This window comes from Hippopotamus amphibius, chromosome 6, assembly GCF_030028045.1.
Source record: "Hippopotamus amphibius kiboko isolate mHipAmp2 chromosome 6, mHipAmp2.hap2, whole genome shotgun sequence".
Lineage (NCBI taxonomy): Eukaryota > Metazoa > Chordata > Mammalia > Artiodactyla > Hippopotamidae > Hippopotamus > Hippopotamus amphibius.
The window spans coordinates 19,201,206-19,273,294 of NC_080191.1; the positions used below are offsets into that span (position 1 = coordinate 19,201,206).

Below are 72,089 nucleotides of genomic sequence, written 5' to 3' on the forward strand. Positions count from 1 at the left end.
GACTGCTGTTATGTGGTCTCTTCCTACAGCGTTGAGAGCTGCTCATGCTGTGTGTCTCTGGGCATCCCCACATCGGGCATATCCCGCTGTGCTCTCAGCAGCGATGGCAAATGTCGATGATAGCTGGAAAACCAATATCACTTTTTCACTTGAAAGCAGCATTTCCCAGTATCACTTCAGTCTTAAGGCTGATATCTTTTCTGAAGGGGCTTCCTGAATTCAGTTTGGTGATCTTTACAGCCAGTCCTTGCTGATGGAAGTCAATGGTTCAAGAAGTCATTGGAGGCCACCTGGACATTGACCATTGGCAGAGAACAGAGCACACGGTAAAGCAGGGCCTCTGGCAAGTCTCCCACGCCACACACCAGTGACACTTTCAGGGGTCAGTCTCGGGGCCTCAGCTGGTCGTTATAGTTATTTCCGTGTCCTGCGCTCCTGGAGGGGAGACTCATCTCTGTGTTGGAGACAGAGGAAGAAAAAGCAGGAAAGCCGGTACGAAATGCAATTCCACTGGGCAGTCGCCAGCGGCGCGCGCGGGCTTTGGGCGAGTAGGTGTGGGGGCGGCGCCGCTGTGGGGGCGGGAAGAGAAGACATTGAAGGGGATGCGGGCGGTTCGGAGAAGGGGCGAAGTTCCGAAGCCGTCGTGGGGGCGCAAGCCAACGGCGAGGAGCGGCCTGCCGGTGCCGGGTCCCAGCACTTGCCCTATTTTTGCCCAGGCGGAGGGGCGACCAGACCCAGCGAAGAGCGGGGGCAGCCCGGGTGGTGGCCCCTGGAATCGCTGCGTCTCTGCCGGCCCGCTCCCTCGCTCCTTGCCTCCTGCCCCTCGCCGCCCGTCCTAAAACGCGGCGGGCGCCTTTAAGAGGGAGCTCGGTTAGCCTGGGGGCGGGAACCCCTCGGCGGAGCGCGAGGCGGCGGCGCTCGGCCGCGACGCTCCTCACTTTCGGCTCCCGCTCGCGCCGCCGCCGCCGCCTCCCTCGCCTCCTCTTCCTCCTCCTCCTCCTCTGCCTCGAAGCGTCGCTTTCTGCAGCCGGGGAGAGAAGTGCTATGTCAGGAAAGTTCCGGGAGGGACCGGCTGGGGCCACGCTCCCCGGGCTCTCCTGCAGGCGCCCGCGCGCCGCCCTTTGTATGAGGTGAGACCGGGGGTCCCCGGCCCCCGGGACAGGTGGCCGCCCGCGGGGAGCGCTTGGGTTCGCCGCGGAGGGAAGGGTGTGCGGCTGGGCGGAGTGTGTGGCGGGGGACCAGGCCGGGGAGGGCGAAGTTGTGCCGGAGAAGCTCGGGTTTTCGGGAAGGGTTTTGCAGCCGGACTTGCGGGGTTTCGGCAGCCCGCGCCACACGGCGTCCGCGGGTCCCGCCCCGCCTCGCTTCGCTGCCCGGCGCCCCCTGCCCCGTCGCCTGCCCGCCCGAGCGCGCCGAGGCCTTCGAGGAAACCGCTCGGCTGCAGGCTGGCACCCCGTGCGGGGTTTTTCTCCGCTGGGTTCTCCCCTGGAGATGCTGAGTGCTGGGAGTAAGACGAAGGGGACGGAGTCCTTCCGAACTTTTACACTGTGGGCGCCTCACTCTTCAGGGGTGAAATTCACCTCGCTTGCTCGAGTCGGAGGGCTCCTTCAGTTCTGAGAGGTTGCCTCTCCCGTGTGGGTGAGCGCTTCGCGCTGTGGATCTCTTTCCAGCCTTGGTCCGTTTTCAGCGTTGCACTGATTTTAGTCCTCCCTCCTCCGCCCCTTTTGGGAAACATTTTTTTTTTTTTTTAAAGGAAAAAAAATATCTTGGAGGATTAGGATGCTCAAACAAACCACCACTACCACAAAACCCAACAATGTATTTTTGTGAAATTTACCCCCCGGCGCTGACCTAAATGTTCCAAGTGATCCTTTAGTCCCCATGAAATATTTAGTCTTGGTCTTAACACTTATGAAAGGCAGGTATCCCTATAGTAGGATGCAGTTGTATTTTTTTTTTTTTCCTAGTGAGGTAAAATGAGGTTTTAAACTATGTTTTTTAAAAATAGGATTTTTCTCTTTGTTTATTGGTGACTTTGGTTTTCCTTATATCTTTGATGAAGAAGGCTCCAACTAATTTTAGGAGTAGTATTTCTAAGAATCAGAAGTAAAACCCGATGTTTCTTGCATAATCTGACATTGCTTCAGACAATTTTAATCTTGGATGAGGTGTGTAACAGTGTAATTATTTGATGAAACCTAATATGTAATTACATTTGTTGCATAAATGGGTACGTTTTCCTTTTTCATGTATCCTGTGGATGAAGGAAGCCCATTTTCTCACACCCCCAGGTCTCTACCACACCTGTCTATTCCTGTTTCTTCTCCACTCACCTTGTATACATCTGATGCCAGGTACAACTCAGAGGTGCTGATGGCAAGTCCCTATATTTTGTCAAGTGTTGCATAGCCAGAATTTTAGTGATGTAATTGATTATATCATCCAGATTATTTTGAAAAATAAAAATAGAATGTGGGAGCTTGTTTAAAGAAAAGTGTCCTGAAATATTTAAATTCTCAGGTATATGCTTTACATATAATTTACGTGTGGAAAAATATTCCACCAAAATAGATGGGGAATAGGGTAGGAGACAACTTATTTGCAGCGGGGAAGTTTTGAAAGAAAATCATTCCAGAATAAATATTAATATGAAAATATTTTGTTTGGGATATGGGTTTCCATCTCTGAGCACAGTTTTGTCACTGTTGTCAAATGTACCAGAATTGAAACTAAAAAAAGAAGTCTTCAGCTCAAGCATTTTCTGAAAATTTGTAGCAAACTGAGCATTCTTGGAAAAATTTTACTTAGCAAAAGCCACATACTTAAAACCCTAACGGCAGTTACTATCTTACCTTCAGTTTGCTGAACTCTAGGCAAGAAAGTACTGCATTCAGTAAGAACTTGGGGTTCTAAGGTGGATGTGACATTTCCTAGAGCTGTGTGGATTCATATGAGTACCTTGGGATTTGGTATGTGATTTGATTTGAGATAATTGTTTTGTGAATAATTCTTTTTGAAACTAAGTATATATTTCACGCATATATCACATATGCATATCAAAAAACCCATATCTATCTATAGATATGGGTATATGTATATTTATGTATCTCTGTATATCTATAAAAGGGAAAACTGTACAGGGACTCAATAATACTGTGCTAAGAACAGCATGTCTGAAAGATCAGAAGCTAAAAATAGTTCTTGCCAGGGCCTGTCATTTTTTCAGCAATTTCATCAATATCAGTTAAGTTAAAAAATACTGTGTTTTCCATCCTGTTCTTGTTCTCATACAAGGCTTGGACCAGGAAGCCATATGCCAGTGATCCTAACCGCGTATTTTTAAAATGCACTGAATTACCATGCCCTTGGATGGTTGAATCAGGCATTTCTTAGGCTTCAGTAATTTGTCTTAAGTAGAAGAATCCCTGGTAAAAATTTAGCTTGTCTGTATAATGTTTTCTTCTTTTAATACTTCAAAAATTACCTTTAGGGCATTCCCCATAGGTCTGGGACTTAAGAGAGTAGACCTCAAAGGCATGGGAGGCTAACCTTGGGTAAGTTCTGGTATTCCAATCTGTGAAATGATGTCCTGAGTATTTGATTTGAAAGAGATACCTGTTGTACTTGGGAAAAATACCTATCATACAGTGCTCCAATCATTATAAGCAAAAGCTTAGGAATGTTTCTTATCACGTTCCACAGCTGAAGCTGCTGCATTTCAGCGTATGTATGAAAATTAGAAATGAAATGATTTTTTATACTGACTTTTTTCCCTTCATTTGCTAGGCATTTACCAAAAATGTGTTTATATTTGCTACAAATGCCCTTTACTTTGTTTCATGTGGCAGTTTTTTCCTTTTCCTTTTTTTTTTTTTTTTTTTTGCTACCATGATGTGTATATTTAGGGTGAGTTCTTAGGGTTTACTTGAAACAGATAGTGTTTCACAGAGTTTATGTTGTATCTCTTCAGCTTAAAAAAACAAATTTGAAATGTTTGGCCCTGAGCGTGAGATCACAGACTTTCAGAATGGGAAATGATGGGATTATAATTTCTGTTTCCTGGGAATTTTCTGTTTAAGGTCAGATGTGGCCCTGGTTTGAACTGGATGATCCACAAAGTAGGTACTTTTGCAACCACAAAACATGGAGAACATTCCAAATAGTTTGCAGTGTGGGCAGCCCAACATGATTTAGTGTTTAGTTAGCATGAGGCAGTGTTCCATGCTTGTAAAAAACGGTTTTTGAAGGTGACAGCAAGCTGTTTCACTCTTTGAGTTTGACACTTAGGATAAAGTGCCTTTTAGCCTCTGTGCCAGTAAATATGGACAGGATTGGTAAAAGTAATTTGTTCCCGTTTCTGTATGACAGAAAATTCCGAAAACTCAAGCATGAAAATGGCTTAATGTACTGGAAAGCTCATTCATGTTCATTAAAAATGTAACAAAGAGTTGGGAAAGTTGAGTTTTAACGCAGATTTTAGGTCTTGGGCAGAGGAGTGTATATTTGCATGTAGGAGGGTTATCTAGTGGTCACCTATTGAAATTAATAAGAACATTATTATTAACAGTATTTCCTTTGGGTGATAATCCTCCCAGGCCCAACTTTGATTAAAAAACATCCCCAGGGCTTCCCTGGTGGCGCAGTACTTAAGAATCCGCCTGCCAATGCAGGAGACATAGGTTTGAGCCCTGGTCTGGGAAGATCCCACATGCCGCAGAGCAACTAATCCCATGAACCACAACTACTGAACCTGCGCTCTGGAGCCTGCGAGCCACAACTGTTGAGCCCATGTGCCACAACTACTGAAGCCCGCGCACCTAGAGCGCCACAACAAGAGAAGCCATCGCAATGAGAAGCCTGAGCACTGCAACGAAGACCCAACACAGCCAATAAATAAATAAATAAATAAAACAAACAAAATCCCCAGCCAGACACTGTACCAATCATTTAGCATATACGTTAATCGATTCTTAAATAATTTTAAGTTGAAACCCATATGTGTCATTGTAGTCATAAGTTTTATTGGTTTTTGACCAAAGCTTCTTGGTTAACTTTTCTGTCAATTGATAAAGCCCAATCTATATCATTAAAGCATTTAAAAATATTTTAGGCAAAAATTTTTAATGTGACAATTTCTGCCTTGGGGAGGGAGTACAGAGGGATGTGATTCTTTATTATAGCTCTTACCTTACAAAGGAAGGTGCCTTCACCTCTTCCTGTCTTTTTTTTAAACAGAAACAAATGCATAGGTAATTTTAGAGAAAGAACATTTGCAGGCATTTAAAGATGCTTGAAGTTTCAATCAAAATAAGGGTTTCAGCTCAGAGTTACCTAAGAATCAGTGAACGTCTGTTGCCAGGTGTTCGTTACAGTTTCTGGCTGAGGGTGTCTGCTGCTAATCTAAGTTGGTCCTGGGAAGCTATAGCTTCAAAGGGAATTGGAACGAAAAGGGGCTGTTTCCAGGCATAGCATCTATTGCCTTCTAGAGGCAAAAATGTTTGCCTAAGTGTGTACTTCTAATAAAATCCACTTTTCATCATTTTAGCTTATTTTTTCTGTTTCCTCCAGGCTGTATCTGAAGTGTATGGTGTCTTCCTGCTCCATTTTTGATTAACCTTGCACTTCTAAAGTTTCACACTGTTCAGCACTAGCAGAAAGGCTGTTCTTTAGGCGTTTGAGCTTGTTTCCAGCAGTACTTTTCAAATGTTTTCCCTTTTTTTGAATTATTGAGTTCTTTAATGATACAGTATGAGTTTTGAATTTGTTTCCTCCATCTTCCTTAATAGGCCTTGGTTAAATTTGCTCCTACTTAAAGGTGCAGTGATGTTAGTCACGTCTCATTTTTGTGCTTATATTTCACATATAGTTGCTATTGTAAGGTTTCAACTCTTTATTCTTTATTTATATATATAGGAAAATTAGAAAATCCAGACAAGCCAAAAAACAACAACAACAAAAAAAATCCAAAAAATAGAAAAGGAGAAGGAAAGTTACACCTGTTAACACCTATTAACATTTTGATGTGTATTTTTTTTTTATTTTTTTAAATTAAAAAGAAATTTATTATTTATTTATTTAGTCTGCCCTGGGTCTTAGTTGTGGCATGCAGGATCTTTTAGTTGCAGCATGCAGACTTCTTAGATGTGGCATACATGCAGAATCTAGTTCCCCAACTGAGGATCGAACTTGGGCCCCCTGCATTGGGAGCTCAGAGTCTTACCCACTGGACCACGAGGGATTTTTATATACATATAGAAAAATACTGTATTTCATTTTGTAAAAATGATACTTTGCTTACTATATGTATTTCTTTTAAATTTTCACACAAAGATGAACTACATTCCATATCATGGCATGATCTTCTATAACATGTTTTGAATACTAAATAGTATTTTGTTCTATTTAGCTGTATCATGTTTCATTGGGGATATGCCATAGTATCTGACAGATTTTCCTTCTTTTAAATTGCTGCTATATAGCAGTGAATACCTTAAAGCTCAGCTTTTGTATATATCTATGGTTATTCCCTTTGAGTAAAACCCTGGAAGTAGAATTTTGGGGTAGGGACAAAGGGCATTGATGTTTTTCATTGACCTCAAGGCATTTTACTAGTCCCAATATAAAATCTGTAGATTTAATTATAGCTTTCCATGATTAGTTTATGCAGTTTTTTTGGTCAGTGTAATATGAAAGACTCAATGCAGATAGCATTTGAATTCAGACCTGACTAATTATGGCTTTATCCAAATGAAGTAACGCTAGATATTTAAAGATTCAACTATAAGGTCCAGCCCAGACACCAAACCATCCACTGGTGCCCAGTTATAGCTGTAATTGCTATTTCCACCTAAACAGGAATAGCAGTTGGTAGTGTGCCCTGAGAGTTCTCTCTTTTTCAGTTTCAGTTGTCTTACCATATTACCATTTGACCTCCTGGCCACATATACAGATACATACATAATTTTTGTATGGTAGAGTGAATAAATATTAGCCAGAAATTACCTTTTGAAATCAGATAAGTATCCCTCTGGCTACCACAAAAACATAGTCACTCCCAGGAAAAATCTAGGGATATAATGGGCAAAAACTAGGAAAAGGGCATGTGTGAAAACACAGATTGATAGTTTAATGCAGAGAGAAATGCTCTCCTTCAATTTTGTGACTAAGGTTATCTTTAGCTGTCAGACATGATCCTAATGACTGCAGAATGGCATTTATATTTTCACGTACATTTTTCATTTTTAGAATTTGGTGCTGACTATAAAAAGGAAACAGAGTAAACACACGCACGCACGTGCGCACACACACCCCCCAAACATATTTTCTGGGCCAGTTATTCTTTTTTCAGACATTGTCTTTTCCACTGTGTGGAGACCATGTCCTTTTCTCCTTTCTCTAAGTCAGGCTGAGCTTCTCTGTTCGCTTTGTATCTGGTGCTTACCTGCTTTAGCACTTCAGAATGATTTTTTGTTTAGATGAATATCATTTACCTCTTTAATATCTCAAGCAAGAAGAATCATATCTTTGTGTTTTGTCATGGAATATAACAAGCATGTAAAGATTGAACAGGTACTTTTTTTCATGAGATTGTGTGGATGTTCATTGTTTACATGGGAAGGTTTAGAATATGCTTTTGAAACTGATTTTACTACATATTTTTTAAAGAATGTTTCTTGTTAAGTACCTTGTACATATAAAGGTGCATAAAACATATTTGTAAGCTAAAAAAATAGAACGCCTTTGGACTTATTACCAAAGTTAAAAAGTATGATATACCTAGAATCCCTCAGTTTACCCATTCCCTCCTAAAGGCAACCCTTGTTTTATCTCTAAAGAAACATATTCTTTAGTTTTGGTTATTTTTGGACTTTACATAAAGGGAATTATTATATATGTATTATATACTTTTATGTTTGCTTCATTTGTTCACCGTTATGTTTTTGAAATTCATCAGTGTTCATAGCTATAATTTGTTTTTTTTCTGTTTAGTGTTTTATTGTATGAATTCTATAATTTATTCATTCTACTGTTAAGGGGAATTTGTCATTATAACTAGGTTTACAAAAGCATTAAGTATAAGCATAAAATTTTGCGTGATATCCTTTTATCTGTTTAATCATTGCCACATGTGTGATATGTCCCATTTCTTTTTCACTCCTGATGCTGCTAATTTATCTCTCTCTCTGTTGCTCTGTCTCTCTCTGTGTCTCTGTCCTCCTTCTTCAAGCTTGAGATACATCTCTCTTAATCTTTTCAAAGAACCAGCTTTTGGCTTTGCTGCTGATCACTATTACATGTTTTTTATCCTAACGCTTTCATTTTTTCTCTTCTATTGTCTTTATTCCATGTTTTCAGGTTTATTGTGCCCTTATTCTAATTTCTTAGGTTGGTTGCTTAGCTTGTTCATTGTGATCTTGCCTCATCAGAGAACAATGAGTTTCCCTTGAATCATCACATTAGCTGATTATTGGAATTTTTATGCAGTGGTTTTATCATACAGTTCTAAATATTTGCTATGGTTTCTTTCATTCATAGATCCAAGATCCATCTTGAGAGTGTTGTTTTCTAATTGCTAAACATAGTTTGTTGTTGCTGTTGCTGATTTCCAACCTACCTGTAATATGGTCAGAGTGTGTGGTTTCTAGCATACCAGTCTTTTGATGCTCTTTGGGGTTAGCTTCATGGGCTAGGGCAAATGTTCTCTTTTTAATTTAATAAATGTTCCATGTATAGGTTGAAAATTATGTATATTCTCCAGTTTCTGGGTGCAATGTTCAATGTGTATCCATAAGATGAAAATTTTAATTGTGCTGTTTAAATCTTCTTATTCCTTATTAATGATTTTGTCTGCTTGATTATTCAGTTACTGAGAAATTGTAATAATGGATTTATCAATTTCATCTCCATGATTCACTTGCTTTACATATTTTCAGGTTTGTTATTAAGTGCCTTTACAATTTTAAATATTCTTATGGTAAATTAAACCTTTTATCATATGTAATGACCTTCTAAATCTCTAATCGTGCTGTTTGACTTAAAATTTTCATTAATATTAATAAAACAATATAGGGTTCTCTGTAGATTTTGATTGGCTTGATATATCTTTCTCTACTCTTTGACTTTCAAGTTGGATGTATGTTCTTATGTTTTTATATATGTCTTCTGTAAATAGCATATAGCTGCATCTTCGCTTTTAACTGGAGAGTTGAGTCTTTTTCTGTTTAGAATGAAGACTGATATATTCGGATTTATTACCACATTATGATGTATTTCCTATTCTGCTTTATCTCTTTCTACTCTCCTTTGTTGCCTTCTTTTGAATAGGTTGATTCTGTCCCCACCCCATTTTACTATTCTTTTTATTTTGAGGGTTAGGGGACTGGCTATAAGCTCCATATCTATTCTTTTAGTGGATACCCAGACAGTTTTACTATGCATACTCATCTTAATCTAGTTTAAAATTAATCAATATCTTTACCTTCTGCTGTAGACTGAATTGTGTCCCTTCAAATTCATATGTTGAAGTCCTAACCCCCAATGTGATTGTATTTGGAGATGGAGCTTATAAGGATGTAATTAAGATTAAATGAGGTCATATGTGTGAAGCCCTAACCTAATAAGACTGGTGTCCATATAAGAAGAGGAAAAGACAACAGAGATAATTTTTTCCTTTTACCTATGCACAGAGGAAAGGCCTAGTGAGGACACAGTGAGAAGATGGCTACTCTTAATCAGTCATGTTGCCTTTATCATTTTAAGGTTTTGTTATTTTTGACTATCAGCTACTCACTTTCCTTAGAACTTTATTGGTGGTAATTTTTTCAGGCCTGGGTTGAAGGTGAGTTCCTCCAGAGGGGAAATATATTTTGCTTCTACTACTAGCTTGGACCCTTCATTTAAATGAGATTTCTGCTTGAGGTTTTTCTTATTTTTTAAATCTCAGGTCTAGTTCATGGTTGCAGATCCCTTGGGGAGATTATTTTCCCTCATCTGTCTAGCACTAGATTCAAGACCAACAATTTTCTTTGCTGTCTCTTTTTGCACGGAGGAGTTTATTTCTTGTTCACTTTTCACGTAATGTATTAGCCCTTTGAAGTCCTGGTTGCTGTTGGGGTCTTCTGAAAAAGCGGACACTAATGTGTCAAGCTACGATGGAAAAATGCTTACTTTTCTTTTTTTGCTTTTAACTCCAGTTTTATAATTCACCATTTTCCTCTACTGTTGCATTTTGAATTTCTGTATAGTATACTGGTATCAGCACTTTCCTAACCCCTAAACTTCATCTTGCTTATAGTCATTTAATATTTCATTTTATATTTTGTTCTTTAGGAAGTTAGTGCAGGCATCTTATTTTAAACTATTCGGTTACATCTGGTTATATTTGCAAGCTTGAAAGACACTGTCAGTTACATTTATTTTTCTATTGATTCAGATTTCTGGGCTTTGCCTTCAAGTGGTAATAGGGAAAGTTAAAAAGCCACCTTTGGTCTGCATTGCCCTTATTTATAATCTCCAAAGCAAGTTAAAGATGGCAGACTGCAGGGTTCTTCTGGGTAAATTCACTTTTGAAAAGGAGTAATTACTCTGTGTTTATTTCAAATGGTTACATTTTGGTAGACATTTAAGAAATGTTTAGTTATGTTTTTTGTTATTATACTCGATTTTTTTCTTTTAACCCTCTGTGGTATAGATATTTGGATGCAGCCTTGGTTGTAATGAACAAAGTGCAAAGAGTTTGAGAATCTCAGCATTTATTTCTTAGTACTCAGTTACTGTGGATTAGCTAAAAACTTAGATACAGTGGTAAAATGAGGTCAAATACACAAAAAGACTGACGTAATTAACTTGATTACCTTTGGGTAATTATTTCATTCATCAGGTCATACAACTAAGCTTTTAATATGTTTCTGTGCTCTTTTTATGAAACAATTTTTCTTTTGCATTCTGAGTTTTAAAATCTTTTTGTCCTACTAATTTTTCTCATATTGCATAAGGAATCGCCAGAATAGAAGTGGTCTCTGAGGCTCATATAATAGAATCTTATTCTGGTAAGGTCTTTGCTCATATCTAGATTCTAGGTTGGAGTAAAATTTCATGAAAAGATCCTTCAGGAAATTTGTTTTTTCAGTGGATAGTCAGGGAAGACTCATGTGAAAAGTCTCACTGCATGACATAAGGCATCCATTTAATTTGCAGCCCTTGTAGGATGGGAATTTTCTATTTGTCTAATGTAAACGTGAGATTTGGAGTGATCATTTCACTGAATGCTGTCCCTTCCAGAATCTGCGTTAAATTCTTACTCTGTTCAATTCCAGCATAATAAATGTTCTGCATATAAGAGGAATTTTATCATTTGTTTCATCGGCCACTAGACAAACTCTATATTTGGGCCATTCCAATGCAATGGTTCTTACCATTACGGAATCTGTATTGAGTTCACCCACACTCATGCACCACTTTCTGGTATCACTCTCATAGGCCACATCTGGTACGAGAAGTCAAATGAGAACTGGGCATGAATGAAGTATAATAAAACTGGAAGAAATCCACATAAGTATAGACAGTGATGTTTATACAGCAGTATTTAGTGCTTTTCCCCCCTTTTTTTGCAAGAGGAAATCTGGGAATTGCAATTCCACCTATTATGTGTACAGTAGACATTGGGTGAGTGAATTCCCTATGGTTCTTTGGACTTGAATCAACACTTTGTGAACTTGCAAAACTTTAGAGCTGCTTTGATTTTTTTAATAAATTTATTTTTTTATTGGCTGCATTGGGTTTTCGTTGCAGTGCATGGGCTTTCTCTTGCGGCCAGTGGGGGCTACTTTTTGTTGCGGTGTGAGGGCTTCTCATTGCAGTGGCTCCTTTTGTGGCGGAGCATGGGCTCTAGGTTTGCGGGCTTCAGTAGTGGTGGCACGTGGGCTCAGTAGTTGTGGCGCACAGGCTCAGTTGCTCTGTGGCACATGGGATCTTCCTGGACCAGGGATTGAACCCACGTCCCCTGCACTGACAGGCAGATTCTTACCCACTGTGCCACCAGGGAAGTCCCAGATGCTTTGACTTTTGAGAAGGGGACTAGAGGACTAGCAGCAGGCACCTTACTGAATGGCAGCATTATTGGGGCACTGCCAGTGGGGAACCCAGCAACAAACAAACATCACAACCTAACCCCAAATTCCTTCCCTCTTGTGGTTTTGTGATGCATGATGAGGAATTGTTCTTTGGTGTTTAGCATACAGCCATTTTATCAACTTTATTTTTCATTTCTAAAGGTTCAAAATGAATATTCTAGAATTACTTTAAAATCTTTCTTTGCTAAGGCATGGTTTTTGGTGGGGAGGGAGTGTGGTAGGTGTTGGGAAGTGATATGCAGTACTTTGAATTTAGAATGACAATTATGTAAACCCTTTTTACTTAGAGCAGTCCTTCCCCATTGTTGGATACACAGCAAACTTGATTGAAAATTAAAATTTAGAAATAATAGAAATGGAAATAAGGTTGTGTTAAAGGAGATAATTATTTTTATTCATGAACTCTGCTTTATAGCAGGATTTACTAGAGTCCTTCAGCTAGTGAGGTTTCAAGAAATATTTTCTTGACTTTAAAATTATTTGTCAACAATTTGATTTTAGAAGAAACAATTTGGCTTTTTTAGGACCGCATGCATTTAGTAAAATTTTATTTATTCTTGCAGTGAGAGCTTCCTGCTTTTAGTCTTCATTAATTTATTTTATTTTACCTCTTACTCACTATGACCTACTTTCTTCCACCCTTCTCCCATCCAAAAAATAAATAAAGCAGAATACAAAATAAACTATAACTTCGAAATCAAAACATATAGGCATATGTCAGAGATATTGCAGGTTTGGTTCTAGACCGCTGCAATTAAGTGAATATTATAATAAATCGAGTCACAGAATTTTTGGTTTCCTGGTGTACATAAAGGTTATGTTTACACTATTCTGTAGTCAGTTGTGTGCAATAGCAGTCTTAAAAAAAAACAGGGTACATAATTAAAAAATACTTTATTGCTAAAAAATGCTAACCATCATCTGAGCCTTCATTGAGTCATAGTAGTAGCATCAAAGATCACTGATCACAGATCACCATAACAAATATAATATAATATAATATAATATATAATAAAAAGTTTGAAATATTGTGAAAATTACCAAAATGTGACAGAGACATGAAGTTAGCAAATACTGTTTTAAAATGGTGCTAATAGACTTCCTAGATACAGAGTTGCTACAGACCTTCAATTTGTAAAAAATGCAATATCTGCAAAGCACAATAAAGCAAAGTACAATAAAACGAGATATGCCTGCACTAGTCTTCAGCCTAGTACTTTTGCATTTATCTTAGCGGATAATATACTGTCATGGAGCATGATGTTTAGAGAATGTTGTAAAAAATATGGACAAATAAATGAGGAATTATATTTTCTCTGTTTTCTACTCTTGGGGCATTCTGAGTTTTTCTTCATAGCACATGCAACAAGGTGTGATCCAGTGGTTACTTTGTGTTTGTATGTCTGTTTGGAATGTCAGGGTTCTCCAGAAATAAAGAACCAATAGGAGATATATATAATTTATTATAAGGAATTGGTTCATGTGATTATGGAGGTGAGAAGTCACACACTTGGTCATCTGCAAGCTGGAGACTCAAGAAAGCTGATGGTGTAGTTTTGAGAACCAGAGGGCTGTTGGTGTAAATACCAGTTGAAGGTAGATGGTTGAAGTCCCAGCTGGAACAGAGTTCACATTCCCCCTTCTCAACCTTTTTGATTTATTCAGACCTTCAGTGGATTCGGTGACATCCCCTCTCTTTAGTCTGCTTTCCTCAGTCTAATTCAAATGCTAATCTCATCCAGAAACAACACCATAGACATACCCCAAAATAATGTTTAATCCATGCACTCTGTGTCTGGTGAAGCTGACATGTAAAATTAACCATCGCAGTGAGTCTCCCCGCTAGACTTGAGAGTTACCTAAGATCAGGAGATATATGTGTTTTTTTCATTGTATGCCATGCTTAGTCAGAAGCTGTCATAGAGCAGTTGCTTAATAACTATTTATTAAAGGAAGGGAATGTGTTTAAAGAAGTGTATAAATTAAGTTGAAAAGTATATGTCAAAGATTTATAACATGAATAGCATGGTGAAAGACTGAGTATCAGGTGAATATCAAGACATGCAAGTGAGGTCATTTTAGTTGGCATATGATGATTCTATGGACATTTCTTTTGTCTTTATTTGGTGGCCACTTTGAATATTAAAACTAAAGTCTTACTTTATAGATTTTTGAACTCCAAGAATTTTAAGTATGACCTTTAGATTTTTCAAAATCTTCCCAAGTTAAACAGATTACTTTGCTCATGGCAGTGAATCAAGGTCAAAACAGAATTGTCATTATTTCTGAGGATGAGTCAGCGCTGCTCTTCAGCAACCCTATTTTGAAATGGCGCACCAAGAGCAGAATGATCTTTCATTCTACGCTGTTTCTCTTGCACTATTTTCTAGCTTCCCACTTATGAAAATGTTTAATAATTCCATATTTTCCTTAATGTTGATTATTGGAATTTGCTATGGTAATGAATTACATTTACAGGGCCAAGGGACCAAGGATTTTAGCATCTTTTTAAAGATATATATAAAATTAAGATATATATGTGTATATATATATATACACTCACATATATATATTTGACTTGTATATACACATATACACTTAGGAGATTACTTGAAATATCTTTTGATGTCATTAAGGTCTTCCAATTCCACATTCTGTGACATTTCTATTATACCATCAGAAAAGATGTGTCTGGTTGATGTGGGTGGGGGTGGGTAGTAAGGTGGTGGGGGTAGGGAATCTTATACACTGTCTTTTACCAAGAGATGATGCTGGAATCATCTCAGGCAATATCATTGCCCAGATACGTAGGAAGAAAGAGGAGACCATGGTGTAAGCATGTATGTCCCCCATTTGTTTTTGATAGGATGTCCATGAATCTCCAACAACTAGCACACTACCTGGCACATGGTCGATGCCCTGAAAATTTCTGTTGAATTGACTTGGCTGCAGCTCTCAGGGGCAGTCACAGTCAGCAACAAGAAGTGTTGTTCTGAAAAACAAGGAAGCTGTATTACATTTGCATCCGGAGGTAGAGGAATAAACTGGGCACGGTTGTAGTGGCCTGTTTCTAGATGCAAGAAGGAATATACATGTTTGAAGCAATGACAGAACAAGAGAAGCTTCATCTCTTTTGTTTTGAAAAGAGACCATTGAAAGTCACTTTTCCAGAAGCTGGAGTGAAGAAGGTAAGAGGAAGAGAAACAAAGGTCTCATGTCAAAATCATAGTGCAGAATCTTGACATGAAAAACAGGTTTAAATGTCGTTTGGGTGAGATACGGAAAATAGTTGTTAGCAAGGGTGACAGGTAGAACACGCAATGTCACTGAAGTGCTGGTGTTGGGAGAAGGTGGTTTTCTCTTCTGAGTAGAACTGCTAGCTCATAAATATTGGACACTGACTATGTGCCAGTACCTTGCATGTGCCGTCTCGTTTAACATGGCCCCACCGCAGCTTCAGGAACTAAGGTGCACCGTGGTCATCTCCATTTTTCTGAGGAGAAACCCGAAGAGATGAGAGATGAAGTAACTTGCCCAGTGATACATAGTAAGTGAATGGTAACCAGGTACTCTGACCCCTGCTGAGGTGGACACAGTGGGCATCTGGAGGAATGGGCATGGAAGTGCTCAATAAAAAGCTTATTTTTTTGCACTGATTGGCTTTTGATTCCCTCCAAAGGACATGCCAGAATCATTTGTTATTAAGAGGCAGTGGAGAAGAAAGCAGCAGGATTTTTAGAAGAAATACGTATGATGGTGGGAACATTTAGTTTTGGTTAAACTTATTTTACGGCCTTGGAAACTTTCTTTGTGCTGTGTGACTGTTAAAGAAAAATTAAATGTCTAATCCTCGCATAGATAGGCCTGTGGGTTACAGAGGGGTTACAGAGTTGCTTAAGCAAACAGTTTTAAAAAGTAGTGGCAAGCTGAGCTCTACCCAGAAATTCAGATGACTCTAAAGCTGGTTTTAAAAAGTGGAACTTTTGCGGAATAGCATGAAAGCAAACAAAAATAAGCAGGTTTTTTTTTCTTTTCTTTAAAATTGCATTTGTTACCAAGGGATGTTTGTGGGAACCAGAAAGGTGATCTAGAGAGTAATATGGAAAGGTAGGGACTGTTTTTTAAATTAGTAGGTAAATAATTGGAAGAAATATGGGGTACTTTTAAAAGTAGTAACTAGATAAATTACCATATTTAAAATTTGTGCTTCTGGGGAAAACAAAATTCTGTTCTACTCATAAGTCTCTTATGTCCTTTGCTGATGAGAGTACTTTTCTTGCATAGCAGTAACACTTGGCTAAAGGATAAGGGACATTAAAAAAAATTTTATTTTACTGGAGTATAGTTGATTTACAATGTTGTGTTTATTTTTGCTGTATAGCAAAGTGATTCAGTTATACATATATATACATTCTTTTCTGTTTTTTTCCATTATGGTTTATCATGGGATATTGAATATAATACTCTGTGCTGTACAGTAGGACCTTGTTGTTTATCCATCCTGTATATAATAGTTTGCATCTGCTAATCCCAATCTCCCAATCCAACTCTCTGCCACCCCCACCCCTTGGCAACCACCAGTTTATTCTCTATGTCCCTGATTCTATTTCTGTTTCATAAATAGGCTCATTTGTGTCATATTTTAGATTCCACATATAAGTGATATCATATGGTATTTGTCTTTCTTTCTGATTTTTTAACTTAATATGATAATCTCTAGTTGCACCCATGTTGCTGCAAATGGCATTATTTCGTTCTTTTTTGTGGCTGAGTAGTATTCCATTGTATATATGTACCACATCTTCTTTATCTGTTCCTCCGTTGATGGACATTTAGGTTGTTTCCACGTCTTGGCTATTGTAATAGTACTGCTCTGAACATAGGGGTGCATGTATCTTCTCGAATTAGAGTTTTGCCTGAATATATGCCCAGGAGTGGGATTGCTGGATAGTAATTCTATTTTTAGTTTTCTGAGGAGCCTCCACACTGTTTTTCACAGTGGCTGCACCAGCTTACATTCCCACCAACAGTGTAGGAGGGTTCCCTTTAGGAGAATGCTTATTTTGCTTCATGCTGTCTCCTCCTAAGGAGTAGAGTTTTTTTTTTTTTTTAAAGGAATATGTCTTATCATTGAAGATAAAAGTTAATGTCTGTATTTATAGTATATGAAAATGTTCTTCAAGAAGAATTCTTTCTTGAATGTAAGAAAAATACTCATTTTACACAGTTTGGAAAAATACAAAAAAGTAAGAAAAAAATGTATCACCGATTATCCTTCTGATCAGAAATATCTGTTAATATTTTGATGTGTTTCCTTCCAATTCCTTTTAAGAACTTGAAAAAACATATCAAGAGCATACTATATATACAGCTTTGTAGTGTGTTTTCTTCATTCAACATGCTCACATAATATTTTCTTGTGTCCTTATTAAATACTCTTCAAATATAGTTTTAATGGCTACATAGCATTATATGTCACATAATTAACTCAATCTGTTTCCTTAATTTGAACCTTTAGATTAATTCCATTTTCTTGCTATCATGTACATGAATTTTTTAACAACTTTGTTAAGAGATACATTTAACGTATTATGAAATTCAGCCATTTCAAGCATACAGTTTACTGGTGTTTGGTAATTTTACCAAGTGGCGCAACTATCACCATAATCAGTTTTAGAACATTTTCTCCACCCCCAGCAAGATCCCTTATGCCCGTTTATAGTTAATTCTCCATCTCATCCTTAGTCCCAGGCAATCACTGATCTACTTTCTGTCTCTCTGATTGCCTTTTCTAAACATTTCATATAAGTGGGATTACATATACGTGTTTTCTTGTGACTGATTTTTTTGCTTACCGTAATATTTTTGAGGTTCATCCATGACATAACATGTATCAGTACATTATTACTTTTTATTTCATTGTAAGGATATACAGGTGTACCTTGTTTTATTGAACTTCACTTTATTGAGTTTCGCAAATACTGTTTTCCACCGTTTTTTACAAAATGAAGGTTTGTGGCAACCCTGCACTGTCATATGATGCTTAGTATTTTTTAGCAATAAAGTATTTTTTAGTTAATGTATATATATTGTCCTTTAGATATAATGCTCTTGCCCACTTAGTAGACTACAGTGTATTGTACACCTAACTTTTATTTGCACTGGGAAAGCAAAAAGTTTGTGTGACTCTCTTTACTGTGATACTCGCTGAAGTTTATTGTGATGATCTGGAACCAAACCCATGATATCTCTGACGTATGCCTCTAATACTTTTTGTCTATCCATTCACCAGTTGATGGACATTTAGGTTGTTTCCAGCTTTGTCCTATGAAGAATAATGATGCTATGAACATTCATGTGCAAGTCTTTGTGTGTAGACATACATTTTTGTTTCTCTTGGGTCAGTACCCAAAAGTTGAATTGCTGAGTTCTGTAGGAGACTTGTTTTTAACTATTTGGGAAACTGCCAGTTTTACAAGGTGATTCTATCATTTTACATTTCCACCAGCAATATATGAAGGCTCCTATTTCTCCATATCGTCACCGACATTTGCTATTGTCTGTCTTATTTATTATAGCCATTTTAGTGGGTGTGAAATATCTTGTTGTGATTTTAATATGCATTTTCCTAATGGCAGTGATGTTGAATGTTTTTTCATGTGCTTGTTAGGCATTTGTGTATATTCTTTGTTGTAATGTCTATTCATATCTTTTGTCCATTTTTCAATTTAGTTTGAATGTTAAGTTATAAGTGTTCTTTGCAAATTCTGGGTACAGTTCTTTTATTTAATATCTGTTTTGGAAAAACTTTGAGTCTGTTGCCTGGCATTTAATTTAATTCAATAGTAATTAAATATGTCATCTGAAGCGCAAAAATTTGAATTTTGCATTTTGAATTGGAAGTGCAGGTTGTTAATTTTTTTTTTTTTTTGGACTGTTCTTTTGATGTCATTTATATGAGTTCTTTGCCTAACCCAGGATCTGGAAGAATTTACATATATTTTAATTACTTGAACTTTTAAAGAACATTTAAAAATATTTCTAAAGGATGGATCCTGGGAAGTAAAAGTTCTAGAAACTTGTAATACAGTCAGCCTTTTGTATTCATAGGTTCTGCATCCACAGAGTCAACCATCTGTGGATTGAGAATACTTGAAAAAAAAATTACAGAAATTTCTAAGAAGCAAAACATGAATTTGCCACGCACCAGCAACTATTTATATAGCATTTACATTGTGTTAGGCATTATAAGTAATCTAGAGGTGTTTTAAAGTATATGGGAGGATATGCATCTCATATGCAAATACTATGCTATTTTATATAAAGGACTTGAGCATTCGCAGATTTTGACATCTGTGGGTACTGGAACCAATTCCCCACAGGTACTGAGGGATAACATATATTTTCAATAAGGTTTTTTTGAGGTATTACATACAACAGGAAGTTATATAAATCCTAAGGGCAAAGCTCAATGAAATTTGAAAAAATGAATACGTGTGTTGTAACTACCACATGGATCAAGAGAGAATGTTGCCAGCATCCCAGGAACCCCCCAGAACCTTCCAGAAGCCCCTTTGCAGTCATTACTCCTACTCTTCCCCAAACTTAATCCATAATTACTACCACCATAAATTAATTTTGCCTGTTTTTGAATTTTATATAAATGGAATAGTAGCATATATACATTTTTGTATCTGTGTCTTTTGCTCAATATTATATTTATGAGATTCATCCATGTGGTATGTTACAGTGGTTTTTTCCTTTTCAAGGCTGTATTGTATTTCATTTTATGAATATATCATTTATCAATTTTACTATTATGGATATTTTTACTGTTCTATTTTTGGCTGTTTTTAATAGTGCAAAACAGTGGGTAGTTTTGGCTATTTTTAATAGTGCTAGCAAAATACTTGTACTTGATTTTTGGTGCAGAAATGTGAGCATTCCTATTTTAGTATATACTCAAGAGTGCAATTGCTGGGTTATAGAGCAGGCACAACTACAAATTTGCCATAAATGGCAAACTGTTTTCCATAGCCAGTTACAGTATCCACTCCCACCAGCAGTGTATGAACATGTCATTTGTACCACATCCTAACCAACACTTGCTGATCCAATCTCTGTTGGATTTGTGTCTTACTGTGGTTTTTATTTGCATTTTCCTGATGAGTAATGAGGGAGACCACCTTTACATTTTGGTGGGGGGGGGGGGGAGGCGCTGTGTGTGGCTATTTGGATATCTTCCTTTGTGAAGTTTTTGTTCACTTCTTTTGCTTATCTTTCAACTAGGTTTGTTTATGGTTTTTTTTTCTTTTATTTTGTTTTTTTTGTAAATTTATCGGTATGAGTCCTTTGTCAGTTATACAATTGCAAGTGTCTTCTATTGTTTGGCTTGCCTTTTCTTATAATAATGCTTTTTGGTCAGCTTTTCAGTCTTTCCTTCATAGCTAGTGCTTTTGGTATCTTATTTGTGTCTTAAAAATAAACTTGGTTTGGAGACTTCTTTAAGATTAAGAAACTTAAACTTGAGCTAATTAGAAGCTGGTTTTTGGTGTTATGAGGGCTCTCCAATTTCCTATCCATGCCTGTTTCAAGGGAAGTCATTTTTCCCACCGTTCATGGCCCTGAACACAGCTTCCAGCCCCTTGAGACTGATACAGACTCTGCTCTGCTCAGCTTCTCAGCCTCCCAGCTACATCTCTTACTCAATTTCAAGCTTCTCAGCCACTTTTAAGCCTTTTAGCTGCCAATTTTCAGGCTCTCAGCTTCTCTGCCACCTTGAGAAAACCTCTAAGCTGGCATTTTAGAATTGGCCCATGCCTCCAGATGAAAAGTATCTTTGGATGCTGAGCTACCTCACTTTTCCATGCTTCCTTTTCTCTGAGATCTTGGCCTTTCAAGTTCTCCCTGCTTTGGTAGCTCTTAGGTGCCTTCAAAGAGATTTAAAAAAATTATTCAGGCTATTTTGGTTGTATTTGGTTGGCACATTGGTCTGCCACAAGCTTGTCTTTCTTTGTGAGGAAAGGAAGTCCCTAGGAATGTTTTTTAAGCCTGTTGATAAAGCTTGTTGAATTATTTTAAGGTTGCATTTCCATTGATGGAGTATTAGTTTGCCAGAATTATTTTCATCTTTTATAAACCTTTGACAATTGGCTAAGCAAAAAATAACCTTGTGTTTTTCTTTTTCTTTTTCTTCTAGCAAGACTGAACTTTATTTCAAACAATGATTGGTCTTTTGCACCTTCCATTTATGATTTACCTATTAATCTCCATGATTTTTCATTGATTTTAAAGAACTACATAATATTGCTTGTATTAATAAGAATCTGTGCATCTGAAGATAAAGGATTGTTACCTTAATGAACTTAAAAATAGTTGGCTTTTCCATTGATCTTTATAATGTCTCAAGACTTTTAAAGCCAAGGGTTGTAATCTCCTCTTCTTTTGTGTTCTTTCTTGGTAACTGCTAAGTGGTATAGTCTAGGTTACCATGAAACAGATTGCATTAGAAAATAACACAGAGATAGGAGCAAGAAGCTCTTAAAGATTGTTCCCCATGTTCACGGTGAAAAATTTCTTTAGCTGTTGCTTTATAGTTTTCATTTAGGAGCGTGGCCTCAAGTCTAATTCCATTGTTGAGTCATTATCTTCTTTCTCGCATACCTCCAGATCACTAATGTAGGATCAATCTCTCCTTCGTGCTGTCCCACATTTATTGGGGGTAAGTATCTGCTTCATAAATCTCCACAAATGTAAAAGGGGAATTATATGTCTTCCCTTCCTCACATGAAGTTGAATTAATATCATTCCTAGAAGTGTCACATAAATGCTGAGTGGCAACCTTGCCAGTTGCATTTTGAAGGGGTTTAAGGGTAAGACAGTTTTAGACTGACGTCAGAGTTCTAAAGCATGCATATAAAATTTTTAAAAATCGAAAGCATTCTTCATTCACACTCTAACCAAGTGTTTGGATTTCAAGAAATCATCTAGACAGTTTAATTTTTAGTCACATTATGAAAATAGTGTCTGAGGATGAGCGATAGTGAAATTTTCCTTATCGTGTTAGGCATACTTTGACTCTTTTATTGTGGAAATATAGTTTTAGTCCCAGAAATGTCCTTGTTTTATCACTGCCCTACCTTTTTTTTTTTTGGTCATTTCATCAACTCTGCACAAACTGTAATATTTGCTCTCATGCTGCTGCCTCTGGCCCTTGAGGAATGGTGTTCTGAAGAAAAGTTGAAGTCTTTGGGGAAGGCTGGTCTAAAAATAAAATCCTCAAGGTGTCAGACCAAGGATGTGGGCCAGTTCTAGGGACATCATTTTTAACAGCGCAGATTGCTGTATTAAATGGAATAAAAGAGCCCTTCTGTTTTTCTGGTGATGAGGAGGCAGCAAAGCATTTTGGAAAGGGTAAGGACTTTGGATCCAGGCTGCCCTGGGTTCCAATTCCAGCTCGCCCACCAGCTGGGTGATTTTTTTTTTTAAGCTCTTTATTGGAATATAATTGCTTTACACTCTTGTGCCATTTTTTGAGGTACAGCAAGGGGAATCAGCTGTATTTATACATATATTCCCATATCCCCTCCCTCCCGAGACTCCCTCCCATTCTCCGTATCCTGACCCTCTAAGTCATCACCTATCATGTACCATAATGCTCATTGCAGCTGTGTGATTAGAGACACGTCACACTCTGAGCCTTGGTTTACTTGTCTTCAAAATGGGGAAAATAACTTCTACTTTGGGGTAACTTGTCAGGAACAGCAATAATATATGTGAATGTCTGATACATGGTGGGTGTTTAAATGGTAGCTATAATTGCATGTCTTAAATTTTCTCGCTTATTCTGGCATAAGACTATTTTCCCTCCCTAATGTCGTAGTGATTCATGGACTAGAGCCAGGTTACCTAGGTGCTAATCCTGGCTTTGCTGTTTATTTGCTGCATGACTGTGGGCAAGTTACCTAACTTTCTTTGTAGCTCAGCCTCCTCATCTATACATGAGGATAGTGGTGATCCTTCCTCCTAAATTTGTCACAGATATTAATATTTGTAAAGTACCAGAATAGTGTCTGGCTAATATGTAAGCACTAGGTAAGCATTTGATATATAAAGGTAAACACTCAAAGCCAACATTAATTGGTTATTGTTATTAATAGAGGTAATAGGATTAGGGATGGGTCTGGGGCACCATTGCTGTGTGATAAGTGATTGCCCGCAGGTAAGGGAATAGACTCTTTGAAGAAGTTTAGTGAGATAAAAATTGACACCTTAGAAGCTGTCGCAGAGTCAGATGGCTGCTGTTGATCAGTAGGAATGTCAGCATGGTGGAGATGTTTACTTTTAGCTCGTTCTCCACTGTCAGGAAAGAGACCGAAAAGAACAGGAATATGACTCAGGTAGAAAATACGTCCATGCAACACTCAGCTGACACTGGCACTCCACAATACCATGTATTGTCTCCTTTGGTTTTATATATATGTACACACACACACACACACATGCACACGCACATATATATATATATGTGTATATATATATATATGTGGTTGCCCAAAAAGTTCGTTTGGGTTTTTCCGTGAGTTACAGAAAAACTCGAACAAATTTTTTGGCCATCTCTCTCTCTCTCTCTCTCTCTCTATATATATATATATATATAGATGCATGCACATGCACAAATCTATATATATAGTATGTTTCACATATAAAGTTGGAGGTTGAACAAATCTATGGATTATTTTCTGAGTACCATTGAATGTCATGATGCATAAAATGTTTTATTTTTATTTTATTCATTTACTTTGAATTAGGATAAATAATACCAGTGTCATCTTCTTTTTTGGTGAATTTTTATAATAATTTTCTTTTATATCCTACATTTCAGGTAGTGTGAATCTTCATTTAAGGCTTTGTTTTAATACAAATTGAGTATCTGGTAGACTCATGTCGGTGCTTGTATGTTGCCGTTCTTCGTGGCTCACCCTTGTGGTAAAAACCATAGCTACTGCTCCGAGAAGTCAAAGGACAGAAGACATTTTAAAGGTAAAACAGACTTGTAGGGGAAACCCAAGAATGTGTCCATGTCTATAAAGTGAGAAATGAAACACTTTTTATGGCAGAGTGATTTTCTCTCCATCTCAAATATTACAGAGATTTTTTTAAAAAGAGAAATAATAAAGACAGATGGGTTCAGTAGTTTTTTAGTTTGAACATTGAGAATACTTTTGTGACTGGGGATTTTTGGAAAGTTCGCCACCTCTTGTTTTCTGCAGACTTCCGTTGCCCATAGTAGAGTAAAGATTCACAAAGCTGTCCAATTGCAGTAAATGGAGGAGGGAGAATGAATAGCTAAGCTGCGCCCTGCATGTGCACTGTTTTTCCTCTACCTGCAAACCTACCCCATAGGACAGAGCAGCCTGGTATTTTACCCCTGAGCTGAAAAACAGAGACTTCTTTTCTCAGAGATCAAAGGACCTGTGTGGGGGATAATTGGAGCTGATAAGGGGAGTGCACATGCCCCAGTAAAGCCCTTATCTTTCTTCTGTTTGATGGCCCACCCCCTGCTCACCCTAAAATAAAGCCTGTCTTTTGTTAAGTTCACCATTTCCCCACACAGAACTCCCTGCTTGTTGCCTTATACATAGAAGAGACTCTCAGAAAAGCAGAGGAAACCCACACTGGCCATGGGGGAAAAGCCCTTCTCTCTTTTATTCAGAAATCTCCACCAGATATATACAACAAGAAAAAAAAGAGTGATAAGACAAACAGAACAAATGTTCCTGGGAGAAACAGACTAATTAAGGAAGAGAAGAGAATATATATGAAAACTTTAGGGGAGTTTCAAGAAGATGACATCTGGAAAATAACAGGATGCATTAAAATAGCAACATCGAAGAATAAGGAAGAACTTGAAAATTAGGCATTGTTTGCTGAAATTAAGATAGTTCAATGGAAAATTTGAAAGGTAAATATTAGAAATTTCCTAGAACACAGTGCAAAAAGAGAGGCAGAAAACTTAAAGGCAACGAGGCAGGCACAGTCAAGTTGGTGTAATGTCTAAATACTTGGAATTCCAGAAGATACAGCAGAGTCAATAAAGAGTTGAAAATATCAAATAAATAATAGAAGCTCTTCTTGTGCTCTGGGAAATAATCCAAGTCTTCAGACTGACAAGTTCTGAGGGCCCAGCAAAAAGGATGAAGGCAATTTTAAATTCACACTGATTCTTGTGAAATTTAAGAACGCTAAGTATAAAGAAAAGATCCTAAACTTCTAGAGAGAAAAGTGAGGTTGTCAAGTCCCCACTAGTCTTTGAACACATCTGCTTTCTGGTACAGTAAGGTACTTTATCCTCCATCCATACGTTTCTGACCTCAGACCTGGGGTAATGGTGAATGTGTTCAGAAACCAAGACACCCTGGGTGTTTGTTGTATCTGGAATATTGTGGCTTCTAGACTTCTAGTGGATAGAGTTGGGTGAGATACATACAAAATAGTTTTACCAAATAGCATGATACATACAATAGCATGATACACACAAAATACATGCAATAGCATGCTACATACAAAATACATGATACATACAAAATAGTTTTACCAAATAGCAGTATCACTGCTAATAGCAAATAAGCTAACTAAAGTTCAGAGTTTTTTTTTTGTCTTTAGAATATAGGGTGTTCTAAGGATATACAATCAGAGTGCTATATTCAGAAGATAAATTCTTTCTTCAGTGTGATTATCAGTTTGATAATAGATTTAGGTTTATTTTTATTGATTAAATTTTGAGGGCTTACCTTTTTATCCCTTTAATATTAATTTTTGAATACGTAAAATAGGTAAATGGTTCAAATATCAAAACTGTATTAAAAATATATCCAGAAAAGCCTCACTAATATCTTTGTCTTTTCTATTTAAGTACTCCCCCACTCCCTATTTTTGGTCTATCCTTTTTTCAGAAATAAGCAAATACATGCATATATTTATGTTTGCCCTTTATTTCACAAAGACAGCACATTTTATATACTCTTTTGCTTTATTCAGTTTACAATATGTTTGGAAATCACTGCTAGTTTATTGAAATCATCAAACTTTATAGTATTCCATTATGTGGCCGAGTAAAATTTATTCACCCAATCTCCTAGATGATCAATTAGGTTGTTTTCAGAATTTCGCTTTTATAATCACTATTGCAGTGAGTAATTTTGTGCATATATTGTTTTGTATTTGTGGAGGTATTTCTTTAGGGTAAATTCTTGGAATTGAGCTTGCTAGGGCGAAGGGTATATACATATATGGTTTTGTTTGCTAATTTCCACTTCAGATAGGTTGTATCTTTTTGCACTCCCATCAATGATGTGTGGAGTTGACTAACAGGTTTACAAATAATGGGAATTTAAATTTTTGCCAGTCTCATATGTGAGTAATAGTATCTCTGAGAGTATATTGTTTGCCTTTCTTTTAGTGAGAGTGAAGTTGAGTATCTATCTTTTCATGTATTTGAGGGCCGTTTGTGTCCTTTCTTGTGAACTGTCAATGTCTTTTGCCCTTTTTTCTCTATTTTCTTTTTTGACTTCTATAGGTACTCCTTTAATAAACTTCCTTATTGGTATGCAACATGCTCATACAATAAAGTACACAAAGATTGTGTCTACCTCAATACATTTTTAAGTTGTAACCACTAGCAGATCAAGACAGACAACATTACCAGTTCCTAGAAGCTCCCCCTAAGCCTCCTCACATCCTCACCTCTTCCCACAGCAAAGGTGTCCACTGATCTGACCTTTATTATCATGGGTTAGGTTTTCCTGTGTTGGGACTTCCTGTGAAGTGGAACCAAACAGTATGTCTGATTACTTCAACCATTAAGCATACTCTTTTGTGTTGTCATATGTAGTAGTAGTTTTTTAAAACTATTCTTATTGGTGTATATATTTTGTTGTATGAATATACCAAACTTAATTTAACCATTCTACTGTTAATGGACATTTGGGTCATTTCTGGTCTTTGGCTCAGGGAACAGCCTTGTACATATGTTTTGATGTATCTATGTACTCAGAGTTATGTGTATGTTCAATGTTAGTAGCACAATCAAAGAGAAGTGGCTGTACCAGGCTACACCCCACCAGCACTCTGTGAGGGTTCCAGCTGCTCCAAAGCCTCAGGAGCACTTAGATTGTCATTTTCTCCTTAATTATAACCGTTCAAGTGGGTGTGTATTATTATTTTATTAGAATTTTAACTTGCATTTCCCTAATGAATAATAATATTGATCACTTTTTCATATGCTAACTGTACATTTATATATCCCATTTTATGAAAAGCCTATGAAGTATTTTGCTCATTTAAAAAAAGAAACCTGGTGTGTCTGGTTTTTCTCTACTGATTCTAGGAGTTCTCCATGAATTCTGGATATGAGTCCTTAGTAATTATCTCCTCCCTGTTTGTGGCTTGCGTTTTCACTCTCAGTGATCATTTTTGATGATAGGAGGTTGTTAATTTTAATGAAATATTATTTAACCATATTTCCCTTGAGGGTAATATCTTTTGTGTCTATTTAATACAGTTTTTGCTTACCAAAGGTCCTGATATTATTCTGCAACATTATCTTCTAGACCTTTCATATTTGGGCCTAAGATTCCAGTTGAAATTGATTTGTGTGTGTGGTGCGAGTTAGGAGTCAAGGCTTCTTTCTTTCTTTATATCTAATTGATTCAGCACTATTTATTGAATTGCAGTGACACCTTTGTTATAAGTCAGGTGACAGTATACGTATGCGTCTGTTTCTGGACTGTATATTGTCTTCAGTTACTCTTTTTAGTGGCAGACAAACGGAAAGTTTCAAGGGCCTGTTAAACTTATGCAATAAACTGTGGTGTTGACAAATAGTAAATAACTGAATCAAAGCCACATTCTTCTTTGAGCAAAACCCTTGTGTAATTATTCTGCTTCTCTAGTGTGTTCTAGGAATATGGAGTTTATTTCCAAAGGCAGCTTAGACATTTCAAAAATTTCTTATATGAGGAGAATCAGTAAATAAATTAGCAAATATTCATTGAGCCCTCCTGCTATATGCCTGTCCCTGCAGTGGAGCCTGCGCAAACAGGGTTGAATGACAGTCCCTGTTTTTTTGTTTTTTGGTTTTTTTTCACTTCCATCTGTGCCTCTGTGGTCAAAAAATGACCACAAGGTAGCATTTTATAAATAGTGGATGGTGTCTGGAAGTTCTTTTCTGCATATTTTCATGATTATTTTCCTTCTGTCTTCTCTTTGTACCAGGACATTAAAAGTACACATTGGAATTTCTGCTTCCATCAATAGGCAATAGCTCCATTCTTTCCAAGTCCTCTTGGACATAACACAACAAACAAGCAAGGACATCTTGAAAAAGTGGGAAGAAGACAGGCTGCCTAGAGCCCTTGGGACTTGAGAAACAACACAGCAGTGAGTTCCATGGGTGTCCTTATTGCCTCTAATATATCCTGGACAGGGTGCTGTAACCTGGGAACAGACAGGAAAAAAAAGCCTGCTTTCTTTAGCCAAAGGATGGGGAAAAGAATAGTTGTACAACTGGAACCCGTTTGGTCAAAAACCTCCTTGTTCCTGTCTTTTTGTAAACATAGCCAAGTTTATTCTAAAATCTAGATGGAAAAACACAGGCCCTAAAATAGTTAAAACAGTCCTGAAAAAGAAGTGGGAGGAATCACTCTACCCAATACTTTATAGCTACATTATCAAGATAGTGTGATATTTGTGGAAGAATGAACATGTAGGACAATGGAATGGAATAGAACCCAGAAATATATCCATAAAATATGCTCAACTGATTTTTGACAAAGGGGCAAAAGCAATTCAGTGGAGGAAAGTAGGCTTTTCAACAAATGGTGCTGGAGCCATTGGACATACATAGGCAAAAATGAACCTCAGCTTAAACCTGATGCCTTATATTAAAAATGAACTCAAATGGAACATGGACTTGAACGTAAAATATAGAACTATAAACCTTCAGGATCTACGGCTAGGGGAAGATTTCTTGACACCAAAAGTGTCATCCATAAAAAGAAAAATTGATAAATTGGACCACGTCAAAATTAAAAATTTTTGCTTTGCACAAGACTGTTAAGAGGGTGACAAGACAAGCTATAGACTAGAAGAAAAAAGTTGCAAACTACATTTCTCACAAGACGGTATGTAGAGATATATATATATAGAACTCTCAAAACAGTAATAAACAAATTCAGTTAGAAAGTAGACAAAGATATGAAGAGACGTTTTACTGAAGGTGATATACAGATGGTAAATAAGCCCATGAAAAGATGTCAGCATTTAGTCATTAGGGAAATGCAAACTAAAACCACAATGAGATATTACTACACATCTACTAGAATGGCAAAAACAAACAAACGAACAAACAAAAAACATTGACAACACTAAATGCTAGTGAGGATGCAGAGACATTGGATCACAAATAGATTGTTGGTGGGAATATAAAAAGATACAGCCACTTTGGAAAACTGTTTGGCAGTTTCTTATAAAATTAATCATGCTACTACCATATGACCCAGTAATTATACTCTTGGGCATGTATGCTAGAGAAATGAAAACTTATGTTCACGTAAAAACCTGTATTACAAATAATCATAGAAACTTATGTTACATACAAAATCTGGAAACAACCCACATATCTCTCAGCAGATGAATGGTTAAACAGACTTGGGGATTGATGGGATATCACTCAGCAAGAAATAGGAGCAAACTGTGGATACATGAAATGACTTGGATGAATCACCAGAGAATTACAGTGAATGAAAAAGGTCCCCAAAGATGACATACTGTATGATCCTATTCATGTAACATCCTTGAAATTGTGTCATTATAGACATGGAGAATAGATTAGTGGTTGCCACGGGCAGGGACAGCAGTGGGAGTGTGGGAGGGAGGGGGTGTGACTATAAAAGGGCAACAAGAGGGATCCTAGTGATGAAAGTGTTCTGTATCTTGACTGTGTCATTTTCAGTATCTTGTTTGTGATACTGTAAGAAACTCAGGGCAACTGGATAAATGGGATTGCTGTGTTATTTCTCACAACTGCATATGAATCTACAGTTATCTCAAAATAAAAAACTTTAATTAAAAAGATAAATGTTACTTGGTTTAGGGTTGGGTTAAGATTCTAGTATAAATATTGATGTGATTCTAAATACTGGAGAGGATTTTTTTAATTAGGGCAAAAAATTCCATAATTGATTTAAAGGTTAATATGTTCACTGTAAGTTTTTGATTATTTGTAAAGAATAAATTCATATAAAAACATAAATTAGAAGCTGTTTGCATTTCCTCAGGTTTACCTCATCTAGAAAGTGAGGCCATGAACAAATCAATGAGAAAGTATTTTTTTCTCTCATTCTTTCGTTTGAATTTCTCCAGTTTAAATTTGTTTCTCTTAAATATTTGGCTTATATATATTTGGTTTATATATTTTTAAGCACTTCAGAAATATTGGATGAAACATAGTACAGAATTTAGTTTTTATAGATTTTGGAAAACATATTGAAGCACCTAACATTTTAGGAGTTGGTAAGTATTGTTATATGTTTCTGCAAGTCCAGGCCAGTGCAGAGTTGAGCTTATTTAACCTCACTTGAAACCTCGGCAGCCCTTGGAGAAAGCCCTGTTCCAGAGCACAGATATGGACAGTTTCACATCCTCGCAGCTCCATGCTTACTGCTAGACTATCAGTAATGGGTGTGCTTCCTGATTCACTGGTAAGTTGAAGGCCAGGCATAATCTTTCAACTTTTCCTAAGATTAGAACAGCATTAAATGTGTAAGTGGAGCTCCAGAGGTTAGGCAACTGAAAGCAACCTAGCCAGCAAACCCTAAGTCAGTACTTCTGTTTAATGCGCCTGGGAATCACCTCAGGATCTTTTTAAAATGCAGATTTGGATTCTGTAGCTCTGGAGCCTGATATTACGCATTTCTAATAAGCTCCCAGGGGATGCAGTTGCTGCTGGTCCACAGACCGACCGACCGCCCTTTGAACAGCAGGTTCCTAGGTGATACTGCAGATTTGCTACTTTTTCATTTGACATTCTGAAGGCAACAAGATAGCACCTGGCTTATATTAAAGCTTTATCCTTTCATTCAAATCCAAGAGTAGGAGTGGAATGATAGGAGATAGTAGACGACACAGGAAAAGAAGGAAGAAAGAGGAGCACATAGTCAGGGCCATGGAGAGGTCCTTCCTAGGGCATCCGTAGCAGCCAGCTCTGTAGGAGGTGGAAGCACTGGTGAGGGTGGAGGCTGAAGACACTTAAAGCAAGAGGAGCTGTCAGAAGCAGATGTGAGAATAGCTCTGCTGGGTGGTAGTGGAGGGTGGGACAGAACAGATCCTGCTCTTCTCTGCTTTAGTTGGAAGCACAGGCATTGGGAACCTCCTTGCAATGTGTGCCCTGGTGTGGGCTTCACAACAGTTGGTTCAGTCACCCCCAGGGACAACCATATGTCCCACCAAGGAAAGCCACTACTCAAAACCTGTCTTCCTGCAGTCTTTTGGGAACTCTCAAGATGTACAATAGCAGACCATCCATGAAGCTGAGCCCTGTGTCCTGTACATCTGTATCTTTAATAACATCCCAACATAACTAGAGAGGCTAGCGAAGTGAATGGTACTTGTCAAAATATGTCTGTCATCAAGGTGGTGAAGCGCATTCACTCACCTCAGTGGTGGCTGGGTCAGTCACCTATAATGAACAATTCTTATAGATTGAGGTTTTACTGTATTAGAATTTCAGTGAGGCATGGCTTTATTATTTCTTTCAAATACATTGAAAATATTCTTTGGAATTGAAGTTAATTATTTTTATTTTGTCATAAAAATAATAAAAGCACATTAAAATGTAGAAAGAAAAGGAAAAGCCCACATTCCTACCATCATTGACATATTACTTTCAGCATTTAGGTGATTATTTCCTTTGAGCCTGTGTGTGTGTGTGTGTGTGTGTGTGTGTGTGTGTGTGTGTAAAACACTTATGCATATATAAAAATGCAATATTCCATCCTGTGTTTTATGACTTTACATTATAAGCATTTCTCTGTATATATTTTTACAGTCTTAAGTAACACTTTTTCTGAATCATGACTTATTGAGTTAACTAGGCCTCTAAATATTGGTCATTTAGGCTGAAAGATTCTTAATGAGCTGTCGGCATTTGGAATATATGTTGGGGAATGCGAACTAGAAAGCAGATGATTAAGAAAAGGAAATGTTCTTTCTTTTTGGTAGCTTCTTTTTTCTCTAAGTTTAAAATTATCTCTAAATCCTAAAGTGTGAGACAGTTCTGTTACTTTATTTCACAGAGGTGGGTATTTTACTTGGTGGGTAGTTATATTTAACATAATGTACTTAATCCAAGGGAACCCCACATTACTTTTTTTAAAAGATTTATTTATTATTTCTTTATTTATTTTTGGCTGTGTTAGGTCTTCATTGCTGCACACAGTCTTTCTGTAGTTGTGGTGAGTGGGGGCTACTCTTTGTTGCGGTGTGCGGGCTTCTCATTGCCATGGCTTTTCTTGTTGCGGAACACGGGCTTTAGGTGCATGGGCTTCAGTAGTTGCAGCACATGGGCTCAGTAGTTGTGGCTCACAGGCTCTAGAGCTCACGCTCAGTAGTTGTGGTGCACGGGCTTAGTTGCTCCACAGCATGTGGGATTTTCCTGGACCAGGGCTTGAACCCGTGGCCCCTGCATTGGCAGGCAGATTCTTAACCACTGCACCACCAGGAATGTCCCCCAGATTACTTTTTAAAAATCAGTCTTCCCTCACCACCTGGCCTTAGTGAAAGACCTAATAATAAACTTCCTAGCAGTTGCCTTGCTTCTGGGGAGAGAATGTCACTGCAACACAGTGTTAACTTGGGGGTGTGCAGAGAGTGCACTCAGAGCACAAAGACAAGGTGCTTAGTCCAATTTGGAGCCTTAAAAAGAGTTCCTGGAGAGCATGAGATCTTAGAACAGGTGTAAGTGTGTATAAGAGTGGCCTGACATAGAAATGTGGAAGGCTGACTGGGTAGAGGGACCAGCAGGTATCATGGGCCTGTCCATCCCCAGACCTGTCCCTGCAGGAGATGGAGTGCTTGACAGTCACATGGCTACCTCCATGGCCAAGGGACCCTGTCCCTACCATTCAGTGGACGAAGGGACACTAGTCAGAAAACAACAACAACGAACTATGTAGGTATATTATAATCTGGGAGAGCAGAGAGGAGGGAAGAGGAGGGAAACTTTTCCCAGTTACACAGGCATCCTTCAGAAATTCTGGTATTTTGTTTTTGTTATGACCATCCTTCCATGTCACCCTCAGCCCCTGAATTCTTCTCAATTGTGAGTAGGGTCTGTTGAGAAGGAAAACATTGATCATTATTGCTGTAGTTGATGGGAGTCCATTAATTGTTTAAATGATTAGGATTGTGATTTAAAAATACAGTTCTCTTGGCTACACTTTGGTTGGTCGATTTAAAAGGGAAGGGCAAAACTGAGAAAGGCCTGTATTTAGGAGGTTCTTACCTGGACATGGTCATAGGAGTATGGAGAGGAAAACAGTTAAAGAACTACTTACGAGGTAAAATTGGCAGCCTGGAGTGACTGGTTTTTTTATGTGTGTTTCTCAAAATCAGACTAAATTATATTGCTTTTAATTAACATGTCGATTTCAATCTGAGTGCCCGTGTACTCCCTTAGATGTAAAAAACAAAACAAAACTTGTTTACACCCTTTGCTCTATGCATGTAGGTGAAAAACAGGAGATATTCAAGTTTTAGCACAGCAGTTATAGTTCTAAGCAGAGCTTTGATATAAGGTTCCAGGTTCATTACCTAATAAGACAGTATTTCCTTGAATTTATAATGAAACACCACTGTGAGAAACATCAGTGGCAGGTAAGTAATGTGTCTGTGAATTATTCAAAAAGGCTGATGAAATTAAATTACCCTGCATTTTCCTCAGTAGTAGTTTCGAGGCAGGTAAATATTCTCAGTAGAACAATGACCTAGTGAATGTGAGCCAAAGAATAGGAATTAGAAATGGGAGACAAGGGAGATGAACAAAACCCATCACTCATTGGGGTCATCATTTCTGTTGCTTTTTGTATTCCTAGAAAGGTTCCAGAAGGTTAATCTTCTATTAGCCGCTTAAAAATACATTTTCCTACTTTTTAATTATAATTAATTTACTTTCTATTAAATGCTGACCCTTCTTGCTGCTTGAGTTTGTTTTAATTGTCATCAGAAGTTGCTTAGAATATTTTCCTCTGAAAAAAGCTCTTGCTGACATTTACTTTTAATTTCTTCTTGGTGATTGTGGGGAAAAGTAACATGAATGCAAATAAATCTTCATGCTTATAATCTAATTTTTAAAATGTCCATGGAAGAACTAAATGTTCCTTTGAACACTCATGAGAAAAATTCTTTTTTTTTTTTTTGTGGTGAGTATTCTGGTTGGAATTAGAAACATATTAGGAATGGAACAGTGTTATAAATAGAACATTGCTTATGGTTCATACTTAAAATGTGTGCACAACATTTTTTCCCTTTAGCTTTACTGCATATAGGCTGTAAGTTAAGTATACCTGGAAAATAAGTGAAATTTTGATGCAGCGATTATTTTCTCTTTATAAAAATGACTTCAAATAAGCCTTCCCCCTAGCCCATCCACTCTACTTGATTGTTAAGTAATTTCTTCTGGTTAGTTTGTTCAAAGCTTCCTTTTACTCTACTTACAGATAAAACAAAAAATAACAATTCGGCCCCCAAAAGCAGACTTTGCTATAGTGATATAAATTTATTTGTAGACTGTTTTTTTTAAATTTTAAAGCAGGATGCCCAATGAAGATGATTGCTTTTTTAAGAATGAAATCAAGTTGAAGTTTGGGTTACTTCTGAGGTGAAGTGCATAGTTTTTTATTTCTGACTCTACCTACCTCATTAGAGAACTCAAAAGTAGACTCAGTATCTTTGCATCCATCCTGATGCATTCTTTGTGTACTGTTCTCCTTTTCTAATTAGAATCTCTAGACAAGTATTAAGGGCCTACTATAGGCAAAGAAGATGGATTTATGTGTGATGTATGGTCTTTTTCCTCTCTTAGTTTTAACTTTCTTTCCTGAATGAGAGGAAAGATAGGGGTGGAGGGGAGGAAGCCTTTGAGACCAAGTGAAATTATTGGCTGAGAGTGTGGTGAGTGTCAGAGAAGGACAATGGAGTGATGCCTTTTCTCCTCCAGCATCACCTGTAGCCCAGAGTGGGAGAGAGATGCTCTATTAACCCAGGATAGGAGTGCTTTTTTTCTGTTCAGCATTTCCTTTCTTTTAGATTTTTCACTTTGCTCAAGACAAAAGCAGACAGTCTGAGTAAGCCCAGTATTTCAGATTCTTACCTGTTTTTATTCTGCTGTGTCAGTTATGAATTTGCTGGAACACTTTGGTTACCCTATTAGTCCTCTGCTGGCTTTACTAGAGGCCAAATATGTATTTACTTCACTCCTTAAGGGACAGAAAAGTTCTAGAGCAGCAGCAATTGTGTTTTTTTTTCTTTTAATTTATCGTTTGTTATTATTGTTTTTTTTTGGCTGTTTTGGGTCTCAGTTGCAGCACGCAGGCTCTTCATTGCAGTACGTGGGCTTCTCTCTAGCTGTGGTGTACAGGTTTTCTCTCTCGCTGTGGCTCATCAGCTCCAGAGCATGTGGGCTCTGTAGTTGTGCGGCAGGCAGGCTTAATTGCCCCACGGCATGTGGGAATCAGTTCCCTGACCAGGGATCAAACTGTCCCCTGCATTGCGAGGCAGACTGTCCACCACTGGATCACCAGGGAAGTCCCAGCAATTGTTTTAATTGCCCAACCCTTCCCAGCAGCCTGGACTCAGTGGACTCAAGGCCACCCTTTAGCGCATGTACAGTGAGCTAGGACCTGGTAAGATGGGAGATATCTGCTGGGAACCCTGAGAAGCCTGAACTCAGGGCCTTCACTAGGCCCAGTTGTCAAGAAGATCCACAAACTAGAGAGCTTGCTTTTCTTCTCCATGGTTAAATGGTGCTCTAAATGGTTATTTTAATTTTTAGTATCGCTAGAGTACACAGCTTTGTGTTAGGGCTGATAGGTTATAAAGAAGATAGGCTGCAGCCTGTATCCCGTTTTATATAGGAAACAGTGAGGAAATTTCCATAGAATAATAAAGATCAGTATTGGTTTAATGTGAAAAAAACTTTTAAAAAGCCAGAAGTAAGAAAGGAAAATATATTTTGCACCCTTATTTTCACACCAGAGAGAAAATCCTTTTTGTCAGGTCGTGTGTATTCTAAACATACACATATGCATGTACATATACATATATACACACATCTACATATACACACACATCTACATACATACATGACAATGGAACTATGTTGTATGTCATTCTGCAAGTTGATTTTTTCACTCAGCATATGATTAATTTTCTCTGGTGTTACTATTATGGATTAGCTCACTGTTTGTGATAGCTGCATGGCATTCTAAGAGTGGGCATCCTTGTTCCTGATCTTGGAAGGCTTTTCTCTTTTGAATATGACGTTCATTGTGGGTTTGTCATATATGCCCTTTATTATGTTGAGGTACATTCCTTATATACCTAATTTATTGTGAGTTTTTATCATGAACATATCTTGAATTTTTCCAATTTCTTTTTCTGCATCTATTGAAATGGTCATATGGTGTTTATCCTTCATTCTGTTAATATTTGCATATGTCGAATCATCCTTGCATTCTAGAAATTAATCTCACTTGATCACAGTGTATGATCCTTTTAGTGTGCTCTTGAATTCTGTTTGCTAGTATTTTGTTGAGGACTTTTGCAGCTATGTTTATCAGGGATATTGGCTTATAAATTTTATTTTCTTGTAGTATCCTTATCTGGCTTTGGTGTCAGGGTAATGCTGGCATTATAAAATGAGTTTGGAAGTATTCTTTCCTCTTCAATATTTTGGGTGGCACTAATGTATAGCACCATTTCTAAATCACGCCTGAATTTTTCTTTAGTTAACTGGTCATAAGGGACTCGTCTTGGTGAGGCCACAGGTGAAGTTTGAAGAGAGGATCAATGTAGCAAGAATAAGAGCTATGGGAACATGAGCCACTTGCTGATGTTACCTAAGTGCTCATAGGACTTGCCAAGTCTGATTTCATATATACCACTTCTGTTTAAGGTTGGAGAGCTCTGTGCACATCCAACTTTATGGCTTCGGAAGGTCAGATAACCCCAAGTTCATGTGGAATGATCATGCGCTATAGCTGTGTTTCAAAATCCTAAAGGTCTCTGTTCACGTATAAAGGTTGTGATTCACCTATAGAGGGCCTGCCAGATGCCATACTATGTAGTCGTCCCTATCTGCCTTAGATGCTTAAGACACCAACGAAGCTGTTGGGTGATGTAGCCCAAGTGGCAGAGCAGCTGTCATGGCACTCTGGACCTGTTGCGGAGCCTTCTCTTGTTACATGTCCCACTCAAACCTGGCAGAATAAGTATATGATGGCATCAAAGTCCAAAAAGCCTAAGTGCTATGCCTATTTTTTAGTGGTAGGAAGAGGTATCTTGACATACTGCAAGATCCCTGGAAGGTTTACAAAGACGGTAGGCCAAATCTTTGTAGTAATCTTTACCCACCTTTGGCACACCTGTGTTTACCAAATATAGTTACTACTTAGTGCTCAGTTAGCATATAATGGAAAGCATGACATTCTGCAGAATGGAGAGGCGGTCAGGGTCCCTGAGGACTAGATTATGAGAGTGTGCTGGAGAGCTGATAGAGCCCTGAGGCAGGGTAGTAGGGTGCCAGCTGGAGCCAAACTGTTCAGGCATTCTTTGCTAGCACATGTAAAGAAAAAAGATAATAATTTGCTCAATCAATAGGTGTGTACCAGATGCCAGGGAATGTTTGGATTTATTCCAGCAAAGAAATCATGTCTGGTACAGCATCTTCACTCTGCAAGATCCATCTGTTTTCTATAAGGCCAGATAGGAAGTTGAACGTGGATGTGTTAGGAATAATCACCTTCATCCTTTAAGTCCGTGATGGTAACCCCAATCTCTGCAGTCTCTACAGGAACAAAGTGTTGCTTTTGGTTTCTGGTTTATAGGTAGAGGTGGTTCTGGGAGTTTCTCCACACCTTTCTTACCATTGTAACCCTAACTCCACATGTCAGGGAGCCAGTGAGGAAGTCAGCCAGCTGCTGAGTATGTCCGTACCAACTCTGCATTTCAGAACTGGGAAAATAATGATGGCATGAGTTCTGGGATAAGTGGGAGTTGAAACTGAGCCAAGCTCCATTAATCATGTGACCAGTGTACGCCCCTACTCTGAATGGTGGAACACTACCATTTTGGGTTTCCAGGAATGAGCGTCAGTTCAGAGCCATATCCAGTGATTCCCACAAAATTCTGATTATTTCCCCTTCCTCAATGTATATGCTGGTAATTGATTGCAGGTTTTTTTGGGAAGACTAGGAGGAAGATTTCCTGTGTAAATTTATGGATGTGTAATAAGGTCCTTCCTCAAGGAGGTCTGGCTTCCTTTTATTCAGAGGTTCTAGGTCTGTGTACTGGCTCAAGTTTGGGAATTGATTGAGGAGTTGCACTTTTCTATTTTACACCTTTGCTGCTTGTACAGATCAAGTAGGACTTGGTAGGTTTTTAACTATTTCTCTCTTAGAAACACCATGACCAGACACCAATGATCTTTGTAAGTCAGGCTGTTCTGATTTCAGCTTTTGCTTGCTCCCCCTTTTGGTAACCATGCCCACCTCATCTTTTAAGTACTGTCACTCAGCCCCTGACACTCTGGGATACTGTCATCCCCATTCAATTTAGGAACCCATTTCTTGGATGGCAGCATTGCCTGTTGGCATTCTTGGTCTACAGAGAATAGCTACTATAGAGATCTTCAAGGATGCTGGTGGTCTTTTCAACCAATGTATCTCAGCCTTGGTGAAGGCGGTGCCCTCTATACCCTACCAAGTGATATAGTTATAGGTGGGTGAGCAGGTCTTACATGAGAAATCCAATTCAGCATTCCTATCTGCTGTAGTCTTTGGATAGTTCCCTGTCTACCAGGGAGTTATGGCATCTCAGTTTCATGCAGTGTAGGTTACCTTCGGGACCAGGCTTCTGTCAACCAACAAACTCTTACAGAGCCATTTTCAGCTATTTGAGCTAGCAGAGTCCAGAACCTTGGTTTAGTGTGCCCATATCAATAAATTTAATCTGATCTAACATTATATTCCTTCTAACCTTTCTCAATAGTGTCAGCATCCATTTCCATACATATTCCCTGGTTTCTGTCTATATAAATTGGAACTCACTTGCATATCTTTTGATATAAATGGTACTTCTTTCCAGGTCACAGTTTACACCTCACATTGGGTTCCAGTGCGACTTGAACCTGGTCATAGGTCTAGAAGCAAGAGAGGTAGCTGGGACAGGGTCCTTAGGAAAGGCAAAAGTCCCTTGCAAAATGCTGTCTTAGGTGAGGCCTTTACTTATTCTTCAGGTAAAGAGAGCCTAACCTCATTAGGCAAGGGAGGAAAGGCTATTATTATTGGCAAAGAAGACTGCAGCACAAGGTCCTCAGCCTCAGCTTCATCAAAATCCCCATGTATCCTCATCCAAATTTTCAGGCCCCTACTTCTTCTCAATTAGACCCTAACTTTCGGAAGAGACTAGGTAAGGTTGGGAATTCAATTTGTGTTGTGATATTGCCACCCATAGGATTAGACTTTGATTTAGTTTTCAGAAATTCCATCTCTGGGGCAATAGGAGATCTTTCACTATCATTGAAGAAGCTTTCTGGATCTTCATCTAATCCTTGAGCTTGGAATTTAAAGTTGTAAATTTAATTTTTTCTTTCCTCCAGAAATTCAAATTCCGGGCCCCACCCCAGACTACAGACTCAGAGACAGATCAAGTACGATGGGCCCCAGGAGTCTGTGCTTTAACAGGCGCTCCAGGTGATTCTTATGGACCCTCAACTTTGAGACCCACTGGTGTAGAACACTTTCAAAACTCTCAGAGAAAATTATTTTCAACTGAGAATTCTAAACCAAGACAGTTAATATAGACAAATAAAGACTTAACATACAGGGACTCAAAATTTACCTCCTTTGTGTTCTTCCTTCAAAAGCAATTGGCTCCTGGAAAAGAAGGAAGTGAACAAAAGAAGCAATGATGTGGGAGAGAGAGGACCTAGGAATTATGGAAGCCAAGAGCCTAAGGCAGAAAGGGGGATTTCCAAGATGGTAGTAAAGGGATGCTCCCGGCTGGCTTCTGTGTAACAGGCAGAAGTATATCACTTCAGGGAGGGACATGAGGCCAAAGGAATGACTCCAGGATAAAAATGTAGTTGATAAATCTGACCTTCCAAAACATAATACTTCTGGGTATAAAAATCTCTCTGGTGGAGCAGGTAAAAAATGTTGATAGTTACTTAAAAAAATTGAAAATAAAAAGTAAATTCTTAATGCTAGGAAATCTAAAATTTATACAAGAAAGAAAACATTCTTTTGGCTTATCAGTAAATAAATTATTTGTTTAAATACATTATTAGAAACACTAACTTCTGCTGTAATTCAAAATTTTCAAATAAAGATTTTGGTAGTATGAAGGGATAAGAAGTAAGTTAAGAGGTGCTATGGCAGCTAAACCCTTTTCTATTCTAATAGGAAGTCAGGAGTTAACATATAATATGATGATAAATCAAAAAGTAGCACTTTCTTCATGTTATTTAGATATATAAAGAATAAGTACTTCTGATAAAAACCTTTATAATAATTAGAAGTGGCTACCTCTGAAAACAGAAGTAGAAATGGTGAAGGGTAGTACAGGATTTGACTGTCATTTGAAAACTCATTTGATGATGTTTTTAACAAAATTATGTGCATATGACATATAAATAAATATTAAAATGAGTAAAGAAGAAATTCTCTGATCTGACAAAGCATAATGTGAACAGGTCTAGTTTACCACATATGTATTGGGCTGTGAGCAAAGCATAATAGTCATAGGGGACAATGAGATTTATGAAAATCTATCTCTGCCTTCTAGGAGCATACTCTTTTCAGGGAACAAATATCTAAAGCCCTGGAATAGCAGATAAGAATAAAGGACGAAGACCAGGAGAATTCTACAACCTCCATTGCCGTTCCAGCCTCTGAAGCCCGAGTAATTGTGACATTCTGGCTACTCCAAACATAAAACACTTGTATCATTAGTCTGATTGCCCCCATGTTGTTTCTGTAGATGCTGAGAGAAATAATTACAAATTCAATTGCTTCTACCATATGTGAGTTTTACCTGTGTACATACATGTGAGGTGTGTGTATATGCATATGTGTATGTACGAATATATACACATTTGTACACCTTCACATACAATTTAAATTTTTTTCTTACTTAGAATACGTAATAAGAGTTTCTGACAAATGGCAAATAAAGACTAGCCTAGATTAAATATTAGGACTGTTAAGCAAATATTACTGACCTAAGCTAATTTTCTACTGTTCTTATGTTGCTACTGTCCCATTTCCTCTGGGAATACAAATTTTAGGTATAAAACTTTTATTTAGTCTTCTGTGAAATTCAAAGAAACTGCAGGTCACAATGGTATTTGATGAGAATTCTTAAGAGGAAAGAATCTTTTAACAGTTACAATGAGCGTTCAAAAGCTCTACTTTGGTTATTACACTTCTCAGTGAGAAAGTAAAGTCCAGAGAATATTTACATTCTGGTAGCCAGGCGTACAATGAATGAAGAGCAGGTAGATACCAGGGCAAGGCATTATTAAGTTCATGTATGTTACGTTCCCTGATACTAGAAATTCCAGTTCTTTTTCTTAGTGTTTAACTATAGCATTGCTTTTGTTTAATCCTTTCGTAGACTCTTTGTATATTTAGGAAATTCACCATTTATATTTAATGGGCACTGAAAAGCTGATTGGAAGCTCTGTGTGCATGGGTGGGCTTCCTAGTGGGTGGGCTTCAGTATACAGGGTAACTGGGCACCAAGCTGGTATTTTTCTTGGGGCACCATCAAATGTTAGTATCTAGAACTTCTTCCTCTAGGGCTTTTTAGTTACTGGAAAAGACAAGTCCTTCAGTCCTGTCTGGTAGCCTATGCTTGGCTGCTGGCTGTCTGGAAGAGGGGGCTAGGTTCTCCTGCTGAATGTGCAGCCTCACCCAGTCCTGCTGTGTTCAGCCCTGCGTTGATATGCTAACGTTTGGTCCTTATCAGTTTCAGTTGTGCCAGGGACATGGGCTACTGGCATTGGGGGTACATGCTTTCATATGGTTGCTGGAGGAGAGGAGCCTGGAGCCTGCAGTGGGGTTCTGGTAGTTCTGTATACAAATTTTTCAGTCAATTTCCCAGTTTTCAGCCCCACCCACACTTAAAGTAAGTACCTCCTGGTACCTCCTAATCCAGAGCTTCTCTGGGGGGATCTACAGGGTGTTTCAGCTTCTTCTAAGCATATTTCTCTGAAAGTATTGAGGATAAAAAGTTTCTCTGTTCTGCTCTGTTCAGTTACCACACCACCATCGCCTTTTGCCTTAAAACATTAAAAAAATCTCTTATCTATTGATGTAGCTTTCATTCATACCTCTTATCCTTTTGGGTTGCACATTTTGTTAAAAAAATATCCCTTTACTGTCATTCCAGTCTAATTTTGAAATGCAGTGTCTGTGGTCCGTTTGTCCTGTTTAACCAGAAATCCAGGAACCATTTGTTCATCAGTCTCCCCAGTGCCTGGCTCATAGTAGACTCTGAAATACATATTTGATGAATGAGTAACTGAGTGAATTGAGTTAGAAGTTTTTACAATGGCAGTAAAATGCGTGACTATACATGCACATATAACAACCTAAAAAGCATCTTTAAAATTATGGTTTTGTTTTGACTCTGTTCCTTTTTTTATGTTCCTCAACATGGTCAAGAAAACTAAGTGTTTTAAAGTGTGTGCTACTTCAGGATGGATTTGTTTGTTTACTTGGTCAAGCACAGTTATAGCTGTTACCTTAGGTTTAAGATATACATTTGCCTAAGATACACAATTTTTCTCTAGAAATAGAATCGTATTGAGGCTGATTTATGTAGTAATCACAGTCTTTTCTTATTTTTATGTATATTTAGGTGGTTATAAAGAGACTTACGGTGATTATGGTCCAAAGCTACCACTGCTCCTTTCCCTGTTGGCCCTTTGTGGTTAATAAAGTTTGAGAGTCACTAGCTTAGTGGGGCATCTTATCCAGGTGTATTTTGTATTTCAAAGTGAGTATGTGAGGATGGATAAAATCTAGCAGAGACAAAGAAATTAAGCTATAATAGTGAAAATATATAGTAAAATTAATATTTTGAACAAACAGATGAGGATTCTTACTCATAAGGTTAGCCCTGGACAACAAATTGGGGATTGTAGAAAGATACGAGTATGGTAGAAAGCCCATGATTTGGCTACAGTACTGGATCTTGGATCTCATGAATGGGATGCTTCTACCCTCTACACTACAAGAGATGAATAAATGAACTTTTGGCATTTATCCCTAAAATCAGTGAGTAAATAAGTTCAAATAATGAGAAAATTACAGCATTGTCTTAAACTACTGTGCAGTTCCCCCCGCCCCCACCCAATCTTTGGGATTTGTTAAAGGAATCTACCCAGAAATCCAAATAATTAAAGAGATTAAAGTTACCTCTTTAGTAAAGAAGGAAGGAACCCACATTACAGAAGTGGGTTAGGAAGATAGTAGGTTAATAAAGTCCTCCTTAACAGAAAACTCAAGGGTTACAGAAATTGTTAAGAAGTTGGTAAAGATAAGAGAAAGGTGATAAACTTTTGGCGGCAAGAAAGAGAAATGTCTTTGTAAGTTTTCTAGAATGCATTCTTGATACCTGAATATTTTCCTAGTCATCTTTAGAATCCCCATCTTTATTTCTTGGTTGACATCTTCAATCAAGTTGCTGACATACAATAAGGTCGGTCTTAGGGAGAAGAAATTGAGAAGATAGAAATATTTGTATCAGAAGTAAAGGATGGAAATGGTTGGGCATGGAAACGAAGAGAGAATATGAGAAGCAAAGAGAGCTTTAGAAAAAAAGGAAGTCTTAAAAATATGACCATCAGGTTTTACAGATAATTTTTCTTCTCTTCTTGAGTAACTTCTCCAGTAGAATTTTGGTGGGATTTCTGGCAAGAAACACAAATAAAGTAGAAAGCCAGGATACTGTTTCAGACCCTTCACTGAAAATAACCTGGTGCCTACGTGTGAAGATGTTAAAGCAAAAGTGTCTGATTATCATCTGTTAAATAGGAAACTGACTTCAAGGTTCTTTGGCAGCTAGTTTTGTGTGAATGTGAAAATGGAATATGAACCAGTACCAAAGAGCTATCAAGAAAAGTATTAGTACTCTCAGGAGAACCAGATAATAAAGTCTGTATTAATAGTGACTGTGGAAAGGCTATGCTGCTCCTAGAAATTTAAAAGAAAAATTAACTGTAAGGTTATAATTTTTGACTTTGAGGCAGTAATGCATTTTTATTCTTTTCACTTTCACTTTACACATGAGTTATCATGAAATTTCCACTATAGTTGACTAAAAATAAAACATCAGAACAACAGTATTTTAGTGATGACTAAGCTAGAGACAAATATTTTTAAAGGGTTTAAAAAAGCAAAACCGGTCCTTCGTGATGAAAAGTAAGAAGTCAAATGTTATTTACAAAACTCATTCCAGTTCATTTTTTGTGTTTTGGACTTGCTTTCAGGCAAAAGGACTCCTATGGAAGATGGAAGTCTTTATCCGTTTTCCGGAGTGTATTTCCAAGCCCATCAACGAAACATGATACTGCTGCTCTGTGTTGAAATGCTTGAAGAACACCCACCTCTCTGACGGCGCCTTCCATCCTGCTGAAACCATGGTCTTCTCTGCGGCGTTGACTGCGTCCCATCCTGGGGCATCCAACACAACGTTCGTAGTTTATGAAAACACCTACGCGAATGTTACAGTCCCTCCACCATTCCAGCATCCCGACATTGGTCCGCTGCTTAGATACAGTTTTGAAACCTTGGCTCCTACTGGGATGAGTTCCTTGACAGTGAACAGTACAGCTGTGCCCCCAACACCAGCAGTTTTTAAGAGCCTAAACTTGCCTCTCCAGATCATCCTTTCTGCTATAATGATATTTATTCTGTTTGTGTCTTTTCTTGGGAACTTGGTTGTTTGCCTCATGGTTTACCAAAAGGCGGCCATGCGCTCCGCCATTAACATCCTCCTGGCCAGCCTGGCCTTTGCGGACATGTTGCTTGCAGTTCTGAACATGCCCTTTGCCTTGGTCACTATCCTTACTACCAGGTGGATTTTTGGGAACTTCTTCTGTAGGGTATCTGCTATGTTTTTCTGGTTGTTTGTGATGGAGGGAGTAGCCATCCTGCTCATCATTAGCATCGATAGGTTTCTTATTATTGTCCAGAGGCAGGATAAGCTAAATCCATATAGGGCTAAGGTTCTCATTGCAGTTTCTTGGGCAGCTTCTTTCTGTGTAGCTTTTCCTTTGGCAGTAGGAAACCCTGACCTGCAGATACCTTCCCGAGCCCCGCAGTGCGTGTTTGGGTACACAACCAATCCAGGTTACCAGGCTTATGTGATTTTGATTTCTCTCATTTCTTTCTTCCTGCCTTTCCTGGTGATACTGTATTCGTTTATGGGCATACTCAATACCCTTCGGCACAATGCCTTGAGGATCCATAGCTACCCTGAAGGTATATGCCTCAGCCAGGCCAGCAAACTGGGTCTCATGAGTCTACAGAGACCCTTCCAGATGAGCATTGACATGGGCTTTAAAACGCGTGCCTTCACAACCATTTTGATTCTCTTTGCTGTCTTCATTGTCTGCTGGGCCCCATTCACCACCTACAGCCTTGTGGCAACGTTTAGCAAGCACTTTTACTATCAGCACAACTTTTTTGAGATTAGCACCTGGCTACTCTGGCTCTGCTACCTCAAGTCTGCATTGAACCCACTGATTTACTACTGGAGGATTAAGAAATTCCATGACGCCTGCCTGGACATGATGCCCAAGTCCTTCAAGTTTTTGCCACGGCTCCCTGGTCACACACGGCGACGGATACGCCCCAGTGCTGTCTACGTGTGTGGGGAACATCGGACGGTGGTGTGAATATTGGAACTGCCTGACATTTTGGGTGATGGTTGTTCGTTATCTGACTTCGAATTTTCTTTCTCGTGGCTTCTCCACTGAAACTATGTAGTTTTTCATAGGGGGCTGTGTGTGTGTGTTTGTGCAGTGTAAAGAAAGAATGGTGATTAGTTATAAATCTGTTACCACAGATGCACAATAGGGAAATGATCACAAGTGTTATACCTCCAGGGTTCAAGAGAAATCCTTGATTTAGGGTGGGGAGATGGTTTTCTGTTCCTCTGATTGATTTTGTTTTTGTAGTAGGAATCAGGATTGTGCTTTATTGAACCTGTAGTTACATTGAATTGTAGGTATTTTGTATGCTGCTAAGATAGGCTTAGTCGAGTTTATCAGTTATTTTTTTCTGAAAGACACTGCTGCTTTTTGCCATCACATTGGAGCCAAAAACCACATACATCTCAGTAGGTAAATATTTAGTTTTATTTAAAAAAATAACCCAAGGGGGTTAGTGACATTTTAAAGGTCATTAATATTTACTTTGGTGCACTTTAAGATACAATATAGAAACTAATTCAGTCATGTTTTTCAGAATTGTTTTTATACATGACATGTTGTGCTTTAGGAAACACTGCATTATTTCTAGGAAGATAGTTTTTTTAAAAATGTTTTATCTGCATGTACAGTTTTAAAGGAGAGAACATAGAAATGTAGAACTTTTTCTAAGCACAATAGTGATTCTTCAGAGCAATAGGGCAGAGTTGAGGAGATGGGGCACCCTTGCAAATTTAAATGGGATGCAGTGAGGCGGTGGCTGGTGTGGGCTGTGGTGATTCCTTTTACTCAAGGATTCTCTGAATCCAGTGGGGAGAGGGGGCACCATTTATTAGACATCTGCCATGTGCCAGGCACTGTGCGTCATTTTATCCTCACAGCATCCTGTGAAAGAGGTATTATTTCTTCCTTTTTGAAGATGAAAAAGGCAAGTCTCAGAGAGACTAAAACCCTGCCCAAGGTTAGTGATAAAGCTGGGATCCAAAAATCTATCAGAGTTCTGAGACTGCAGTCCTGCTGTACCACACAGACACCTCGTTCAGGTTTGGTTGTTCCATGGTTAATAGAGAACCATGTGTATCCTTTCATTTTTTTAAGACTAAAACCTTTTTAGAAACAGCTTCATTTTTTTGTATTACCAAAAGAAATGTGAAACCCTTACAGAAAGTCTGGAAAATAGAAAAGAAAAAATCATTCATAACCACCTTTTAAAAGTGGAGCTTAAAAATCTTAGATAAGTAAGGCTATAAAGAAATAAGGCAGTTTTTTGGTTTGCAAAACAAGTGACAGTTATTGAGAAGTTGAATGCAGCTGTACATAGGTCTTTGTCCTGTGGGTTCGGATGTTTCCAGTTGTCCAGCTGTATTTCTCAATGTCCCGGGCAGAACAGCATTGTTGCCCCAGTGCTTGCCCGAGCAGAGCTGGCTATTAAAGAATGTGAATGTATTCAGAGGTGTGTCTCCTGCAAAGAGGTGAAGGTAAGCCCTGGTCTGAGCCTAGAGCAAGTTTTCATTAAGGCAAGTCTGGGATTTCAAATTATTTTTCTTTTGCTGATGATCTGCCTTTCCCCCACCCCAGGTGCATCCAGGGCCTTTGGTGCCCTTCTCTCTAATCACGGGAACACTTTTTAAAATGGCCCCCAGGGCTGGGACTTCAGACTAAGGCCATAAGTGCTGAAAGTGTAGCCTTTTGGCTACCTCATGGGGTTTATAAATAGGCAAATTAACCATGAACACTTTTTGGATTTATAGCATGTTTTTAGAATTGTAGTGCGTTGTGACCAATGGGAAATGAGTCTCTGTTTCTTCAGTTGTAACCAGAGAGTTGGACCAGCTGAGTCATCAAGGTCTTGTCCAACTCTAACGTGAGAGTAGAGATTTTTGAAGAGCCCGGCTGATGTCAGCGTCACTCTTTGATCTCCAGTATTATTTTTTTTTACATTTTACTTCATTTGATGTTTCTTAAAATTGAATGTCTGAAGAACATATGGCATCATATCAGGAGTTAGGACTCTGGAAGGTGGGTGTCATCATGAAAGGCCTGGGAAACTCTGCTCCTGAGGCAGTTGTTGTGGTATTGGAACTCATTTTCCACTTAACTTCTCTTTGGGGATTCAAGCATGTTATTCAACATGTTGTTTGAGATCATCTTGTGATGATACTCACCTACCTCTTTGGTTTCTAATTGATATTATTCACAGGTAAAATTGCTTTTTTCCATAGGGATCATATAGAACATAAACACTGTAGTAGATACTAGTAGCACATTGAGGTGTATCATGCTTTCCATTTTCTATATAAACTAGATTTCAGGCAGATATTAATAAGTATATTTGAAACTAGACTTTCTCTGAGGAAAGTCAGCATGATCTGTATTCATCTTACATATTGGCAGTAGGTCCTGAGACTCCTTTTGTGGTTGGAGTTAAAACTGAGCTTTGTTTTCTTTGTCCTGTTTTTATGAGCAATCCTAGGGTACTTTTGTGCTGCCTGGTAGGCAGTACATCATTTGGTGAGAGCTCTGGAGTGCCTCCTAAGAGGCTGTTTGTGAAAGACGACCGTGAGGGGCCTTCTTGAGAAGTCAGCAACCACACCAAACAGCAGTTCTCTTTACACTGGATCGTCTTGGTCAGATGACAGTTTACAAACCATTTTGAACGTTTTTATTCTGTATACATTTTGAAAGCTTTAAAAAAAAGTACTGTGGTGTACCTTTGAAAAATTTAGGTGCAGTATCATATGTTGCCTATTCTCCTATATTTTCTTGAGGGAAAAAAAAAATACCACTACTAGTTATCACCACTGGCTGACATAATCAGAAATGTTTTTGTTTTTTGTTTTTCCTTCTGGCTAATAAGTAAGAAGCAGGAAAGAGATAATGAAATATTTGTGATCAAAGAAGGAGTCAAAAGAAACCCCCAAGAGTCTGGAATAGTGATATTCAAACTTTCATATGAATTTGTGTCTAAGTATTCCGGCGGGGTGAGGGGGGAGCTTGTTAACAATACAGACCCCTCAGGGCCCCCAAGGGTATGAGATTGGGCCTACAAACGCGCACTTTTATTGTGTGGAGTATTTCGGCCTGGATTCAAGTGGTCTCTTTGGCATACTTCAAGAAACACTCCTGTGGAAGATATATCCCCTTAAATATTGTCTGTTTTATCCAAAAAAGGCTTGTGTCGTGTTGGAAGCTGTTATCTGCTAGTGCATGGATAATCCGCATCGAGAGGAACACCTGTGTATTGTTGTGCCTGATTTGCTGCCCCTCATGTGTGTGCTGGATCACACTAGTGTCAGCTTTACTGTCTTTCAACTGGCAAAACTCTGATAAACCGTGTAGTTTCGCAGTAGAGCAAAAAAGGTGACCTAGTATTTGAGAGTCATGACTTTCAGGAGCCTGATTCCTCTGATATTTTCTTTTCTCATAGAGAGGCGTCTTTATTGTATGTAACCTAAAGAGTATGAGGGGAATGCAAAGATTCATCCAATTCCTGTTGCTCTGCTTATGCCAGTTGTGTTCAATGGAAGCATGAAGAAAATAAAATAACCATTTTAATCTGTGTATTTCAGTTGCTGACAAGGATATTTAACTTAATCTTGATCTTTGCTTTTGTTTACATGAAAATATTTACGTATATATCACAGGAAAAATGTTCACTTGCTTGACATTTTATTCTTCCATGATTTTTAGTTTATGTTTAAAGGACTGTTTAATTCAAATTTATTTTCACAACCATAGTCTTCACTGAAAACTCGATTTTTATAATAATAAATGAAAACATCAAAGCACATGTTTGTTATTACAAGTAAATGGTAATACAGTTCTTAGATCTATATTGGTACTAGTCCTTTGTTATTAAAATTAATTTATTTTACAACAGTACCTAATGTATATGAAAAAACCACTTTGAATTTTGCTTTGTAACATTCAGAATCAAAAAGTGTGATTATTTGTGCATATTCTTATTATAACCAGGAAAAGAGCTCCCAATAAGAAAATGAATAAATGTTTAACATTTCTAAAAGTGGAGTTTTTAAAAAGGATTACTTCATTTATCTTAGAAAAAATTGTCATGAATAATACTTTCTGTTAAATTAAAATCTGAGTTTAGTTTCAAATCCTGCTTCCTTTGGGTTTTTATTTTCAAATTAGCTCTCAAAGCCTGTGTGTGTATAACTATATTCTAGTTTTAGAAGTTCTCAGAGTAATTAAGGATGAAATGAAACTTGGCAAAAGACCATTAGTATTGAGACAGTTTTAAGACATTCTGCCTAGGAGAGTTATAAAAATTTTCCTGCTAAGTCATTTGAAATTGGATTGTCACTGGCAAAGCAATGACAGTGTTTGCTTCTATTTTGATGAAATGATTTCTTATTGCACTTCCTTTTCTAAAATCTAAGGCCTTTCTAAAACCTACTTTTTTTTTTTTACTATTTCATTTTATTTTTTATTTTTTTAAGCTCTTTATTGAATTAAGATTGCTTTACACTGTTGTGCCAGTTTTTGAGGTACAACAAAGTGAATCAGCTGTATTTATACATATATCCCCATATCCCCTCCCTCCCGTGACCCCCTCCCACCCTCCCTGTCCTGGCCCTCTAAGTCATCACCCATCATCTAGTTTATCTCCCTATGTTAAGCAGCAACTTCCCACTGGCTGTCTTACATTTGGTAGTGTATGTATGTCAATGCTACTCTCTCACTTCGTCCCAGCTCCGCCCTCCCCCCCCCCCCCCACAGGTTCTCAAGTCCATTCTCTACATCTGCATCTTTATTCTTGCCCTGCCACTGGGTTCATCAGTACCATTTTTTTAAGATTCCGTATATATGCGTTAGCATGCGGTATTTGTTTTTCTCTTTCTGGCTTACTTCACTCTGTATGACAGTCTCCAGGTCCATCCACCTCACTACAAATAACTCAATTTCATTCCTTTTCATGGCTGAGTAATATTCCATTGTATGTATGTGCCACATCTTCTTTATCCATTCATCTGTTGATTGGCATTTAGGTTGCTTCCATGTTCTGGCTATTGTAAATAGTGCTGCAATGAATATTACGGTACATGTTTCTTTTTGGATTATGGTTTTCTCAGGGTATGTGCCCAGGAGTGGGATTGCTGGGTCATATGGTAGTATTTTTAGTTTTTAAAGGAAGCTCCATACTGTTTTCCATAGTGGCTGTACCAATTTACATTCCCAGCAACAGTGCAGAAGGGTTCCCCTTTCTCTGCACCCTCTCCAGCATTTATTGTTTCTAGATTTTGTGATGATGGCCATTCTTACAGGTGTGAGGTGATACCTCATTGTGGCTTTGACTTGCATTTCTCTAATGATTAGTGATGTTGAGCATTAAAACCTACTTTTAAATCTTTAGGAAATATCATTTATTTTTATGAGTTTCAACTTTTTTGCCAATTATAATTGAGGGTTTTATTTTCTCTTTTTCACTTATATGCAATAGCTAAATATATTTCTTATTTTTAAGTTACAGAAGAAGGTTGATTTACAACGGAAGGTTGTTATTGAATCTATTATATATCTGAAAGTTCCTTCTGAAATGGAAAGGTAAGAAAGATATAGCAAAATAGAGGAACCTGTTGAATTAAATGCATTTTCACATGTACCATGAAAATAATTAGCCCCACTCAACTCATTCATAATAAAGAGAACCTTTAGGAGAAGTTTCTACCTTCTGTGTCAAGGTGCAGTTAATTAGATTTAATGCACAAAGAAAAAAATAAAAATTTCATGGCTGTATCAGACAATGTTTAACCCAGGGAAGCAGAACTAGTAGGAGATATTTATTAAGAGATTTACTGCAAGAATTGGCTTACATGATTGTGGGGCTGGCTAGGCAGATGTGAAAGCCAGAGGACAGGCTGTCATGTAGGACAGGCTTGGAGTCACAGGTACAAACTGAAGCCGCTGTCCACAGGTGGAATTTCTTCCTTAGAAAAGCCTGGGTTCTGCTTTTGGCCTTTCAATGGTTGAATCAAACCCACCCAGGTTATCTAGGATAATCTCTTAGTTAATGTGGACTGATTGTAGACTTTAATCACATCTACAAAATAACTTCACAGCAACACCTAAGTTAGTGTTTGATGGAATAATTAGGGGCTGTAGCCTGGCCAAAGGGACACCTCCAAAAACTGTCACAGTGATGATATCCAAATGTGAAATACAATAAAATCCTTCTATGATGCTGTAGTGGTAGCATAAAAAACTCGATCACATGCATCTCAGTGTTGAGATTAATATAATGACCAAGATAAGTTTGTTAAAGAGGATGGGAAACATATTCTGACTGCATTACATTCAAATTCACATAATCCCAGGGCACAATGTTTATCTCTGGATTTCACTGTATCTGTTGTGAAACTGCTCAAAAGGGAGTGGTAATCAATTGATCAGATGATTATGTAAATCAGCTTCATTCCTATGTAAACTATATTTGTGATACTTGCCAAGGATTATGCCTCTCTTCTAAGAAATTTGAAAGCATGAATAGTTAAAACAATATTAACTCAGTATAAAAGTATGCTTATAATAATAATAATGATGGGTGCTATTTTTTGTCCACTTATTGTAGTCAAAATACACTTTGTTTTCATCCACAGTATTTTCTCCTTTTTCCAACTGAGGAGACTATGTTCCCAAGAGATTACGTTTTTCAGGTAATAGCTTGGATTCAAATCTAGGCCTAATATGAAAGTTCATAGTTTTCCAGACCACCTACCCTCTATTATTCCCCCAAAACAGAACTGAGTTTCTAGTGAGATCCGCTTACTAAGCATCACAACTAGGTGATCATTCCTCTCCATGCATTAGATAAAATAATCATAGCAGAAAAACCTATACACAAGTTGTGGATATTAACACAAAACCTAGGTTGGTTTGTTCTTTAAGTCATTAACTAGATTTGGCTAAGTTAGAATTGAGGTTGTTAAGCAATCTGGGCCCTGGGGAGCCTTGGATACACCATCATGAATGTCATAGAACCTTTAGGAACTTGCTGACTGTGGCAGAAATTTTGGGGACACTTAGATACCCAGACAGTTTTCTAGGTTGCATAGATCTCGCAACCCCTTCTGGAAAGAGTCTCACCCTGATGCACTTTTGGGGTTCAATTATGTACTGATTTGTCTGAAGTACTGCGGGATTTATCTATAGTAGCCAGGACTTTGGAAAAGAAGGTGGAGGTGAGGAGGTTAGGAGCCCTGAGTTTCCTCCTGTCAGCTTTGACACCCCTGCCGTGTTGCCAACAAGGACTCCTTCAGCCTGACATAAAATGGCAGTGTTTTAACATACCCATTAACTCACGATTGGTAAGTAAGTAGAATTCCTTAGTTGATTGCATCATTTGTGCAAAAAATCCCTCCAAAACCAAAAAAACCTGTTACTGTAGTTTGCTGTACATTTTTGCAAATGATGAAAAAAATTTAATTGTGTAATTTATATTATTGACCATCTCTTCAGTTATACTTACATTTGAAATTTTTTAATAGTAAATACTGTGAAACTACAGGATCCATGGTTGGTTGAATCCTGGCCCGAAGATCTACGGGGCTGGAGGGCCGACTCTAAGTTCTACGTGGATTTCCCACCTCCTGGAGGGTGATGATCCGATAACAGGAATCAGGTGTATTCCCTAATAAGCAGATGAAGAAGCAGTTTTAAACAATTAAATGACCTTCCCAAATTCTCGTAGCAGTTAGGAGGTAGAGCTGGGATTCAAACCCAGCTCCCAACTTTAGAGCTTTTAAGCACTTCACTTCGAATCAGTGGGATTTTACCGCCAGAGAGAGAAGGGCTGGAAAGTGAGCTTGCAAGGTTCGGAAAAACCAGTAACCAAGTGGGCAGAGTTCAGATAAATGATCCTGGGAAGTCTCTTAATCGAATAGATGTATTTTTATTAGTAGAAAGAAGAATCATAGAATGTTTACATTTTTAAGAAAACAACTTTTTTAGTTCATCCCCTCAAGGTTTACCACTAAAAAACAGCTGAGCGTGTGGACAGAGGCACCTGCACAGGTCAACGTGAGGAGGCCAGGAGCGGCTGCTTCCCAGTGTGGGGCAAGCAGCTTGTTCTCAGTTTGGACACAGACCTCGGAGGGGGCCCAAGCTGCGTCTGCACACCCCAGACGTGTCTGGTAAGTATTGCTATCACTTTCACTTTTCTGGACTTACGCTGGAAGAACTTTTTCTTCAGGAGTACTGGGGACTCCTTGGGAAGCTTCGTACCCAGGGCATTTCACTGTGCTCTCACCTCCTCTTCTAGGATCCGTCTCATGCGTGAAGTAACTGCAAGTGGCGCAGAAGACATTTCCCTCTGACAGGGAGAAAGATGGAGTTTTCTTGTGTGACTTCCCCAAAGGTACTTATAGTCTCAAATGCTGTGATTAACTTGGATTGCGAGACATCACAATATTTTATGTTCATCTGTGTGAAGGCTACGATTGCCAAGCAACAGGTTCGTTAGATCTCTCTCCAGGGCAAAAGGCTTCTCATAAACATTTACAGTAAAACAAGATGCACACTGAAGGGAAATAGAGAAATGTAATCTGACGGAGATGTGTTGTCAACGATAAAACAAAGAAACAAACAAACAAAAAACCCTGCTCAGTCTTGATTCCTAGCCCTACCTTTCCCCCTGGAATTCTCACCTTTCTTTCCCACTAGGCACTAAGCTCCCTGAGGGCAGGGCACTGTGCTTATTGTTTCTCCAGCTCCCGGCACGGTGGCTCCCAGAGAGGGGTGGTTCCCAGACGTCTTGAAATGGACCTGATAATAGAGTCTTGGTGGTTAAAATCATAACAGGCTTATCCAAACCAAGTAGCAAGTGCTAATATCAGCTCACAGGGCATCACTCTGCAAGTCCAGCGACCTGCCCACTGTATAGACCTGCTTCCTTGACTTAGGGGAGAAGGTAATCAGAGGGTTTTCTGGTACTGTGTGTAGGCTAGTTTAGCAGACAAGTGTGTGGAGTGGATAGAGTTGCTCAATTTTTATTTGCTAAACGTGGCAACCCTAAGAGTAGTGCACATATGTATATAATATTTTGACCCTCTAATGTGTAAGTTATAACATAGAGGAGGTCCTCTGTGCCTCTTGTTTGTGAGGCCGGTCTGTGACTACATCCTGTGGTCTTGACTGAATACGCTGGGGTTCAGGCTTCAAAGGGTAGAGGAGGACGTGACTCAAGGTGCAGCTGAGGAGCAGATACAGATGGACCGATAACAGAAGTAAAAGGTGTGTTTTGTAACTATTTTGTGTAATTTCAGTTTGTTGGTAAACGAACGATGATGGTGATATGGACAAGATGTATTCAATAACCACCTCCATCAGGGAGATTTTTGGTTGGGAAAAGTTTTCTATTGCTAGAATTAGACATCCATATGTTGAATGCCATTTGAACACTTGCAACAGAAATTTGGAGTTTAAATCACTTTCACCATAGTTTTGGCAGGACTGGGAACACTTTTTTTTTTTTTTTTTTCCAGCTCTTCCTCCTGATGGGTGCTATAAATAGTTTTGGAGAAGTATATAATTATTTCAAAGTAGAAGCTAAAGATAAAAAGCTGCTTGAGATTTTAAAGGAACATTTAATAGTTATTATTATGTAACATTTATTAAGTATGCTCACTGTGCTCATTGTCTTTGCCAGGAAGAAACTTGGAATAAAAAGTCAATCCAAGATGTGACGTATGAATAGACTGAAAGGTATATTAACATGGTGCCAGAACAAAGGATTGATTCAATAAAAAAGAAAATTTAGGGGAGCAAAAAAGTCAGCCAGTATTGTGTAGAAATGAAGAAAACATATTTACTAACATATCTTTAAAATACTGGCAGTTTAAAACAAAAATGCGCAGCCACATAAAAACAGGTGACATTATTGTACGTGCATGGGTAGTACTGTGTTTTCGGCAGCTAGCTCAGCCTTTTACATATTAAATATTTACTTACTTTGTTCACTGAATAAATCCTAAAAAATTTAAGTACTAAATAAAGATTCATTGTTGGCTGAAGCTAGGTAAGCGTTATAAAGAATGATTTCAGTCATTTGCTCCTGGCTAAGACTGTGATTGCTGTTTAAAGCTCATAGAAAATCCACAACCAAGTAATCATATTAATGACATCCATCATTTATTTGATGCCTGTTAAATGATGCAAGTACTATATCTATACAAATATATAATCTCTAATTCTTATAATAATTCTAGTGGGTAGATGTTATCATTCTATTTTACAAATCCTTCAAGCTTCTAAGTAGTTAAATGAATTTTAAGAAGCCACAGGACTTATATTGGAGATACAAGAATTCAACCCCACCTCTGTGTGAACACCAAAACTTAGGCTTTGTTTTTCAAGTTGTAGTACTATCTATCTAACCTTTCACCTATGCATTCTCGTTTCCTTCATCTTATTTTTCCTTCACTTATGAATCCTTTTCCTTTAGAACCTGATTGTCCCACTCAGCTTAGCTTGGACTTCATGATTCACATTGTTGCCTCTGGTCCTGTCTTCAGCTCTTTTATGATCTCCTAGCCCTAAGCTTAGGTGACCTGTCTACATTCATCACATCTTCATTTTGGTATATACTAGGTTCAGTATTGCTAAGGCTAAGAACTCCTCTATGCTGATAATTTGCTTAGATGCCACCCCACAAGATGAATATCCTTATTATGGCCTGAAGTCATGTGTTTCTTATTTGCAGACAAAAAGCACAGAAAACCAAAGATCCTTATGAAGCATTATTGGCTCTTATATCCTCAGAGAACTTCCTAATATAGGGCAGAAATCCAGACAGGCCAGGCAGGCACACAGCAAATAATCCAAAAATAAAGAATGACTCTTTTTGTTGGGGTTCTTCCAGAGAAGAGGCTCAGACATGGTGACCTCTAGAAAGGCAGGCAAGATTTAGGTAGTACAGAGGGACTCAGGCTGGTGAAGTTCCTACTCAGACCTTTAACCCAGATCCTCAGGAATGTTAGATTGGCCAAGAGATCAGGGAATGCCTAGAGACGTATGGCTCTTGTCAGGAGGTCCTGATGTCTCAGAAGCAGAATTTCATGAATGTTTACCCTCTTCTGCAGCCTGGTGCTCATCTGGGTACTTTCAGTTTAACCCCAGATTGGGGCTGACACAGTAGTATTTATGTCGTGAAAGGGTTAGGAATAACATGAGAGTGAAAACAGCAGTTTGTTTCTCTTCCAGAAGGGGGTCAGTTACCCCCAGTAACATACTCAGCAATCAATTACCAGTTTATGAGAAAATTGAAATCTAAGGCATGGGTATGGTGAGGAAGTAGAACATGAAAAGACTGTCAGTGTGTGGCAGGTGCAGACCAAAGTTAAATAAAAGAATTTGGAAAATGACTGAAACTTGAGAAATAGGTTTGCAGGAATGAGGCCAGTAAGCAGAGTCTTCAGAAAGCTAGTAGATAAAGAGCTGGCTATTGAAGATGGGGCTAAAGTTGTCTGGATTTGTACAGAAAATGGACCTTTGCTGCCCTCATATCTCTGCTCAAATCCTACACCGTATGTTCTGTTTGTCTTCATGTCCAGCTACCCAACTGGCTCACAGGCCTTCTGGCTCAATCCCCATTACTTACTGTGTTGTGAATGGCTTCTTTCCTTGACGCTGACTTTTGGGAATGCTTTTCTAGCAGTTAGTTTTGCTTCCTTTTAATCCTACAATTGAAATTCTTTATCTATGCTTCCTCAGGCCACCCTGGGCAGTTGTCTGTACTGGTCATAACTCTTGAGTGTTATTACCCTGCCCCACAAATGTGACATGAACAATGTGTGTATTCATTAAAGTAGTGCTAGCTTTTTTGACAGCAAACTTCTTAAGTCAGGAGCTTAACATAACAATGGTTTATTTCTTTTGCATATAGCAATTCAATTTACATGTTCCTGGTTTGGCCCCACGTAACCATTCAGGAGTCCAGGATGATAGAAGCTCTACTATCTTCAGCATGTGGATTCCAGTGTGCTAATATCCAATCAGTAGACTGGATAAAGGTACCATGCCTGGACACCTCAGAGATTTTTATGGGCCAAGCCTGGAGGTGGCATTCATTGCTTCTTCCCCATGTTCCATTGGATAAAATTTGGCCACATTGGATACACCTTCTTGTAATGGAGACAGAGAAATGTGGTCTAGTCGTGCACCTCTGATGAAGAAGAAATGAGTTTTGATGAAAACATGGTGTTTTCTGCCACAGTAGAGCCAGTAGTGACCTCTTTGTTTCTGACCAGAGTATCCCAAAGAGAAGAAACCACCTCAGACCTTGGCCTCACTGTTTGGCAGTGACCCAGGATAGTTACCCCATACGTAGGCCTAGGTTCCCTTTGAGACTCTCAGCAGAGACTTCCCCTGACATAGTCTAGCATCTCGATTTCCTTATGCTATTGGCGAACTCTGTATCCAAGGCTGTGAAATTTATGGGTGAGCCAGAGTGAGTAAAAATCTTGATATCCTGGCTGAGAAGAGAGACAAATAGATGACTAATCCCATACTCATGACCAGCCAGACTCCTCCTGAAGCACCATGCAGGATTTCTGGAAGTGTTTCAGGCCATGTCAGGTTATCTGACCTGGCAGCAAGTGCTTCCATGATCTGTCACTTCTATGGGGTCGTCAGACAATGTGTTGCTGTGTACAGGAAGGAGTTCTGATTGTTGGCACGTGTTTTATTTAACAGGAAGGAGAACCTGAGTGTCTTAGGAAGGCTTTCTGGACACTTATATGATACTTACATGATTTATTAGTCTAGGCCACAGAGTCATTGTCTATGCATAGAAAGTCAGCTGGCAAGCCAGCCATACAGTCTCATTGGCTGAGGACTGGAGAAAAGCCTTGTGAGTGGAGGAAGCACGTTGTTGCCCTGTGAAAGTGCAGTCAGTTGTATCCTAGAGAAACCAGCTACTTCTGTAAATATTCCCTCCCTCTAGTCAAGTTACTCAATGATGGGAAATGTGCAGCCTAGTAAGTGCAACTGCTGGTTTTTCTCTTCTCTTCCTCTAGCTTGTTCTCCTCTCTTCTTCCCTGTTCTATTTACTTTAATAAGCTAGTGGACTCTGGGTGCTTGTGGGACTGAGATGGACTGGACAAAAACCTATAGAATGGTAGTTGTAGAAAATCCTGTTTTCTGGATCCTGTTGCCTAGGCCCAGCTGCTGAGGTGCCCCAACTTTGCGCAAGCCTGAGTAAATACCACTGATTTCCACTGAGGGATGGACACTGGGGGACGACTCATGACCCAGGAATGTCTGTGTGGAAGATCACATAGAACCCCTGGTGCTGGAAGTCAACCATGTGACACAAGCATAACATGTGAAAGCAGATCTTAAGCATCCTCATGCGTCTGTGACCTTAGCATTTGTGAAAACTCATGAATGAGATTCTCTTGCCTTCTGACCACATTTCTTAGTTCTTCCATTTATGAATTCACTGTACTTTCAGGATCTGATGCTTGGCCATAAATTCCTGTTGTAGCTCTTTGATTATGATTCATATTATGCTCCTGGAATCTGGCTGCAGGTTCCTTGGGAAAATATTTCACCTGGTCCAAGATTTCCCCAAGATTCCTGTCAATCACCTAAGCCTTAATCTGCAGCTCTCCTGCTGGGGCTTCGGGCCTCAGGAGCTGAAGATGGGCACATGTGACCATTTGAACAGATAGGATAAACCCTCAATGAAGGTCAGTGCTCTAAGTTGCCTGTATCTCAGATTCTTTTGCCCCTAAATTACTATATTCCAAATATTTGTGTGTATGTGGGATAAGCCCATTTAGCTTGTTAAAAGTACAGAGTCCCAACCAAGACCTACTGGGTCAGAATGTTTAATAAACTGTTTGGTCCCTATTCTGTTTTCTATGAGATACTCTCTCATCCATTGCTTTCCATGGCTGCATCATAGATGAGCATTGGGGAGAATGAGCTGTCTATTAATATCATCATGGAACATTCTACTTTGAGCTAGTAAAGTTTCAGGGTCCTAGGAGCTGATTTAGAGTTCAAGCAAAGGAACTTCCTTAATAACTTAGGAGGCTTCCCACCCACCACCTCCCTTTCATTCCCTGGATTCCAAAATCAGACATCATATCAAGGCATAGTTTTTGAAATATGAAACTGGGCATGGAAATTTCAGTCAGTAGCTGGTGTTGCATTAGTCTCAGACACTGCCTTATGCACTTGACTCTCAACTGAATGGCTTTCATTTTGGTCTCTGCCTAGGGAGAACATTAAACAATAGCTGTGGTACGAGTCACCAGTAATTTGCCTCTTGATCCTAGGCTCCATCCCAGCTTCTTTGCAATTAAGTTAGTTGCTCCCTTTGTCAGTCACTCCTAGAGTGCTTGACAGCAGGTAGTTGAGTGGGAACACATCCGTTTTTTGTCTCCTGGAATGACTCCTCCCTGCCTTTTTTGGCAAGAACGTTAACTGACAGCAAAGCATTTCATCTTTTCCAGCCCCGGTCTCATTTCGTTGGATTTTTAGCCAACTCAGATCACAGGCCACAGGCAGAAATGGTTTCCATCAGCATACTCATAATTTTCATTCCTTTCTGCTTTGAGATGGGCCAATTTCAGTTGAGCCTAAGTGAATCTTTTCATTGTAGGACCTTACAGAAGGCCACAACAAATAACACTCATCTCTTTTCTTATCAAGTTTTTTATTGGGAAACTTCAAGAGGCACATGGTCTCAATCACAAGAAACAAGATTAAATATTTTACTACTCTTTATTAACTTTCCTACCTAAGATGGAAAGTCTTTCTACCCTACCTTTGCCTATTCCATCTTTTTTTCCCATTACTTGCACTATCCTACTTCCAGTTCCTTTTTTTTTTTTTTTAATTCAGTGAGAACTCTTTTTATTTGTGATAGAAAACCACACAGTCTGGTTAGGGCCTATGGAACATGCTGTACTCTGGAGCCCAGAAGTGCATGGGCCAAAAGTGAAGGAAGGAGTGGGTGGTTCTCCAAGAGAGAAGTTGGGGTACAATGATTAAAATGATGGTCTGTGAATACTAAGTGCACAAAAGTCAACAAATTTCCATTACATTTGGTTTCTCAGCTGAGCTGCTGAATGCTACTGGAGACTATCACATAATCCTAAAGATCGGTGACATTTCAAGTTCATGTTCTTCAACTTGATTTTGGCTTTAGTCCTACTCAACAAACTTTTCACATTACCCTGGTCATGTCTTTTACAGGTTCCAAAAATAATTATTCTTAAGCTCACCGTTCTTCCCTAGGCCCAACTCCTCATTCAGCAGATCATCTTATCTTTTACTTCCTACAGAAAATTGTAGGATAAAATGTGAGACTTCCCTCAATTTCTACATACACAAATTTGTCTATATTGAGACCACTTTTACCTCCTTTCCTGTGTCCTCTACTTCAGCCTCCTCTCTGGTTATCATTGTGCCCTTTCTCCTATTTGCAAAGTCTTCCTCTCTACGTGCATTTCTGTCACAGTCACAGCTGGATCTACCAGAAAGCCAATGAAGCTTAAATAATTTTCAGGGCTTCTCATTTGCCTGAGCCCCTTTCAAGGCTCTAGGGGGGACTTTAGTGGTGTATTCACATGAGTATACGTATTTGCACAATGTGCGAAAGTAAGATATATTAGTGGTAGGATTTCTATACTTTCTCACTTACCCCTAGGACCACTGTCTCCACTTTGACTTACCTTCTATCAATTTCCTTTGTGTTTTGCAAGTAAGTAGGCATTTTGGGATCCAGATTGAATTGGGAACACATTTTAATTTAGGTTTAGTGGGTTGCGTATACAGTTATAGGTATTGCTAGCAAGCCTAGGGTAGGAGTGGCTTTCAGGAATACTCCCACTCCTCAGTGTGCTGACTCACTCTGCATTGTGCCATGAAGGTGCTGTACAAAAGCATTTTTTGGTGCCTGGCACCGGAAGTAAGTGGATAGTAGAGAAGAAACAGTATTTGAGGTACTTGGAGACAGAAACTAATCTGTGGAAAGTTCTTCCAATCTTCACATATGTAAAATTACAAGTAGAGAATTCAGTTCTCATTGAAGCCTAGTAAAAGCAGAAGTTCTCTTTCTGTCGGGAACACATTAAATAATACAATAAAAATTTCAGCTTACATATAAATTTCTTTTGGGATGGGAATAATGTGAAGGGGAATTTATCAGAATTCCTGTGTTTGCAAAGCAGAAACATTTAGCAGTGCTACAAATGATGTTGAAATCTTCTGTTTTACATTCCGAACATTAATATTAAAAAATAAATTTTGAGCAATGACATCAAACGGACCGAATCATCTTATCTCAAAGTGTGTCCCCAATTCAATTTGGGACCCCTCTATTTTTATTTTGCTAGATGAAAATGGAATATTTATTTCAACATGCATTTCTTTGATAGTGGACCAAATAATATATCATCTTCATTCACCTTTTCTGTTTATTTACACGTGATCTAGGTTGCCCATTTTTCTCTCTGGGCATTTGTCTTTGCCTTGGCAATTTGTAGGAGTTTTTCTAATGTACAGAAGACATAGCCTTTCCATCAGTTTCTTTTGCCTCTGACCATCTGCTTTCAGATATTTAAACCACTTGCTGACCTTCCTGTCTTCCCATGTTCTGTCTTCTCTCCCCTTTTTTCAGGTTGTGAACATCCTCAGCATAGTCTTCTGTAAACTCCTCCAACCCCATTTGTCAATGACAGATCCTATGCTATCTGTTCCCAAAGCATAACTCTGTATACTTCCTTTTCCTAATGCTGTTCAGTCATAATTGCTTGTTTGTTGTTTGCCTTCTGCAACAATGTAAAATCCATTAGAGTAAGGACTGTGTCACTGTTGCTTGACCATAGTCATCACTTCTCTGCTCTCTTTGCTAATGGAACACTGTTCTGGTTTCTGCCCTGTCTCCTCCCCAACTCAGTCCATATTCCTCGGTAGACTGTACTCATACCCCACTCTGAGTAGCCCTGATTTACCTAATATCCCTCTCCTTTGTCGATAAATTTTTAAAAAATGGGAATGTGTTGCTATTTGGGCCAGCGAGACACCAGGAGAGATTTGATAGGAGTATTTACTTTGTCTTCTGGAGAAACTTCCAAAACGCAATTCTCTCTTCTTCTGGACATGTGATACGTGGAAATCTGACTCTTCCTATCAGACTGAGGACAAAAATCAATGCACAGATGAAGGGAAAGCCAAGAGAATCTCAGTGATATGGAGCTGGAGTCCATAGATTATGTCACTCCCTGTGGAGATCTCATCCACACCAACGAACCTGAATGTGAGTGGCACGGCGGAATTAAGAAAATTCACACAAGAGTATAGGAAAGCATGGAGTCAGGGGACTCAAGACCAAGCCAGTCAAGAGTCCTGAGCTCTGATTCCCATAGCGTATTTATTGAGAAAAAGCATCCTAGCATTCTAGATTATAAATCATGACAATGGACATCACGAGGTATATGCTTCAAATAGAGAAAAAAGCAGAACACCTTGTTTTTTATGACTACTAAGGGAGATAGTTTATCTTTAACTCAGAGCTGGAGCTTGGAGCCATCGGGCTATATGACTGCTTTATCTCAATAGGTTTTCCTTGAGACTAGTTCTGCTTTCAGAACTGCCTGCAGCCATGTAGCCGGTCATGTGCTCTCAGGATTGTTACTCCAAGTCAATGTCCTCTGTGTCCTCTGTGGTTCTCTACAACTCCCAAAACCCACATCACTGCTGGACTTCTGGTTGTGTGTGACTTTTGTTAAGTCAGTTTGAGTTGGGTTTTCTACTACTTGTAGCCAGATGCACTATACCTAATCTATATGATCAGTTCTTAGTACTCAACAAATACTTACTGAATCAAATAGAAAATTCTCTCCCATATATGATACATATGTCTATCTTGACAGATACTTTTTTTAAATTTCCTTACTTTTTTGTTTTACTTAATTATAGGATAATAAATATCCATTTTTGATAGTCAGAGCAATGTAGACATATGGAAAAAAACCTTTAATCTTTACTTTCTTCTTCCTAATTATACCTTCCTGAGGTAACCAATGTTGACTGTTGGTTATATGTACTTATATATTTTCCTTTATGCTTATAGAAACTAATAAATGTCTATCATGTTTAGTTTTCTTTGTTTATTCATTTTATAAAATCTTTCATCATACTGTATACATTATTAGAGAATATCTTTGTTTTTTAGTTAATAGATCTTAGCAGTTTTTACAGATCAGTCTCCATAGATATAACCCATTCTTCTTAATAACTGCATACCACAGCTATGTCTCTTTGCATCTTTGCTCTGCTTAGATGTTTCTCATAGAGTTTTATTCACATTGTTGTCTTTAACTGTAAGTCTGAGCCTTTAACTTTTTTATTGTTCTACTTTATGCCTGTGAATTTAGAGCATTTGAAGAAAACAGTGGTTGAGGGAATCACTTAGGTATTGGGAAGGATATATAAACTTCACAAGCGTTAAGACATCTAGCTTACCATTTTGGAATTTTATTTATTTTAAAAAAAAAAACAGATTGTCCTTTCTTCTGCTTATCATAATTGGAAATTTTTTTCTTCTGTGCCCTTTATAAGAAACCACAGCAGAGGAACAGCCCCAGGGAGACTTTTCAGCTGACACTAATAAAGTAATGGTTTCACAAGGGATCCAGAAATTAAATAAAAACCGGAAAGATCTAATATTTTAACCCTAACCCAGCAAATAAGGACTCTATTATTCTTTTGAACTGAAGATTTAACTCTTAGGTATATCACTTTGTTTATCATCATTGGGGGACATACTTTTTATTTTTTAATATTAATTCTTCCTGACTTGGGATAGTTTAATTCCTTGTTAGTAGATATGCTATAGTTGAAAGTGTGAGTAGTAAATGACTTTATGAAGTCAATTATATGTCAATTATGTGTCAATTCTTCCCACCTCCTTTGGAAGGTGGAAGAAGATGTGGAGGAAAATAGTGATTTCAAACTGAGGGAAAACTAAAATTACCTGGCACACTTATACTCATGGTGATGTACAATCAGGATTTTTCCTGGTTTCCCTAAGGAACAACTCATTCTTGACAACAGCAAAACCTAATTTCAGAGAGACAAAAAAAGAGAGAGAGAGACGGGAGAGAGAGGAAGGATGATATGAACTAAATTGGACAATATAATAAGGGCAAGACCCAGGGAGTCACAATATTTCCAAGCAGTTTTTATCAGCTAAACACCAAGGAGAACCAAACATAACACCCTGTGGCAAATTAACCTATAAGCCAGATAGATAAAGGCAGCTGTGGTTTCTGTGTAAGTTCAAAGCACAGATGAAAATTACCTCCTCTGGTTATAGTCATTTTAGACTCCAGGAACACGGGTAATTTTCTAAGGTTAGAAATATTGAAAAAGTCTAAAGCATGATTTTTCCTGAGATAACTGGACTCAGCTTGTCTAAGTATAAAATGAGCCCAGGCTTAGGGAGAATAAATCCTGAGTCGTTCATCAAGTCACTGAAAATGAAAGCAGAAACAAAACAAATGAGCAAATAGGTGAACAAAGCAAGACCAAAAATCCTTTTTTTTCTTAGGATAGAAATATAAACATGTATGGTTTTTCATAGTTTTCGGTTTTTATCACAATGAGCTGAGGTTTTATTTTATGAAATACACTTTTTCCTGGGTGGAGTATGCTGGTAGCCTTTTGTGGGTGTAGTGATACAAAGAGAAGCTTGAGAACAGAGAGAAATTCTCTCAGTTGTACTAATAGTCTGGAATTTGTAATTTGCTGAAGGTTAATGGAAACATGTTACTAAGTACTCTAGGGTACACTTGGATCCTTTTTGACATAATCAGCGTTTTCTATTCTGTAGCCGGTAATATTTTAAAATGCTGTTCCAGTTAATTTTAGTTTGCTCTTTGCATGATTTTATTGTAGTATATAGGGGCCTATTTCTAGGAAAATTGCATTTTGAGCACCAATTTCTGCTTTAATTTAAAGCCTCCGTGTTTGTTGGCTTCAAAGCAGTCATCAGCAGAAAACTTACCTTTAGTAACTTATGCTTGATTTAACCAGGTAGCACTTAGCATGCCAGATAATTTGCATAATCTGAAAACAATTGTGGTGCACTTTGACTCTTTTTACCAGAGATACAAATTACCACAGGTTTCTAGTCAAGTTTTATACATCAGCCCAAGATGAGAAGAATTTAGTGAAATTCTGGTGCAGATGGAGTAATCTTTCTGTACTTACTCATTTAATTTGGGTCATAATTTAGATTCAGTAGAGTTGCAATCATGGTGCTTTTGCATTGTTTAGAAGAATGGAAATTGAGGTTAAAATATTTAGTTTGAATATATATTTTTACCCTGTCTCCTTTAAAATTCATTTAGGTGACAATATGATCTACACAATTCAATAAGATAAAGTCAATTTAAGGAAGTACAAGGGCAAGAAGGGTAAGGTTGTAAGACAGAGTTGGGAGTAAGGTGAGCACACAAAGTGCATGTGTTGCACCAACTCTAATCTGACCTTCCTTACAGCTCATTCAAAGAGGGGAATATGATCATTCAGCAGAATCTGAGTCCACAAGGGAAGCAAAATTCAGTCTCAGTAGGAATAAAACTATTCCTGACACTGCGACCAGAAATCACTTTCAGTTTTCTTTCAAAGAGAAGATACTGGGGATCATGTTGAATAGCATCCTTAATATCACCTTAACAGAAAATATAGTTTTCTAGGAATTTCTAAAGCTTTCTCACTATCATTTGAAAGCATCACTTAAGATCAAATTTCAGTAAGGACAGTTGCCCTGGAGGGAGAACTGTAATGCAGGACAGGTACGCTCCTCTCTGTCGGTCTGGTGTATACTGGAGCCAGATCTTACAGAGGGGGATTGATAGTGTACTGACCCTTCAGGAAGCCCTCCATAAAGAGTGCTCCTCTCCAAAGAGCTTCTGAACATTGTGAATTTGAGGTAACAGTCCCTGACAAGAAGCTTGACTGTTGCAATTTGCGTTTTATTAAATGCGTCGCTAGGAGCCCTGGCTGTCACTGTTGCCTGGTGTAGTGACAGCATCTGGTGAAACTGCCCAGATGCTTGGACACTAGCCTGACAGTTTATGATTATCTCTAAAATAAATGAGACTCAAAAAACAAAAAGAACAAATGAGACTCAGCTTAAGATCAGAATGGCCATCATCACAAAATCTGGAAACAACAAATGTTGGAAAGGGTGTGGAGAAAAAGGAACTCTCCTGCACTGTTGGTGGGAATGTAAGTTGGTACAGCCACTATGAAAAACAGTTTGGAGGTTCCTTAAAAAACTACAAATAGAACTACCATATGATCCAGTAATCCCACTCCTGGGCATATACCCAAAGAAAACCATAATCCCAAAAGAAACTTGTACCATAATGTTTATTGCAGCACTATTTACAATAGCCAGGACATGGAAGCAACCGAAATGCCCATCAACAAATGAATGGATAAAGATGATGTGGCATATATATACAATGGAATATTACTCAGCTGTAAAAAGGCATGAGATGGAGCTATATGTAATGAGGTGGATAGACCTAGAGTCTGTCATACAGAGTGAAGTAAGTCAGAAAGAGAAGGACAAATATTGTATGCTAACTCACATATACGGAATCTAAAAATGGTACTGATGAACTCAGTGACAAGAACAAGAACGCAGGTGCAGAGAATGGACTGGAGAACTCAAGGTTTGGGAGGGGGCGGGGGGTGAAGGGGAAACTGAGACGAAGTGAGAGAGTAGCATAGACATATATATAGTACCAACTGTAAAATAGATAGCCAGTGGGAAGTTGTTGTATAACAAAGGGAGTTCAACTCGAGGATGGAAGATGCCTTAGAGGACTGGGATGGGGAGGGTGGGGGGGAGTCGAGGGAGGGTGGGGGGGGGAGTCGAGGGAGGGAGGGAATACGGGGATATGTGTATAAAAACAGATGATTGAACTTGGTGTACCCCCCAAAAATAATAAATAAATAAATAAAATTAAAAAAAAAAGATTCCCGATAAATGGAGTGATTTCTTGGTATGTACAAGTGTATGTATGTATATACAGGTACATATAACTGTACCTGTGTGCAGCTCTATTTTATTTTGTAACTTACCTCTTATTGTAGCTAGTTGCTTTTCTGTCTCTGCTACTAGATTGGGTAAGTTACTTGAGAACAGGGACTGTAGAACTTGGAGATGAAACACTTGGGTTCTAGACTCAGGCTGTGGGGACCTGATCCTCAGTGAAAGAGTTACAGTTCCCTGGGAAAATTTATTTACATTTCTGAAATCTCAGATTCTCATCAGTAAGTGGAGATGATAATAATAATGATGGTGATGATGAAGATATCAACTTCATAGAGTTGTGAGGATAAAAATATAGTTAATATGAAGTGTTAGATATTGCTTGCTTTATTTTTTTCTTCTTGGCAAGAGAGCATTGCGGTATAATGGATGGTACACCATCTTCAAAGTCAGGTCTGTGGTCAGGTTTGTGTGTTCTTGGACAATTTACTTAATATTCCTATAACTCCAGTGTCCTCTTCTCTAAAAACAGGGGTAATTGTGCTACCATCTAGGGTTGTGGGAAGTTTGAAAAGGATAGTATGATCATATGTTACACACAGGTGTAACTTCCCTAATATGTGAAGAGTCCCTAAAAATGTAAAGACCAGTAACCCCACAGAAAAATTGTTCAAAGGCAGGAGCAGATAGATTACATAAGCATATGAAAAAAAGTTCAACCCCATTCATAATATGAGAAATAAAAATGAAATACATGAGATATAATTTCTCACATACCAGATTGGCAGAAATTTAAAGTTTGAGAATACACTATCAGTAAGTCATACACTACTGCTGGTGGCAAATGTAGCAAAATGCTACAACACCTGTAGAAGATTATCTAGCAATAGCTACCAAAATTATAGGTGCATTTTACTCTTTGACCCAGAAATCTCACTTCTGGAAATGTATTCTGCAGTTATATGTACACAAATACAAAATGGCACAAACCTAGTCTTTATGGCTTGGTTTCCAATAGCAAAAGTCAGGAAAGATCACAAGTGCCCAGCAGTGGGGAGCTGGTTTACCACACGGTGGCACACTATGCAGTTGTGAAAAGAAAGAGGACATCCGTAATGTGCTGATGTGAGAAGATCTCCAGGATACATCACTGTTAACTGAAAAAGCAAGGAACAGCACTGTGCATATACCAAGCTAACTCTTATCTAACAAAGATGAGAAAAGACGAATGTATGCTTATATTTGTTTATATTTGAATGAAGATATTTTGGAATAGTAATTAAGAAACTAAAATGGCTACTTGTAATGGGTGAGGGGGCAAGGTGAATAGGAATGGGGATGGAATTAAGATTTCTCAATAAATATAAAAATGTTAATACTTTTTTATTTATTTTATTTTATTTTATATTTTTAAGCTCTTTATTGGAATATAATTGCTTTACACTGCTGTGCCAATTTTTGAGGTACACCAGAATGAATCAGCTGTATTTATACACATATCCCTTACCTCCCGTGACTCCCTCCCACACTCCCTATCCTCGCCCTCTAAGTCATCACCCATCATCGAGTTTGTCTCCTTATGTTATGCAGGAACTTCCCACGAGCTATCTATTTTTTTTTTTGGGGGGGGGGTACACCAGGTTCAATCATCTGTTTTTATACACATATCCCCGTATTCCCTCCCTTCCTTGACGCCCCCACCTCGAGTCCCCCCCACCCTCCCCACCCCAGTCCTCTAAGGCATCTTCCATCCTCGAGTTGGACTCCCTTTGTTATACAACTTCCCACTGACTATTTTACAGTTGGTAGTATATATATGTCTGTGCTACTCTCTCGCTTCGTCCCAGTTTCCCCTTCACCCCCTGCCCCCTCCCATACCTCGAGTTCTCCAGTCCATTCTCTGTATCTGCATCCTTGTTCTTGTCACTGAGTTCATCAGTACCATTTTTAGATTCCGTATATGTGAGTTAGCATACAATATTTGTCCTTCTCTTTCTGACTTACTTCACTCTATATGACAGATTGTAGTTCTATCCACCTCATTACATATAGCTCCATCTCATCCCTTTTTATAGCTGAGTAATATTCCATTGTATATATATGCCGCATCATCTTTATCCATTCATTTGTTGATGGGCATTTCGGTTGCTTCCATGTCCTGGCTATTGTAAATAGTGCTGCAATAAACATTATGGTACAAGTTTCTTTTGGGATTATGGTTTTCTTTGGGTATATGCCCAGGAGTGGGATTACTGGATCATATGGTAGTTCTATTTGTAGTTTTTTAAGGAACCTCCAAACTGTTTTTCATAGTGGCTGTACCAACTTACATTCCCACCAACAGTGCAGGAGGGTCCCTTTTCTCCACACCCTCTCCAGCATGTATAGTTTTTAGTTTTTTTGATGAAGGCCATTCTGACAAGTGTGAGGTGATACCTCATTGTGGCTTTGACTTGCATTTCTCTAATGATTAGTGATGTTGAGCATCTTTTCATGTGTTTGTTAGCCATCTGCATGTTTTCTTTGGAGAAATGTCTATTTAGGTCTTCTGCCCATTTGTAGATTGGGTTATTTTCTTTTTTGATATTAAGCTGCATGAGCTGCTTGTATATTTTGGAGGTTAATCCTTTGTCTGTGGCTTCGTTGGCAAATATTTTCTCCCATTCTGAGGGTTGTCTTCTTGTCTTGTTTATGGTTTCTTTCACTGTGCGAAAGCTTTTAAGTTTCATTAGGTCCCATTTGTTTATTCTTGATTTTATTTCCATGATTCTCGGAGGTGGGTCAAAAAGGATCCTACTTTGGTGTATGTCATAGAGTGTTCTACCTATGTTTCCCTCTAAGAGTTTTATAGTGTCTGGCCTTACATTTAGGTCTTTAATCCATTTGGAGTTTATTTTTGTGTATGGTGTTAGGAAGTGTTCTAATTTCCTTATTTTATATGTAGCTGTCCAATTTTCCCAGCACCACTTATTGAAGAAGCTGTCTTTTTTCTATTGTATATTCTTGCCTCCTTTGTCAAAGATAAGGTGCCCACATGTGTGTGGATTTATCACTGGGCTCTCTATTGTGTTCCATTGATTTATATTTCTGTTTTTGTGCCAGTACCATACTGTCTTGATCACTGTGGCCTTTAGTATAGTTTGAAGTCAGGGAGCCTGATTCCTCCAGCTCCATCTTTCCTTCTCAAGATTGCTTTGGCTATTTGGGGTCTTTTGCGTTTCCATACAAATCATAAAATTTCTTGTTCTAGTTCTGTGAAAAATGCCATTGGTAATTTGATAGGGATTGCGTTGAATCTGTAAATTGCTTTGGGTAGGATAGTCATTTTCACAATGTTGATTCTTCCAATCCAGGAACATGGTATGTCCCTCCATCTGTTTGTATCATCTTTGATTTCTTTCATCAGTGTCTTAATTTTCTGCATACAGGTTTTTTGCCTCCTTAGGCAGGTTTATTCCTAGGTATTTTATTCTTTTTGTTGCAATGGTGAATGGAAGTGTTTCCTTAATTTCTCTTTCTGCTCTTTCGCTGTTAGTGTATAGGAATGCAAGCGATTTCTGTGCATTAATCTTGTATCCTGCTAATTTAATAAATTCATTGATTAGTGCTAGCAGTTTTCTGGTAGAATCTTTAGGGTTTTCTA

General features: G+C 38.4%; 1 protein-coding gene across 1 annotated transcript; it reads left to right on the plus strand.

Moving 5' to 3' along the window:
• Positions 1 to 991: 991 nt before the first annotated feature.
• GPR63 (G protein-coupled receptor 63) lies at positions 992 to 46,814 on the plus strand. The gene is made up of 2 exons (XM_057739818.1): positions 992 to 1,130; positions 44,962 to 46,814. Exon 2 carries the CDS (start codon positions 45,112 to 45,114, stop codon positions 46,369 to 46,371), a length of 1,260 nt encoding a protein of 419 aa, XP_057595801.1. The 5' UTR covers positions 992 to 1,130; positions 44,962 to 45,111; the 3' UTR covers positions 46,372 to 46,814.
• Positions 46,815 to 72,089: the final 25,275 nt, after the last annotated feature.

What these genes read in the sequence shown, in the direction of transcription:
- GPR63 (XM_057739818.1), top strand. Translation starts at nt 45,112, where the DNA reads ATGGTCTTCTCTGCGGCGTTGACTGCGTCCCATCCTGGGGCATCCAAC.